The sequence below is a fragment of the Neopelma chrysocephalum genome, unplaced genomic scaffold (assembly GCF_003984885.1).
Source record: "Neopelma chrysocephalum unplaced genomic scaffold, ASM398488v2 Primary Assembly neopelma1_80b, whole genome shotgun sequence".
NCBI lineage: Eukaryota > Metazoa > Chordata > Aves > Passeriformes > Pipridae > Neopelma > Neopelma chrysocephalum.
Window position 1 is genome coordinate 5,995,261 of NW_020897742.1, and position 60,948 is coordinate 6,056,208.

General features: G+C 44.3%; 1 protein-coding gene across 2 annotated transcripts; it reads left to right on the plus strand.

The window, feature by feature from the left end:
• The first annotated feature begins 49,708 nt into the window (after positions 1–49,708).
• ODC1 (ornithine decarboxylase 1) lies at positions 49,709–60,252 on the plus strand. 2 transcript variants are annotated; one of them, XM_027690155.1, is made up of 11 exons: positions 49,709–49,877; positions 52,859–53,004; positions 53,171–53,344; positions 53,513–53,685; positions 53,975–54,109; positions 54,291–54,372; positions 54,705–54,788; positions 56,020–56,182; positions 56,270–56,382; positions 56,673–56,887; positions 59,774–60,252. In XM_027690155.1, the coding sequence occupies exons 2-11, from the start codon at positions 52,903–52,905 to the stop codon at positions 59,913–59,915; spliced, it is 1,383 nt and encodes a 460-aa protein (XP_027545956.1). In that variant the 5' UTR covers positions 49,709–49,877; positions 52,859–52,902; the 3' UTR covers positions 59,916–60,252. The 2 variants fall into 2 exon arrangements, with proteins under 2 accessions (XP_027545956.1, XP_027545957.1); XM_027690156.1 differs by having other exon boundaries at positions 49,726–49,877; positions 52,856–53,004.
• The last annotated feature ends 696 nt before the right edge of the window (positions 60,253–60,948 follow it).

The window sequence follows — 60,948 nt, forward strand, 5'->3', positions numbered from 1 at the left end:
GATAATCCCCTGGGAAGGAGCACAAATTAGAGAGGAATTGCTCATTTTCAGTAAATGGCTTTCAAATAAAACAACCATGACGAGACAGCTTAGAAAGCCTTTTAATTAGTCCATTTTACTTCTGCTGCTTAGAACCTTATGACTGCTAAGCTTTTTATTGCTTTGCGTTTTTTGCCAGCTTGTATGGTAACCCAGAAGCCTACATCAGGCTCCAGTAGCAGTAAATTCTGTTGTACCAGAAGCAGCTGGCAGCTTCTTGAAAGTCACCTTAGGTTTTACAAAACAAAAGTGCAGTAACATCTGACAAAGGGATGGTCAGGTACAGTGTCATTTCTTTTCTTGTACTTCAGTTTTACCTGACATAGCAAGAGGTAGGATTCATTTGAAGAGGATAACACTGGAAGAATGTCATACCAAAGCCCAGTCCTACACAGCTGCTGGCAATACCTCAGACACCTGTCAGAAATGCAATGAATTAGGAAGATTTGTGCCTTAGGTTGGGTATTGGGATAACAGGCAACGCAAATCACTTCAGGGTGGGATACGGTGCCATGGAGATTGCAATATCCGTCTGCAAACAACGGAGTTTCCTGAGATCAGGTAAATCAATGAAGAAAGGGTTGATGGTAACTTTACTGACAAATTATTCTACTGAGCTGATCCTATGTTGCTAGTGGGAACAGCCAATTTGTTCTGCACTATGCAAGCTGAGGAGAGATCACTTCCCATGCTGTGGTATGCTTTGTGACTTCTCAGGGTTGCTGTACAGTGGTTGATGCTGCTGTGGCTGAGAGCCCGCCTTGGCTCCGCACATTTCAGAGAGGTGAGGTAAGCTGCTCGCAGCTACTCCTGATGAGCATTTTTTGCTTGGATTATTTCCTCCTGACACTGGAAAACTGGAGCAAATCCAAAAGAGGGGTGGTATGGATCAGGCAGGTGTCTGGATCATGTCCCTCTGCTGACACAGCCTTGCCACAGCCCTGCAAAGGCAGCCTGGTGCACATATCCAGCCCCACACATGGTCCGCAATGGGAGTAAGTACAGCTGGGCAGAGATGCAGAAAACCCCTAGGCTGTGCTGGAGGCTTTCCAAAGCCAGCCAAAATAAAATGCTTGGTATGGAGCTGTCTGAGCTGCTGCCTCTCTCCTGAGAATGGGCACATACCCAAGTTCTGCTACCTGGGACTATGTGCTAACACTTCATCTCCTGGTGTTGCTGGAATAAAGGCCTGGAAAAGCTCTTCTAGGTTGATGAGTCTGGGGACCTTGTGTTTGGATTCACTGTGCTGGATTTTTCTTCTCTGCTGTTTCCCCTATTCTAAGGAGGCTGCGAGAAAATGTTTTTCTTCATTCACTTTAGCACTGGGACTAAACACTGGATTTCCTACTCACTACAATCCTTTCTAGAAAAGGGCCCAGCTGCCTCAGGCTAGTGAAAGCTCCAGCCCTGGGTTTGCATTTCACATATTCAGAGATGTGTGAAAAACATGTAACAAGCATCATGAAGACTGTAGACAGACATTCAGTATGTACTGAGATATCATGAAAAATGCATGCTTACACAGGATATACACACACATATATGTAAATATGGGTGTACGTATATGTATGTCCATGTGTGGTTCCATGTTCAGTTTCCCCTTGGGTATTCACTGAGCTAAGGGCAGTGTTCCCGGCTCATGGAATCCTTCATCTGCAAGAAACTGCAGTGATGTGGCTGAATCTCTGCTATTACGTTGTGCTCTTTCCCTTCTTTTCGGTCTGGAGTCTCCCAGAGTTGCTTGGGAACTACAGTTTTCTAGAAGCAGAACTAATCCTGCTGCTTTATTCTTTGGTGTTGGAATTGCTTGCCAACCCCCATTCTTCTGTAGCACCATCAGGAAAATAAAACACTTGATTTACTATGTGGGTATGTATCAGTCCAAAGTAAAACATATGCTTTAACTTGCAAAGGTCATCTTTGGTTTAGGAGACATAGGTGACAGAGCCTTGGCAGTGCCATGGATGCTAAGCCACAGCAATTTCATAGAGTCATAGAATCAGCTGGGTTGGAAGGGACCTCTGAGATCATCAAGTCCAACCCTTGATCCACTACCGCTGCGGTTACTAGACCGTGGCACTAAGTGCCACATCCAATCTCATTTTAAAAATCTCCAGGGACGGAGAATCCACCGCTTCCCTGGGCAGACCATTCCAATGTCTGATCACCCTCTCTGTAAAGAAATTCTTTCTAATATCTAACCTAAACCTCCCCTGGCACAACTTGAGACCTATGCCCTCTTGTCTTGCTGAGAGTTGCCCGGGAAAAGAGACCAACCCCCACCTGGCTACAACCTCCTTTCAGGGAGTTGTAGAGAGTGATGAGGTCTCCCCTGAGCCTCCTCTTCTCCAAGCTGAACAGCCCCAGCTCCCTCAGCCTCTCCTCATAGGACTTGTGCTCGAGTCCCTTCACCAGCCTAGTTGCCCTCCTCTGGACTTGCTCCAGCACCTCAATATCCTTCCTGAACTGAGGGGCCCAGAACTGGACACAGTACTCAAGGTGTGGCCTCACCAGCGGTGAGTTCAGGGGAAGAATCACTTCCTTGGACCTGCTGGCCACACTGTTCCTGATCCAGGCCAGGATGCCATTGGCCTTCTTGGCCACCTGGGCACACTCTGGCTCATGTTCAGCTTCTTGTCAATCCAAACTCCCAGGTCCCTTTCTGCCTGGCTGCTCTCCAGCCACTCTGTGCCCAGCCTGTAGTGCTGCAGGGGGTGGTTGTGGCCAAAGTGCAGGACCTGGCACTTGGCCTTGTTGATCAGATCAGCCTGAGTTCATGAGCTGTGCAAGGAAAGATCCCTTGGGTAATCACAGGGAGCCCATCAGGTCACAACTTAGAATGTTGGACTCATTTATAGCTACCCCTCACAGATATATATATATATATATGCTGCTACTTTGTCCAAAGCCCATTTCCAGTTCAGTAGCCTCTCATAAAAATGTTACAGTAGACAAAATATTCTGGACAGAAATCTGCTGAGCAGAAGAAATCCTTAGTTGGAAAGTACCCTTTCTGCAGTCTCACCCAACCCAAAACACTGGCTTACAAGTTTGAAATTGTATCACTTTTTAATTAAGTCCTGACTGATGTTACCTTTAGAATCATGGGCTGGAGACACAGGGTGCTAACGACTAAATAGCTTGATCCCTATCCCATAATCCTAATGTTTTGCCAGTTGTCTATTAAAGTATGTCCAGAGCAGAGCAAGCACTTGGCAACTTCACAGCCTTCAGTGATTTAAGGAAAACCCCAAATGACTTCTAACTTATGTTCCTATTTTAATCTATAAGCAGTGCCTACAGCTGCTGAAGAAATCTGTTCAGCACTTCCTGGGTTTCAGAAGATTTGAGGAACAGTCACGATGAACTCTTTTTCCTAACTACAAAGAACTTGGTAGTTTAATAACAAGCTTTGGACAGGAAGGCCAAATATTTCTACAGGGAGTGACAGTAGGCTTCACTCCAATAAAAAGACCTGGTCGTGTATGGTCGTGTATGCACAGATGCAAAGGCACACTCATGGCTGCATCCCTCCTGTGGAGTGAGTTGGTCTGGTGAACACAACTGGAAATCCTTTGCCATGATCCATCTCCTTCAATGAAAGGCTTATGATTTTGTCCTGAACTGTGTCAAATTTCTTGAGCTTGTGTGCTTGTGTGGTATTTGAACCCCTTCAGGTCTGGCTGGAGGGCTCTCCAGCAGCCAGCAAGTGACCAAAGGAGTTCCTCCTTGGACAGACAAGTTGTAATGGTATCACATTCAGCAAAATGGAACCAGAAAGGGGTAGGTAGTCCTTCCCAGCAGGAGCTCACCCATCTGTGGCCAGACATGCCAGGAGCTGGGGTAAACTGGAGACAGAAATCTGTCTGCAGGAGTGGCTTTGGCTTTTGTGCTGAACATTTTTGTAACTTTTACAGAGATGGATAACCCCTCCATTTGCTTCAGTGGTTGCTGTTCCTACCCCTTTCTTTCCCTTGGCTTGGTTTAAGGAGGCTCAAAACTGGTGATGCAGCTATTCTCATTATTTGGTTTTGGTTTAGCCACAGATTACTGACTCTAACTGTTGCTCTTATCGACATCCTGCTTGGCAGGAAAGACAGTAAGCCAGCCAAAATCTCAAAAAAAAATTTGTCAATTGCCTGAATTTAGCTCACTTTTCCAGCACATGTGGACCCAGGTGTTCCTGGAAAGAGCTGTTGCTCCAACAGCTCATCTCTGTTGGAAGATGTGTCCTGATCCCCTGTTACAGGCACACTGTAGTGTGTATTTGTTTCATTCATACCCACCTCATGTATTTCCCTGCAGGTATTTTCTCCTGTAAGTTTCTGAGCTGAGGGCAAAGTCAAAGTGTGAGATTTTTCTACTGTGGCAGTTTCCGTTTGGTGATTTTTAAAGGGACTTTCTCACATGATGCCTCTCATCCTCTTCCTTGCTCTGGTTTTCAAGGCTCTTTGGGCTCTCCCCACATCTCTTGGGAGGGTAAGTAAAGTCAAATAACAGTGAGAAGTGTAACTCAGTGATTTTCAGCATGTTGAAAAATGTAAACTGCTTCATGCTAAAAAAAACCCTGTGAAAAAAAAGTTTCCTGCACAACTTCATTGCACTCATTTTCCAAAAATAAAAAATTAGTGAGAAAATACCCATTTGACCTTAGAGCTCCAAGTGTCTTATTGCTGTTAGCACACTGAGGCTGGCGCTGCGAATCACCCCCCAGCTGTTAATAAGGTATTTAAGGGTACTTAACATGCATTTCATTACTAAACCAATATTTCTGCTGTAGTTGCTCTGGTGTTTCCCAGACACCATTATCTGATCTTCTAATTATCGCAATTTTATTCTTGTGTGGGTAATTAACAGGATGCAGCAGGGTTCTCTCTGGGAACTGCTGTGTTCAGTTTTTAACTTCAGAGCTGGTTTAAGACCACTTCAACAGGGGCCTGTAGCAGTGATCTCAAGTCCCAGTTTTGGTGATGGCTGAGGAAGTGACAGGCATCATCTCTGGGGTACTCAGTGGGGTATTGGCCAGAGGTCACCATCCCAAACCACTTTTTCTGGAACAGGGAATGATGCAAGCCTAAATTTAAAGTACCTGGCTGCAAACTCTGTCAGCTGAAGAGTCAATGGGCTTCAGCCAGAGTGGGAAGTCATGGTAACATCTGCTAGGAAATATTAAATAGCAGAAATTTCTTATATCAGCCCATCAGGAATTTATCTATATGATATAGATATATATTCTACGTTTTCTTTAACCCAGCTCAGTGTCAGAATCCAGTAAGCCAAAATTACCCCCCTGGGAAAGGGTGACCTTCTCCATTCACCTTGGAGAGGGCAATATGAAGCAAAGGAGGCACCCATACACTGTCCAGGCAGAGGGGAGGGAGGACAGCTGGAATAGCAATCTGGAAATTTTTTTCAAATTCAGTAGACCTTTTGGCTAGATTTTTAGGGACAAACCTTCAAGTGGTGTAAAGTTATCACACCACTGCACAGCTTTGTACTGGGAGACAGTATAACTCTGAAGAAGCAGAAAATGCAGCCGAGATATGATATCAGGGAAAGGGCATATGTCTACAACACAAGACAGACTTTGAAGAGGGCATCATGCCAAAGTGAGGCAAATGCAGGGGGGCCAAATGAAATGATATTAATGGACTAAGTTGTAAACCAAAGCAGAAAAACAAATTCCTGCACAGCTTCTGTTGTGCCTGATATGTGGTAACGGCATTTAATTGTGGTACTGGGTACAAAGTACCTCTTGTACAACAGTTGTGGGGAACATCAAGAGCAAGAATCTTCACTCTTCATCACTGTCCTGTAAAGGCACAAGTGTTTTTCTGCCCTCCTTCATTCACTTGCTGCCACCTCGAAGGAGTAACCAGTGTGGGATGATGGTTCCAGTGCTGCTTTGCCTACTCGCTGGAAAACAGCTATGAGGACCTAAGAAACCATTGTAGAGTGGAAGGCAGGCTGAACCTTTTTCTGCCTGCAGTTTTGGACTCTCAACACCCACAAGTCATTTAACATCCAGCTCTGCTAACTGTCACCACTGATTCATTTTCACATTCCTTGCATCTCATTGATTTATGATTCAGATTCATTCACCTGAGGAAGATGATGACAAGAATAAAAAAGTAATTGCTCAGGAGAGGTAGGATTAATTCTCCTTTGAGAAGATGCAGTCTCATGGGAAAAGCAGGTGAGACCTTTCTGTTCCCAAAAATCAGCCTCTGAAAAGCCTTCACTTGATGGTCCTGTCCCCATCGTCTCCATCCTCCACATCATAGATATTGTCTCAGTGCACTTCTTGTAAGTCCCTGCATGCATTCATTCCACACTCTGTTACATTAATTTCTATAGGAAAAATTACATCAATGTCCATTGCATCACTATCTTGCTGTTTTCCAGCAACCTGAGTGGTGAGTGGGTCATGACACTTATTTTTCCCCTCCGTGTTTTGACATACTCTTTGCCATTTGCAGCCCTGGCTTTGCTGTTGCTGATCCCAGAGTCACTGCATCCCATCTTCTCCCTTCCAGTCTCCACACAGCTCCCCTCCCGTGCTTTGTCTTTGTGCCTCAGGTGTTCCATGGCAGAGAGGTGCAAATCCTTTTCCAAACACAGATCTGGGCCACAGCAATACCTTGTGAGCAGGAGGAAGCTACTGAACATGTCTGTATCAGAGGTCATCCAGAGGAGTATTGCAAGTGTAAATCCCCAACTGCATGGGATGGAAAGTGAGATAAGGAAGGGGAGAGCTTGCCTGCCCTGCTTGCACAGCATGAGCTCAACATGGAGCTGTGGTCCATCCAGCCTATCTCAGGCTATGTCACTCCTCCGCTGAATGCTTCCCTATGCAGGCTGTGGCCGGTGGTGACATTGGAAAGCAGATGTTTCTTTCCTGAAAAAGCAGTAGCTGAATCCTGGATTGTGTTTACATTCCCAGCACATATGCAATGTGGAAATGTCTTGAAATAGGAAATAGTGTCCTGGCTGAACAAGCAAAAGGCACGAGATTAAAAAAAAATCACTATCATCATTTCCTGAGAGACTTGCCAAATTCCTCATTTCTGTGCTTGATTTGCACATCCTGCAGATGTGTCTGCTTGTTTCCCTTCTGGTATTTTCCTCTTACACAGATGCACATTTACCTGAATGAAGAGCTGGTATCATTAATGATAAGTGAAATACCACCTGTCAGCAAGGGAGTGTGAGGAAGGGGATGTGACACATGCATCCACAGACTGCATGGCAGTGGATGAGCATCATCACATGTTGTTCTTACTTTTCTAGGTGACTACAAATGGATCACTGCTGGGGAGAGCAGAGGTTCTGAAATTGAGAGATAGAAGATATCAGCTGCACTTTTAATTGCAAATACTGTTGGGAAAAATTGCAAGGGAACTGAGGCAGGATAGGAAAGCAAGGGGGTTTGCATAAATGCAGACTGGTTTTAAGACTACGGTTCTGATTATTACTTTTTCCTAATAACCTAGGCTCAGAAGACCTGGTCCATGATAGTGGATAGAGCCTCCATGATAGTACATTCTATAAAACATAACTTCTACCTCCCACCAAACCAGTCTCTGACTCCAGCCAGATGCTGACTCCCACTTGCTGTCTCCTCTGGTTTATCCATGTTGAAGTCAGAGAAGGAGAGAGCTAAGTGGTCACCTGGAGTGATACCTCTAACAGGACCCTGACCTCACTGTGATACAGTCAGAGTCATCTGCTCAAGCAAATGTGACAAGTCAACAAGCTTGGGAGCAAAGGACCTTGAGCTAAGGCAACCAAATACAATCTCCTTGCAGGAATTTCCCCCAGTCAGGCAGGGGAAACCAGAAGGTCAGTGCTCACAAAACACTGTTTCAGAACTCCTGTTTCTTGCAGGGTCTATCCTTTTCTTCTTCTTCTTTTTTTTTTTTTTTTTTTTTTTTTTACCCTGCACTGTGTTTTATTTGGAGGGGCAGCAGTGCTGCGAGGAGCTGCAGAAGTGAAGGTTGGGTTGGAGTGGGAGCTCACTGGCTTGCAGGGGACAGTGAGGATCTGGATGGAGTGAGCACCTGGAAGGAAAAGGGAGAAACTAAAACAGTCCTTGCTTGGTGTGGCGCAATATCACATGCATAAGCAGTTGTGGCCGGTTTATCATGGAGGACAGAGCTGCCTGGTGCAGCAGATCCATGTGGGAGCCATGCAGATGTTCTCAGCAGCGAGCAGGCAATGCTGGGCAGGCGGTGCAGCAGCAATGACACTCTAATGACCTGGTGATGGTGTGGGATTCCCCATATTTCTCTAAAAATGGGATTGCAAGGGCTGTCAAAGGCAGGAGATGCAATCTGACAGACTAGCGGTGTAGCGGTATTGAGGCCATGTTACTGAGAACTCAGCTGTGCTGGGCAGGGTACGTCTCAAGGATGAAGGACCACCGCCTCCCGAAGATCCTGCTTTATGGTGAACTTACCACCGGCTGCCGCAAGAGAGGAGCCCCAAAGAGAAGGTCCAAGGACTCCCCGAAATAACATCTCAGCCTTGACCATATTGACCAACGTAACTGGTCTACTCTGGCCTCCAGTTGGGAGGTCTGGAGACACACTATCTATAACGCTGCTGATGCTTTTGAGAAAGCACTCAGGATCACTCCCGAGGAGAAAAGACAACGGGGAAAGAATCGTGCCTTGCAGAATATACCATCTAAGGAGTCTTTCTGCTGTGCCTTTTGCAACCGGACATGCCTGTCTCGTATTGGCCTTTTTAGCCACCAGCGTGCTCGTGACAAACGTGGGTAGAGACCTTTTCCAAATCTTCGTTCGCGAAGCCCAGCCATAATGATGATCATGCCTGCTACAGCTGGAGAAGGGAGGATGATGTAGCAATGGATATATGGAAAAAGTCCTGCCAAAGATGGACTGGTGAATCAGAAGTTTTTAATGTTGTTTAAACTCATGTTAAGATGGCTCTTTGCAGAGTCACTGCTTTTCCCGATACCTTCTGTGTAACCCCTTATCTCTCAGGCAGGAGTGTCCTGGGAAGATGTCCCAAGGTGCTCCCATTGGTCCTTTGTCAACCCTTTCCTTATTTGGCTGTAAACTCCTTACCTGATTGTAAGACCCCCTCACCTGTGATTGGTCCCCTTTGACCCTCCCAAGGGCTATATAAGCCCCCATCCCTCAATAAACTTCCTCTTTCGTCCATCTCTCCCCTGGTGGTCTGGTGAGTGCTCCATTGTGGGGTCTCAGGGCCACGTGGTGGGGGGAAGGGTGGAAGGGCATACTCCTTCCAGGTATGGACTGAGCCAGGAGGACTTTGTCAAAAGTGGTTGTCATGACAAAGAAATCACCAAGGAACACCAGGGAGATAGTATCAAGTGAGGGAGATAAATTAAGGAGATGCATTTCAAATGTTTAATGGGCTGGAAATGTCGGAACAAATATTGCCTGAGGGAGCTGGAGTGCAAGTCCAATGCCAGCCACAAGTGGAAATGAATTTGCAAGGTAGCTCCCTGCTCATCCCCAGGAAGCTGAGTACCTCTCTGTGGTGAATGATATGGGCTTCCAAGAGGCCCAGGCCAGGAAGAACAATAGCAAGAACAGATTAAATGGAGAGATTAAGGTCTTGTCTACACAAGTAAAGTTGTATCAGTTCATTTAGGTGAATTTGAAGTGATGTAGTTAAACTGGAGAAACCCCCAAGTGTAGGGGCACTTCAGCCCCAACTGCAGAGCAGCACAGCCTCAGTACCTTTGAAGATCAGGGGCCAGATGCCTGTCTGAATGTCTGAATGCTCCTGAAAATGCCTTCCCCTCAGTGTTGTGAAGTGGGGCAGAGGTGGGGTGAGGAAGATGCATGGGAGGCTATGAGACACCGAGGTGCTGTGGATGCAGGTGCTGAGGGCCTGGGTGCAGGTGCTGGGATGCTCCAGGACATCTCCCTGTCCTCCCATCCAGACACAAGGACTATAGGGCAGGTGATGAAACTTGGCATGGGCAGCTGTGATGGTGCATGGGGAATTTCCATGGCAAGTGCTTTCATGCCATCTATCCCAGGTGCTAGAGGGTTTTTTCTCCCATGTCTGCAGAAGAAAATGTCATCACAGCAGTAGAGGATTAGGACTTCCCTGGGATGCAGTCTGGGGTGACATTGCCCCGTTCATTGAAGTTTCCTCACATTTGTACAGGCTTTGTTTCTCACCCTGTGTGCTAATCCACTGAAGGGGATTGGGATTTTATCTTGCTTTTTAGGCTGCCTAGTTAATGAGTTATCCTCTCAAAGTCTGCCAAAAAAGGCAGTAATTTTTCCTTTAAAAATCGTGCACCAGCCGTTCATCTCCAGCAGCTGAGCTCTGACATGCTGTTACAACTATGTTATCTGCAGTGTGAAACGTGCAGCAGAAAAATGGGACAGCACAAGTCACCAAGGCCTCACCTCAACCTATTACAAAAAAAAAAAAAAAGACGAATTTTGTTAGGTTTGACCCTGTCAGATGCTGCACACACATTTGCACACACGGTGCTGAGTGCCCACAACTCTACTGACATTAGTATGAAACTAATATCGATGAGAACATAGGTTTGTTGGTAAATCACTGAGTGGCACTTGGCTCTGTGCTGTGGCCAGCCCTCTCTCTGCTTGCATGCACATACAGAGCTTGCATAACTCCACTGTGAAAGCAAATGCTATTATTAGTTTATAAAGCAAGTTTTGTTGAATTTGGCAAACAACGTGCATGTGTAAATTCCCCCAAATTAATTAAAACATTTAGAGCGATGGTGGAGATAGAAGCACTGCTCATCTAATAGATAATTTTAACAGGTTCACAAATGCTTTTATGTAATTAATTAATGCTTGGCTACCTCAGGTGAAATAATCTGGGCATGCATGCTTCCTTAAATCAGAGCAAAGGTAGAGGGGCGAATTCGTGTTCTGTTTAAGCAGCTTCCATCAAATTTGGTCTGAAGCCCATTGTGGGCTTTAATTTATCTCTGGAAGACAAAAGTGATCTGAACTGACTGTATGAGCAGAAGATAGAAAACGCATGAAATAATAAATAAAGCCATAGTACTTGCCAGCACTGTGTGCCAGAATTTTTCTTGCCTGGTTTAGCTCCTCTTCTTTTGTAGTCACAGAGTGAAATCAGGCTCAGGCCCAGCCAAGGGGGTCTTGTGCCATCCCCATCACTGGCACAGTAGCATTTTGGTGGCATTGTGAGACATGAGTTGCTTATCATTGTTCACTTCCTGCAAGAGAAACCCTGGGGTGTTTTGATGCATGAGCCACCACCATCAGTTTGGTGAATGAGCTGCCTGAATTTAATGGGATATGTCAAAAGTGCTCCAGCTAAACAAGGACAGCTAATGACATTAATGTGAAAGTGCTAGGAACATTGTAAAAAGAAGATGGCTTGTTATAGATGCTGTGGCTCAAACACAGCTTCTTTGCCTCCTACCCAAATTCCCAGGCTCGGGACTTTAGATCAGCCCTCCATCTCTCTTGTGCATGGGGACACAGGAACTTGCAAAGCGTGAAACATTACAAGGAGATGAACAAAGACCTCTTACAAAGGAAAACCTACAGCTTAATCTCGAGAAGATTTTCTGAAATTACTGTATAATTCTAGTGTGCCTGGGAATATGGCTGAGGAAAATAACCTTTTTTTCACCAGATCCTATATATGTTGAGAGTGCTGACTGCTCATCATTGTACCATACCAGTACACACTTACTTTTTGTTAATACTCACCATGGTGTATTGTCCCTGCTCTAATACGTAGAAAGATGAATTTTAGTTCTTTACTGCATCATCCGAATATGGTTGTCTCTTTTCCCTGGGCAAAATCAGGTAGAATTAATGACCATAGAAGAAAACAACCAATCTGACCTCAGATAAAGGCGAGTGGAGAATCTTCCCCTCATTTACTTCCGCAAGGAGGACATATTTGACTTGAGTCACTAAGGGAATCAACTCAGAGACCTACCATCCCATTTTCCCCTCTTTGCTCTTCAGAACCACATCACACTTTAAAAATCTTCTTTATATAAAGTGCATCCGGTTACCTGAAATGCAAAGCTCTGCTGCTTCCAGACAAGAGGGAGGTGTTCAGCTGACTCAGACTCACCTCTGTCCTGCAAGCCTGCATGGAGACCAGCTAGGCACAGCTCAGAAACAGATCCAGCTTTCTATCAAATGTTTCTCAATTCAGTGTGTCTGGGTATAGCCCAGCCTAGTTCAACCCTCTGATGATGAGGCTGCTTCTCACTTGTTCATCTTCTGACCTTACGAGACTTGCAGTCCAGGCTGCATGTGGCCCAGCTTTAACATATAAATATAAGTAAATACATATATCTCTTTCCTGCCCTCTGAATGCCAGGGATATGGTATAGCCTCATGGCCAGGATACTGTCCTCTGTGTGAAGAAGAGAGTTCATACCCATGGAGGCTGGTGATACTGGAATTCAAGTCTCCCTGGAAGTAGGGGGTCTGTTCTAGGCACAGAGATGTTTCCCAGAAGCAGATAAAGCAGGTTAAGATGTGCTCTGGGCTGATTTTAATGCTCTTGATACGGGCAGGTTTCCCTTGAGCACACTGCCGAATCAGACCCATTAGAAGTCTCACGTGCTTCTAGTGCTAAACCTGAATCCATATCCAAAGTTTTTTGCATTTCTGTCCATATCAGGACCTTTTTGAGCATCATCTTAGGAAATCGAAAGTTACCAGGCACAGTCTTAATGAATGATCTGCAAGACTGAGTGCTGCTGCAAAGCAACTTCAGGTGGTCTGCGTTTTATCCTGAGTAATTCACTACAAAGTTAACTACAGAGTTAAGGGGACCACTGCAGGGAGGTTGATGGCACTTTCCCTGGCTCGAAATAGATAGAACTCATCTCCTTTTCATGCAGGTAGTCACCTAGGGAGATCTCATCCAATTGACTGTGGTATTGAATGGATGCTAAATGAGAAAGCCAGCAATGTTGCTTCCTGCATCACGTTCAGTATTTTCTTTTCCATGACTGTGATGCCTAACGGACGAGCTCCCACCCTGGAAAAATGGCTTGTGAACTAGATATCCTGCACAGCTGTATATGAGAGTATTTCCTATTTATTGTTTAAAGAAAATCTCTGGAGTAAATCGTGGAAGAAAAACAGGGTTGTAAATGTAGATTAGGTTACTCCCTTGTAAAAGACACAACGCTTCAAAGAGCATGAAGCAAAATGCTCACGTTCTTCTTTTGTTTTTGCTTTGATTCCTTTGACCAAATCCTTTACTGGGATTACTTAAATCCTCATGCATTGCACAGAAGATTTTATCTCTGCTTGCACAGGTACAATGCTGAAGTAACTCCATTGACTCCAACAAAGGTGCTCCAGATCTAGGGTTGTGCAAATCAGAGCAGTCAAGTACCCATTCTCAGATCTATATCTGAATCAGGGTCCTGTAGTGTTCAACATTGCTCCCTCTATTCTGTTTTCTGATGGAAGAAGAATTCCCTTTCTGATGGAAGGCCAAGTGGGATGTATGATGTAACTCAGATTTACAACTTCAATTACTTTACGGATTTCTTGCCTGTATCTTACCATTCTTTGTTTTGCCTCTTTCTTGATTTTCCACATGTTGTTTTCCATCTTTTATTCTCTCTCTATTTATCCAGACAAGCATATTTGTACATTCATGTCTATATGCACATGTGCAGGTGCGCTCTTTCTGACCTCTCAAGTCTTATGAATTAATCTCATTCTAGCAATATATATATGCACATATTTGTATGTATATTCATAATAAACATATAAATAAATACTTTCATGACACCCTTCTTGCAACGGAAACTGGATTTCTGGAGTGTTCTGGCCTTGCTTGACTTACATGTTAAAACTTCAGTCAAGAAAAAAGTAAACACCATCTCATTGTGTATAAACTGAATCCAACCTTTTATTTGTCTGATCATGCTTATAAGTGTCCATCTGTGCTCGTTCTACAGGGTTGTTCATGAACACGCACAAACCCTGCCAGTGGCCTTCTCTTCAGTGAAATCCAGCACCCTATTCAGCAGGGTTTCATTTCCTTCCCTGGGAGAATGGATCTCCATAGCACAGCTGAGAAGTTCAGTATGATGGAGCAGTTTGGAGGAACAGAGGTCTGACTAGTAGGTTCAAGGACCATATACAGTTAATAAGCCATGACGACCCTTGTACAGCTACAGAGTAGGGTTACTGATTTTTGATGTTTGGGAATCACTTGCACCATAGTTACAGTTTATATGGTAATGGCCAGGCCTGATGTGTTTGCTACTCAAACCCCACCAGTCTGGCTGTGTGGGGAGGGACACAAATCACACCATCTTTTTATAGGTGGACATGAGCATTAAGCACACTTTTTAAAAAATGTATGCTCCTCAACCAAGTTTTGAACTTAAAGTTTGACAATGAATAAGTCCCTCTCAGAACAGCCTGTGCTTCCTGAATGGATTAAGAAGAGAGTCTGTGCTGCTTTTGGATTCTCTTCTCTGTGGCAGCAATTGAATTTGGCCAGAAATTATGATAGTCTGCAATTAGTGGAGGAAGCAGATCTTCAGATTTCTTATTCTTGGCTTTATAAATGGGCCTGAACAATGTCATTCAGATAGCAAAACCATGGGCTATCCTAATGACATGGAGGAGTCTGTGCAAAAGGGTAAGGGGAAATCTGTACAAAAGGTTGTGTTTTAAAATTATGGGGAAAACCAAGGCAGTCCTAAATGCAGGGTAGCAGCCATTTCACTCTCTTTCACTTCTGAAATCCTTCCAGAAGAGAGACAAACTGTGTCCGTGTCCTGGAGGAAGACCTTACTTTTGTTCTTTCTTGTTGTGTTTCTTCATATAAACATATCCAAGACTGAAAGTATTTGGCTGTTCTTCCTGTCTGGAAACATAACGGGAGTCATGATGATTAGGTAAGTTAGCTGTGGGGGTGATGCATCCTACTCTATCTTAACCACCTGGAAATTAGGCACCTTGGCTTCATGAGTTCTCTTGGCTCCAAGAGCCAGGGAGGAAAAAATTGCACCTTTGCTGGGCAATTCAGCCCCTGCCTTAAGCACCTGTCTTAGGACAGGATGACTTTCCCTCTGTAGGTAAGGCAGAGAGGCAAACACCTCCAGAGGGTATGTATACAACTGGTTCACACTGAATGTATGATTTTTAGAAGGGTGAAGTTATCTGTCCCTGTATGCCTAACTTCCCAATCTGTGCTGTCCTGTTGCTGTGATTGCTGCAGCTTCACAACCAAATTCAAGCTGTCACAGCCATAATTTCTGTGTCCAAGAGACTGTTGAAATGCAATGTCCCATCTAACAGAGATACACTTTGCAGGCAAGTTTTCCATACCCCTTATTTTGCACAGACTAGTACATCTCTCTCTTTTTTAGCATGGGTACTTTATGCAAGGAGTCTAAAAACCTATCAAACAGGGGTGAGGATTCACCCTGAGCTGTGTCCCAGCAGCTCTGTGTCAAAACATCCCCATATGTAGTTTTATCAGCTGTTTCAAGGTTGTTGGTTTATATCTAACATTGTTATGCTTTGGGACAAAGATACAGTGGAGCCTTCTGGACAAGTATTTTTATGCTATTAAAAACAGAATTCCTTTTTTCCTTTCCTAAAACCCAGCTCCACTAGAAGTATTTTAAAAAAATAGATAGTTTGCTGTCTACTTCTGGTTAATGCTTGATTGACATTGTTGTTACTGGGCCTTGTAAAAAAGGGCTACTCCTATCACAACATTTCTAGATACAAAAACAGTCAAGACTAGTCATTTGAAAGTCCTCTGCTCTGTAACCCCATATTATTTAGCTTTGGCTTTGATCTTGCACCTGGAAAAAGTCTTTTCCTTGAAACACTGAAAGTTTTCACAATTCTAATAATGCATCAAAGCTGATACAGTGTGTAGTTCAGCCAATCTCCAGCATTAGTTCACTTCATGAACCCAACTAAACATCTTTTCCCCTTCTTTCAGCTTTAATTTCATGTTTTCTTTGCAGTGATTCTGGGGAGCAGTGTGTTGCTGGTGCTTGGGGAAGCAAGAGGGTGAGAGCGCTGGGTAATGCCAGCCATGGTACAGCCAGATGCTTCCTCCCAGAGGACTGCCAATGCCCTGAGCACCTCTAGACGTCTCGTGAGCACAGACTGCTGCTCCTGCCAAATTGCATGGTGGTTTTGGGGATGGAGGCAAATATCCATTGAGTATTTACTTGATGCTATCAAACTCATTTGTCTCATAACCAGAGTCCCTAGAGGTGAAATTCAGTGCATCAATCCAATGCTCCATCTTTGAAAGGAACATCATTAACATGCCTTACACATGAACAAATGTGGCTTTGTTCCATGTAACTTCATTAATGCATTATTTAGGGTGATAGATTTGAAAGCCAGAAGGCACCTTTATGATGACCTAGTCTGATCTCATGAGTACCACAAACTAGTAATCTAGGCAGTAACCTGTGGTTGATCTGTATCATGTATTTTAGAAAAATAGCCAGTTTCCCATGGCAGTTTGGACTGATCTCCCTAGATGTGTTGATTTCCAGCGAGTGGTTTGCCAAAGGGAGAGCAGAGAACACAATAGCAAAGCTGGTGTTTGCTGTGCAAATCTGGAAGAGGAGTTTCACCCTAGGAAGCCAGACAGGCCAAATACAAACAAAGGTGGAAACAGCACCATTCTGTAGATCTGAATTCAAATCTAACCTTTGGCTGAGAGCCTATTTCGCCTTTTAAGTCAAAGTGGAAAGCAGTCTACTAAAGGAAGAGAGTTCACTAGTTGGATACCATGGGTGAGGTCTGAAAAAATACAGTCTTTTGGACTTCATATGGAGAGAAAGATTTTTTGTTCTGGAGGAGAAGAAATACCCTGAAAAGTGTTTGTAATTTTATGTTCTCCTTTTAAATTGAGAAGTCTGTTCTTGGTTTTGAGTCTACAGTCAAAAAAGAATGACCTATGAAAATGCATTTTTTTCAGAGAGAGACTGATGAAACGTGCTGAAGTCCATGAACCTGCCTGTCCATGAACCCATGCTTTGTGAGCTGCTGGGTTTACAGGATTTTTGAAGAAGACTAGGGAAGGCTGAAGGAGCCAGTGTCCATCCCTGGAAACAGCCTGTAGGAGGTGGCTACTCCTGCAAGGCTCTGTAGGCTTTCCCCACATGATGTAACAAAAGATCTGACAAGCAGCATGTCACCACTGGAGCTGGACATAAGCACACACCTGGGCCCAGCCCTGGCTCTGCCAGCCTGCCAGGGGGAAGAAAGAGATGAGGCAACTGCAACACAAGTGGGCTTTGCCATGTTAAACGGCTGGGGTAGGGACTGAGCAGAACCATCCCAAGAGGGATGCTCTGTTTAATCTGTATCTGAGAGCAATGCAGTAATCATGTATTTCACTGAAATTCCAGGCGAGCTGTTGCTGAAGTGCTGCAGAAAACTAAGTGCTGGAACAAAAGGCAGAGGCAGTAAGAGAGGGCTGTGGTGTTGAAGTTCTGGGAAAATTATTGATTTATTGAATGAAGGTCAAAACTACTCAGCAAAAAGACAGGAAATCTTAGCACAAATAGGCTCAATGTGGAAACGAGGAACTTTAACACTGAGCAGGAAAAAACAGTGCATACAACTGTAAATGAAGCATTTAGAAAAGCTAAATAAGGAAGGTCCATGACACACATCAGTTGGTACAGTGCATCAACAAGCAAACACATCTCAACAGGTGTGACTGGCATTGTTGGTCCTTGCGTGATGGAGGACAGGCAAAAACGGAATGACACATGATGAATTAGCTCAATTGCCAAAGGAGGCTAGAGTTCCTGGGCTAAATCTACTCAAGGAATAATTTCTTTGGGCAAGGTCTGACCTCTACCCTCTACCTCTACCCTAGTGGTATGGCACTACCATACCACAACCTCCCTGCTAAGCTCTCAGCTTCCAAACCACAGTGGCCACATCCTAACTACCTGTGGGGAATAATCTCTCCTGCTTGCAAACTCCCAGACTGCGCCTAGGTAGCACTTGGGAAAGCACTACCTGGCCTGGGCCAAAATCCTGCCAGGGATTATGTTAATGGTTCTGATGAGTTATTAGTGTGGACATAAGGGACAAAGAAATCCAGTACAAGCCCTCTGCCCTCAGCATGCTTATTTGAGGTATCACCAAAGCCTCTTCTCTTCTGTGCAATTCATGAAGTTTTTTTCATTACCCAGTGTGACTATGTCATTTGTAAACCGGGAGGAACCCATGCAACCATTCAAAATCCAGCCAGGAGAACACCAGTGGATTCCCTCAGTGCTTCAAAATGGCAGAAACTGCAGGTGCCAAAACCCTCTAATAGTGTCTTTTCTGCCACTCTTTGGGTCTCAGTTTTCCAAGCTGTGGCTTTCCTGAAGTGAAGGTGTGGGACAGCTGGCTCAAGAGTGTGGTGTGGAAGGGCAGCCCCATTGGGCTGGGGTTATGCAGGAGCAAACAGATTCTTGCAGTGTTTTGGCACATGGCTCCTCGCTCATTTCTTCCCTGTTCTCAGAAGGAGAGAGAGAGAGTGTTAAAACCTCTTTGGCTGTTCCCCCCAGCAGTTCTTAAGACAGGAGCTCAAGGCTCCTACTGTCTGCCTGGGGTGTGCAGGCTTCTGCCTTGGCATACCCTGCCTTCCTCTTGGCTGTCTGGTTATGAGTATGGCTTACCTGGCCACAAACCTGTCTGTGTATATGCAATCATTCATTTGTTTTTGGTTTTGTGCATTCATGAAAAGGCAACACAGAAACCAGTGCTGGCACATGTGGTTCATGCTGGCTTTGGAGAAAAGCTGTGTGCATTTGTTTGCTTGTGTTTTTCATTGAGCAACCAAAGCTGTACTGGTGAGGCTGAGTTAAGTGTGGAGCGGTTTGCTTGAAGATTCCCAGTGCAAGACAGAAGGAGCAAAGCTCCAGAGAAAAATTTCTTTGCAGTGCTTTTTACTAGAGCTAGTAAAGCATTTATTAAAATGCTGTTTTATTGAGAACTAAGTGCCTCATAGGAGTGTAAGAACTGCCTTTGGCTATCAAAGCTAAGAGCCACCCAATCACAAGTGAAAGCTCAGGGGAAGAGTTTAGAGTACACAGCACATGTATGGGACATCTCAGTTAGAAGCACTCAGTGCTTTCAAAGTCTCACTCTTGTGAAGCTTGAGACAATTGACCCATTAGGATGGGTGGATCCGTCCCCCATGAATTTGTTTCTCAGTCACTTAGGAACTGCAAATTTTAAAACTTTCCATTGAACCTGGCTTTGAACTCTAGAGAAGCCTGTGGTAATGAATTCCACAATGCAATTAGTCAATGGGTAATATGCTTTTGTTTGGTCAGAACCAGGTACGCAATGATTTCTTCAGTTGGCACTTAGTTCTCACCTTATGAAAATACTTGCTCAAGATTTCATCTTAATCCATCTCCTTCACAGGACCATTCTTTTAGAAATTTCACTCTGTTTTCCAGTACCATTTAGCCTTTCCTCATGGTGAAGCTCTTCCGTACTTGTGTTCGTGTTTGTTATATGTTCGGGAAAGCTTCGTGGACCTACACAACCTTTTCACCACTGGTGACCATAACTGCATGTATATCACACACCAAGTTAACATTTCAGAGAGCCATGACTTCAAGTTCTGTTTTCTTCTTGGTACAGCAGAGCCTCTTGCTGCTTGTATACAGTTAGAGCTGATCAGTTCCTATATGTGCCACTTTCCAACAGCTGACAGTGAATTTTGCTGGACAAGATGTTCTCTGGCCTCTTGACACTGTGGAGTACTTCAGCTTTTCTTCATCAGGAGTTTTAGGTTGAGCGGCCTCAGTTGTTCCCTCTTACAATGTTATCACTACACTGTACAAAATACTGCATTCAAATTATCATGGTTTTGATGATTTTAACTGAATCTCAAGCCAGTGCCTGAGGAGAAACTGCCTGGGACCTCTTGGGTAGGTGGGAGCACCAGGGTCCCTGGTACCAGTGGGAGCCTGTTCATAGCCAGAGATGCTGTAGCTTCACCAGAGAAGTTGTCCTTGTTGGTGCTAGTCCAGAGAGAATGAGCTTCACATCATGGAGGTGCTCTCCATTGTGAAGCTGTTTGGAGAATGAAGTAGGGCACCCCCAGCATCTGTGGTTCTGAGCGTCAACCTCTGATCTCCCCACAGTGGCAGCACAACTGACTTCACTGCTTAGCAGGACACGAACCAAGCTGGTGATGTACATCTCATGGGTGAGGACACAAAGAGAAAATGGCTGTGGAAGTGCTCTGCTGAAGAGTAAAATATGAGCCTGGTTAAGAGGGGGGAGGGTCAGGAGCCAAGTGTGTGATTGTCCCTCAGCATGAGCAGTGTGACTAGTCTGTTTACTCCTCTAGCTCTGGGTGGTTGTCCATATCTGGGCTTGCCTTCTAATTTTTAAGGTTTTTCTAATGTTCCTGTGTGGATAGCAGTGCTGGAAAAGTACAGAAAGAACCACAGGGCTGATCAAAGGTGAGGAATGGCTCTTGTCCAGGGGGTGGAACACACTGGGAGGAGAGAGGGCTGAAGAAGGATATGATATAAATCCACAAAATCATGAGTGGTAGAAAGAAAGCACCTAGAGGATCACTGCATCTTCCAGTAATAGAATTGGGGAATGCCAAATGAAACTCCCAGATTGCAAGGTCATTGCAAAAGAAAAGAGGCAGTTGTGCTCCCAGGGAGGAGGTGAAGGTGTGGGACCCAGTGCTGCCAGGGATGGTAGGTGCTCAATGTTTACATGATCTCAAATTCATGGAAGAATTATCCATTGATAGTTATTAAATACAAAACCGCAACCTCTGCTCCAGGATATCAATGGAGGGTGGAAGAACATCCTGGAGCAGCAGTATTATAAGCTTGTCCTTTTATACTCTTCCCGGGCATCTCTTTTTTGCCAGGAAGGGAAAAGATCCTGAGATAGATGGATCCTTGATCTGGCACACGAGGGCATTCTTAGGAATGCAGATGTGTTTTTCACATGAAGGTATAGGAGGATTTTTTCAGCATTTGGACAATTTGATCCCACTAGTCTTACAAACTCATTGAAACAAGGTTATGGTTAAGACAACTCCATAGGACACCAGTGCCCAAATCCTTTTGCTGATCTTGGCCCAAAATGGCTGTTGACTTGCCCATGTATAACTCATATCCAGCAAAGAAGAGCAACATTTCTGTCTGAAGGAAAGACAGTGCAGACAGAAAAACAAGTAAAGTTTGTCTAAAATAGCCAGGGTGTTGGTGTCCCCTGTAGAGTTCAGGCTGATCTAGCTGTATGAGGTCATTCAACTTGGCAAATCACAGAGTGTCGAGTTGTGTGAGTAGTCAAATCATAGCCTTATACTGCAAAATCTGTTTCCAAATATGTGTATATGAGAGGTGCAGCAACAGAGCAGAGCTATGTGCTCAGTGATACTGGGTGTAGCAGCACCTTTTTCATAATGGAGTTTTGTTTGGAAAGAAATGCTGTATGAGATGACATAGTTTTTAAGACTGCTGAGATATTTCATGTGTTTGAAACCAAGTGGATGCAGTCTGTGCAAGAATCAAGGTCACCCAGAGATTTAGGCCACCCAGCCTGAAAGCTTGGCTCAGCCACACAAAAGTCATTTCCCCAGCCTGCCAAAGCATGAACCAGGGGTTAGCCTATGCTCGTGTATGTCATGGTGTTAATCTGATAACACTGCCTGATGATTAATCTCTACAATTAATTGCACATTAGTATAGTTCACTGCAGTATATTTAAATGGCAACGGAGATTCCCTCCTCAGCAAGACAAAGGAGTTTTATGGCTCATAATAGAAGAGGTAGAAAAAAGAACCTTATTTTAAACTTGTGTGATGCAACATTTTAAGTCCATATGTCACTTCTGTTGTGATATCCAGCCATCCCTCTCTCCCCTGTCTTTTGACACCTCACATGCAGGACTTGCTTGTTACTGCTCTGACAACCTTGGATGTGGAGAGACTGTGGTTATCTTGGGTGGTCTTCTGTGGAAAGGAGGCTGAATATCTGCACCAAGCCTCCTCTGCCACCCTGGGCAGGAGTGCTGCATTTCTGTTGGGAGAGCCATATTGTGGAGCTGCCGTGGGGTGGGACGCTGTCCTGGTTATGTGCAGATAAGGGAGTGTGCTGAAACTTTTGTCTTTCAGTTAAAGAAGTTATATACACTTAGCCGGGTAATTCTGCATATCAAATCTATTTTTGCTAGGTGGTATATGCTGTTACAGCACATTGCTGTGAAGTATGGGCTTTGACATGAAACCATCCAGCACAATTATCCCCAGTACAACAAGCTAGTGGAAAACCTATCAAAGTCACAGGAAACAGCTGTAAGAAGACATGGAGAAGTGATCGGAAGGCAGACAAATATAGAATAAACATGGGAATGCTCAAGAGTTAGGAAGTGGAAGTTGTCGTTTTGGAAGAAAACACAAGTATGTCATATATTAGCTAAACTGTTCGAAACAGACTTCATCACATAGTGAAAGAGCTGGAGAACTGATGGAAATATAGAAATTCAGTTGTGTGGAAATAGGGGATATGTTTTAGAGAGATGTATATTAAGAAGTCCAATGTAGGCCTGGCAATTCAAGTCAGGGATAGTTTCATCTCAGAGGGAAAAATGTAGGAAGCTGCTCTCTAAACATTTATTTCTCATTTGTGAGCAGTTGATATGAGTAGTAATGAGTGGTTTGCCTTCATGGTAAAAAAGGACCTTCTCAGTCCTCTTCTAATGATGTTTTGCACAATTAAAACTGGGAACAACGGTGCCCGGACTGCCAGAAGCCGAGAGTAGGGTCACTGCTCAGAGAACCAAGACAAAAGAAGCTCCAGGAGAGCTGGCGTCCATAGGATTGCCATTTCTCTGTGGGGAAGAGGCTGCCTTTTCGGGTGGTACAAAACAATTGCCACAAGCAGTTGTGGGGAGCCTTGGCTGGGTGAGGTTATCCCAAAGGATACATGGGAAATAGGAAGCATCTCCCCCAAAGCCAAAACAGGGAGCCCTGAGGTGACTACTCTGCCCAAGAAAGACTCAGATGAGCCCTAGGGCATGGCACAGCCAGAACGAGGGGCGTTCTGGTCCTTCTTAACTGTGCTGATGTCTGGCTGTAGACACCATACAGTAGAGCTCAGCATATGTACAAACTATGCCTGCACACACTCTCTGCTCTCTCCTGTCAGGAGGACATATATGTGGTACATCAGCCTCTAACAGAGGTCACCTCTTATATAAACTGCTGTGAAATAAGCTCAAGAAAAAATACTTCAAAATATTATATTTTTCAAAGAAGAGTCTGAAGTGGGTGGGGGTTGCTTTCAGAATTTGGTCGTCAGAAGAAAGGAAGAGACTGAGCTCTTCTGGTTTAGATGCTGAGTCTCTCTAGGATATGGCATAATTAATTTAACTGTTCTGCCCCTTCTTCCCTGCTGTGAAAAGCAGACAGTGAATTCTCAGTGCAAGGCAACTTTATTAAAAGTGTACAGATCATAAATGCAATGTCAGAACTAACCATGAGCTGTGGAATGGCCTTCCTCCCAGCGTGAGCACCAGCTCTAAATAATTAATGGTTTTGAGACCTCTCTAAGCTCCCAAGTCCACATGGGACCAGGGAGACAGGAATGCTAATTGTAGAATCATCGGCAGCTTCACTGGACAAAGCACTGAACTCCTTCAGTTTCTCCATCTCTAAAACTGGGATATCTGTCTGTTTTACAGTCGTGTAGTGAGGATTGATTTATTGTTTAATTTGTGTAAAGAATTAAATATGTGCTAGGTATTACTATTATCAAGCCAAAAGGGTGAGTCAATGACACATTTCCTATCTCAGCTTGCCTTCAAGGTGTTGATGTTTCTGGCAGATTACAGGAATTGAATATCTGCCATAAATTATATTCATATAGTGATGTAAATAAAGCACTTTTTGTGGGCATTGTGTTGCTTCATTCTTTGTGATTACAGAATAAAGGTGCATAGATTAAAACTGCTTTTGGATGCAGAGCATCTTCACAGGCTTTGCTGTTCAGTCTGTCTGGGAATTACAGAAGTAGGTTTCTACAGAAGAGATGAGTCCATGGGGCAGACATATAGAGAGGACAACACCTGAAACTGATGGGATGTTGTCTTGAAGTATATCAATACACATGCCCTCCTGAATTGATCCCAAAGAGCAAGGCCAAAGTTTGCATTAGCTACTCAGCTATTCCTGACCTTTCTGTGTTTTCCCCTGTCCCTTGCGGGCGTGTTCATTCTGGTGAAAGTGCTGCTGAAGGCCCAATCTTGTCTCCACTAAAAACAATGGGATCTTTGCCACTGACTTAGAAGTTCGTGTCCTAAAAGTCATACTGAAGAGGGAGTTTACCTGAATTAAGGTAGATTGTGATATTCAAAGAAAAATAGCTTCCTTCCAGAATGAAAATACCCTCTCTGAACACTTTTATTCACAGACAGCTGGGAAAGAACGTTTAATTTAGTTCTACCATTTGGGAGTAGGACCTCACAGAAGGTTCTCCTCAGATACTGCTGGAATATTATTTCACAACCCAAAAACCTCCCTGTTTGTCAGTGAAATAAATCTTAAGGATTTTTGTCAATATTTCTTTTTTTTCAGTTTGTAAGTGTCTAAAATGAAGTCCTTAAGCCATTTCCTAGTTATTTAGATGGCTAAAAAATAGATTGCTAAATACTGTCCTTTGTAACAGTCTGTTGAGGTTAGGTTGCTGCTTTTGAAACTATCGTTAATTGTCCACTTGCACCTTTTTGCGCTAAAGTACCTGTGCAAAACTGGTCCACAATTCCCAAGGACAAGAGGTAAGTGGAAATGGAAAGACCACCTGCAGCTTCTGTAAGATCTGTTCACGTACCTATGTTGCTGCGAGCTCTTTGTTTCGTCAACATAACCATGTTCTGTTTAGAAAAATATGGAATCAGGTGTTTCAGAACTGACTTTTTGCTCTGTTACTTTTCAAAGCTGAATATAAGGAGTCAGTCAAATATTAAATTCTGAGGCAACTATCAATCCTTCTCAATGGGATCAGCACTGGCACACAATCTTGCCTGATCCTGTTTCCTCACACTCACCTGTTCCTCGTGTTTGCTTTAACCGCTCCCTTGGCTTTGTGTCTCACTGCTGACTTGGCACCATGCTTCATCTTGCCTTTTTTCCTAGAACAGCCTCCCACTCATGTCTGTCAAGTCCCCATCACCCCCCATGAAGAATACCTTTATCCCAAAGGAAGCTCCTTTGCAATCTTCCCTCAGTATCTTGAGGTGTGATCCTTGCCTTTGTGAGATGGTATCTCTCTCAATAAACTGATGTATTGTCTGTGCATTGAAGTCAGCAGAAGGTCAGCAACCTGCTGCTTACCAACTTTTGTTGTAAGTGGATCTGTAATGGTTTTGCAGTCCCATAAGCCTGGTGCTGACAGTATATAATTATAGGCAACTATTTGCCATAGTGTTCTGAAATTTCCACTGATGTCTTTGCTCTGTTATTGATCTTGAGCAAAACTGTTGAATTCTGGTGTTATCTCTTTTCTTCTAGGAATTACTATACACCAGAATGTTTCCACCATTACATAGAAGACACGTTTATGCCCCACAAATGCTTTTTGCATAGTATAATGGAGCTTTAAATACCCTTTTATTGAATATGTTATCATAACCATTAGGATAAGTAATACAAAAAAATTAAAAGGAACAACCATCTCATTTGGTAAAAATGGATGGCAACTACTAAGGTAGTCTTAAAATAGACCCTAGCAAGACAGAAAACAATGAAACTGGCTGGATGCAGAACCTGCCATCTGCATATTATGCTTAAAGAAGCAAAACTGTTTAGATACTAATGCTTGATAAAGTCAGTGGAAGAGAAGACCTTTTGGATCCATGGACACTTGCAGACAAGGACAGAATTGGGACAAGAATTTGAAGATGCGATTTTCATTTTTATCACCTTGCTTCCTTGGTTCTTTTCTGAATCTACCTCATCAGTTGTCATTCATCCTAACCAGATCTTGCACACAAGATAGATTTTTCCATGTGGTAGTATTGCATCTCTCCTCATTGTCCAGGTCCATCAGTTTGGCACATACATGTGAATAATAAAGGCAAGAAAGAGAAGGACACCAGGCAGTAAAAGAGGAAAAGAGTTGGAAAAAAGTAGCTAACACCAGCACAACAGAGAAAGAAATGATGGAGGCAGTGTGTGACCTGCAGATAGAAGGAAGAACAAAAAGATATCAAAAACCTAGGACTTATGTGGGCAGACAAGAGGACGGTCTATACAAGTTGGCACTGCTGACCAAGAAGAATTGCTATTCTGATTGTCCTCATGTTTGCAAAGAACAGTAAAATATCCTGACTTGGCACATAAATTGTTCTGGAACTCAATTTGACAGCCAGTTTTAACAGGTGTCCAGAGTAAATCACAGACCTGTCAAGCATGATGCCAGACTAGAGGAGATACATGGTGTTAGGAGTTAGCATTAAGCCTACAAAACATGGAAGAAAGCATGGATCAGCAAGGAAATTGGTGTATGGACAAGTGCCAAAACCCAACAAATTTCAGCATTGTAAAATTGATTGTAGCAATCGGAAGACTTCTTTGCTCTATAAATAAAAAGAGAATGAGGAAGAGGAAGTGGTTCTGCAGTGAAAAGCAATAGAGATGAAAGATAGTATAGGTTTGGCTCCAAAACCAAATGAGTACTTCATTTGAGTTTCTCATTAGGACACCAGGATAAAACCTGTGGGCAAAGACATTTTGTCTAACAAGAAAGTCTCTATGTAAGTGAAAACAACAGGACTTGTGGTGGAAGCAAAACCAAAGGTTTCACTCTGTACACACCAAAGGGAGCTGACTGTATTTTTCTGGAAATATTAAAGAACTTCTAGGTGAAATTGCAGTTAGAGTGAGGAGTCACGCTATCAAATCCAGCTTGGTACGTTCTGGCTGGACAGTAGCAGTCATAGTGCTTATTTTGAAGGATGGATGAAAAGCCATCTGGGAACCTTGAGTCATTAGTCTGACACAGAAGTAAATACATTTTTGAAAAAAGTGTGACTGAAAAACTAATTAAAATCATGTAGGTAAATGGAAATGAAAAAATGCTATAGAGATTTATCTGAAGATGAAGACTGTGGAATTAACACATTCCTACACAAACTATACCTTAAGGAACTACAACAAATCTAGTCTACTTGGGCTTCAATAAAGTCTTTGTTAATGTACAAATGGGATAACAGTAACTACAATAGTCTGGAAAAGAGCTGGTTAAAAACAAGATAGCAGCAAGGTATGTCAAATGGGGAACTGATGGGCTGGAGGGAGAAGTCCCTCCACAGAGGCTGAGAATTCAAATGGGAAAGACTTAAATATCCTTATCAATGACTCCAGCAGGAATGGCAAAAGTCCATAAAGTATTAGTAAAATATGATGACGCCTGTCATATGTGCAGACAAGGACATGCCTAAGACCAAATTTAATTTGCAAATCTGCAACTGCAATAAAAAAGCATTTTGCCCTTTAGCCATTTCTGCAAACTGATTAAATACCCCTCCCATTTCTAAAGGGTCTCTCTTTGACACTTGTGACAAAGAAACAACTGATTCTGCAGGAGGTATAAATCAGAAGGTAGATCCACTTACTCTGGCTTCGCTATGTTGGCTTTACCACATTACCCAGAGGAAAAGCAATGTAAACATTTATTTTGGCATAAGTATGGCACTTGTAGAGCAGATCTGATGAACAGGATGATGTCACTTTTCATTTTCTGATCTCAGCCTGGATGCAAAGATAAGAGTTAGATAAACAGCTCTTGGGCAGGTCTGTCAGTCTCTGCAGTGAGATGATGAAAACCAAGTAAAGTGGGAAGAAATAGAGAAGAAAATTGCAGTCTGAACACTCCTGAAATGACTCGACACCAGGAGCAGTCACTATAGGGTGGATGGAAGGTGAGTTTAAGATCAGGTTTCCCCAGGGCTAGCTTGGAAAGTAGCAGCAGAGGGGAAGTAGACTTCAGGGATGTTGCATACAAACAGCTGTGGTCCCCCTTGGCTTGTATCAAGGTACTCAGAAACTGAGTCAGCAGCAAAGGATAAGGGAATCCGTGGCTCTCTTTGGCCTGGACCATCAGTGTGCCCTCCCATGCTATGGCCAGAGCAGCCAAACCCTGAGACTTCATCCATGGGGACAGAGAGTTCAGATTTACCTTGACTAATGGAAAGTCTCAGATTAGCTCCAGTCCGGAGATGTCTGTACTGAATGTGACATTATGATGTTAAAATCAGGGACATTTGCAATCTCAGATCTGTTCAACATTGCTGACCATGCAAAGCAGACTTCTTTAAGGATGGGTCAAAATAGCACTGCACAGAACGCACTAAATCAATAAAAGGCATTGCCTGAAGCATCAGCCTGCACAGCAGCACGTGGACAGAGCTCAGACAGAAAGCAGGGAGGGTGGCAAGACTCACAATTGGTGCAAGATGTCCAGAAGCCATAGATGGACAGCAAGGGCCTGCAGAGAGGGAGGCAGAGCCTCTTGGGCCACAGGGCTTGGGGGATTCAGCACTTATTTTCTTCCTCTCTGCTGTGCTTAAGGAGAGGGCGCTTTATGAATATTTTAGAAATCCATTAGAATTGCACCAAGTACTTTCCAAGTCCATGTCCCTTGCACCAGCTGTGCTCCCTGCTACATTAATCACAGGAGCAATTTACACTATTTCTTGAAGTCATCCTGCAGCATTCAGGTGTAGCATTAGCATTTTTTAACCTCTGCTGGCACTGTGCAACAGATAAACTGAGCAGGACCAGGAAGGCTGGCAAGCAACACGCAAAGCAGCTCTATAAAGGCATGTCAAAGAATGAGTCATTGTCAAGCCTTCAAGAGACAAAAAGATTGATTACGGAAGAGCTGAGAAATAGGTTTGATAATGACTCACAATATCCCACCCTTTTTGCATTCACAGACCTGCTAGCTGATTCATTACTTGCATTCTGCCTTGCTTCTCCTCCCTGTCAAAGTGATCCACCAAACAAGGGACCATCAATTAAAATTTCCACTCAAAAGAGGGAGGATGTGTGTGGGAGCACCCATCCCTTTCTACATCCGCACCTGGTAAGCCCATTTTTCTGCCCTTTAGCCTGCTGCAGAGCCCATAATTTTGGGGAAAGGAGGTGGTATAAAGCCATGAAAATGGAGAAATGGAGAGAGGAATGATGTTTCCCTGATGAATGTCTAGCTTTTATCAAGTGAGATTTACTGTGTTCCCTAACTTCACCATTATTCTGAGGTCTGGAGATTTTTGGAGGAGTTTATCTGTGGTTTAACTGTTGTCACTGAAGCTGTTGTCATTGCCCTAAACCACATCTGGCCACCTTAGTATTCCCATCCAGTCTGTTCAAAGGACTTTCCTCTTCCAGGAACATCCTACTGTCCCTAGTGGAATCATTCTCTGTAAGCCCTTTCTTGCTGCTCATGGATTATCACTGAGAAGCCAGGAGACAATGGGGTGGGAAGAGTCACACACTGCAGGATGGGAGAAGCCAGGGGAGCCTCTGCCCCTGGCTTCCGTCTTGCCCAGAGTGCTGAGCATGATGATGTGCATGGGAAGGGATCTGTTTTCAGGGAGCTGCATGTTGACCACCTGAGGCCCAGACTGGAGCACAGCATGGTACTGTAAGCAGTGTGTGGGCTGAGGGCTGTTGATGACTCTCAGATCCTCAGTGACCATGCCAAGCCCGTTAGCAAAGGCCTCATTTTTAGAAACCAGTAATATCAGATGGCCATAGGCTTGTTTCACTAGTGTCCACTGAAAGGCACTAAATTCCTCCTATAGAAACACTGAAGAAATGAAAGATATTCAGGAATTATTTTGAGGAGGAGGGGTCACTGCCTGTTTACTTCTGAAATCAGATGAGACCAAAGGAACCACAAGCAGAAAGCAAAAACAACCATGAGTAGATGCCATCAGTTGCATTTGACAGGCAATTCAGAACACTTCTGAAAATCCCACCCTGTGTTCTTAATATTTTTCAGGGCACCTAGAACTCAGGACAGACACCTTTTAAGATCAAAAGAAAAAAAATGAGTCAAATTTATTTTATTTTGCAAGGCGTAGCCTTTTTGGTCTTTTGCCTACTTGCCTGAAGAGTGTCAGAAAAAAAAAGGTGAAATAGAATTGTCTTAGGGAAGGGTAAATGCATGTCTGTAGCAAGAACCAGCCAAACACATGCAGCTCTTATCTAGGATACAACTCTAAAAATACCCTTCTTTGCTGGAGGGTTTCAGGAGTGTTCAATCTCAAGAGGTCTCAGTGACTTCATCAATTTGCTTGGGTTTGCATTTACAAGTGGTGTCATCTGCTAGCACCTTTCCAGCACATCTGGCTTAGCTTTCCACAGCTCAGCTGGGTTCTCACTGCCAAATACATCATCACCAGTTACACAAAATCCAGATTTTGCCATCCAGTACCCTGATTCAGAGCTGGCATGTTGGGGGACTCATGCAGATAGCAATGAGAAAAGGAGTTATTCCTGTAGCTGGGATGAAATTAGCGGTTAAATTTTCAGTGACTGAGATTTAGTGATGGAGCCCTGAATGTCCACAATTTCTTTTCAATGTTTAATCGAGCAAGACAAGGAAGGGGCAGCCAAGGGTGAATTTGAGTTGAGCCACAAAGAAGAAAAAATGGTCAGGTTTGCTTTTCTCCAATGCCAAACTTCCTGGTAGTCTGGGAAATGCAGCAAAGACATTAAATGAATGCAGCTGATAATACTACTTGTGTGAAAGAGTGGTGCTTACACATGATTGGGGTGTCTGTCTAGGACAGGGCTGCTTTTCTTGGACACTACAACTATATAACCACCTTTTTTGCACCATGATCCCCTGAAGAGGCTTTGGTTGTATGACTACAACACAGGCCAGAGCCTCGTCATTGCTCAGAGCCATGAGCTACATCCATTTATAAATGCAAAAATCTGTACATGTTATTGGCTTATGTATTTACAGGTATAATGTCCTCATTAATATATATTTACATGAGAACAGCTAGAGATTTTTGCATTCATAAATTCTGCACTGGACTGTTTCTGTGTGTTCCTTCCTTCCTTCCTTTCCTCCCAAGTTTCAGATTCTTCCAATTATTTTTGTGGTATGAGCAGCAACCCTTGGGGTCTCCTCTCTTTCTCTGGCCAAAAGGAGAAAAATAAAAGTCTTTTACCTTCTTGGTCTTTATCCTGTCAAGCAATTGTAACGGTGCAGTTGAAGGGCCATGGCAGGCGCATACTCCAAAATCTGCTTTTCTGGTGTTGGGAGTAACTTCTTTGGTCTTCACAGGACACTGAACATCCTTGCCCATGGATAAGGGCTCTGACACACAGCATTGCTCAGGGGTAGTGTCAGCTATTTGAGGCAGCTTGAGTGATGCTGGTGGTGAGCGTGGTGAGCAAAGGCTGGGCAGCAAATTATTCAGGAGCTTCTCAGTTACAGGGTGAAGAGGCACCGTGGACTGGACTCTGTCAGAAAGTGCTGCTCTGGCCATTTATCCACCACAGATCTACTCATGTTGCTGCAAACAGAATTTTTAGAAGAGCTGGTGCTATGTCAAAGCTCAGCGACAAGAGAATGGCCATCACTGTCACAAGGGACACTTGAAAGGTGACGTCCTTAGACCAAGTCAAAACTTCCTCCCGGTCCACTTGCCAGTCCCGGCGTAGGGCGAAGTGGCACTCACTGACCCTGCACACAGGAACAAATTTCATTCTGTACTTCAATCCTTATTACTTAATACCTCAATTGTACTTAATGATGTGTTTTATTTTTTATGCCATTTTAGTTTATGACTGTTCTCTTGGGTGGATTAATCTCTTATTAACGCATCATGTTTGAAAGGCTTTTGTTTTTCCCCCGTTAAACAGTTTAATAGGCTCGACGAGACACTCTGGGTGTGTGCTGTGCAGACTGCCTGCGCACGGCTGGGGTGCAGCCAAGTGCCCTGCACGCACCCAGCGGGTGCCTCAGGGGCCAGCTGGGGCTTATTTCCTGGTAGCAAATGGCCCCTATACCACTGCATAGTGTGTAGGACCCAGCAGTAATGCTACAGATGTGCAGGAGAGGCTGAGGGAACTGGCGTTGTTTAGTTTGGAGGGAAGAAGACTCAGGAGGGACCTTATTGCTCTCTTCAACTACCTGAAAGGAGCCCGTAGCCAGGTGGGGGGTCGGTCTTCTCTCACAGATAACAAGTGATAGGCCCTGAGGAAATCGCCTCAAGTTTCCAAGGGGAGATTTAGATTGGATATTAGGAAAAACTTCATCATGGAAAGGGTGGTCAAGCTTTAGAACTGGCTACACAGAATCACCATCCCTGCAGGTATTACCTAAAAGACACATAGAGGTGGTGCTTAGGGACATAGTTTAGTGGTGGACCTGGCAATGTTAGATTAATGGTTGGACTTGATGATCTCAGAGGTCTTTTCCAACCTTCGTTATTCTTATGACTCTATGCACTTGTCCTGCTACTTCATGCCATTGCCAGGCTGTCCTGCTCCTGTGAATCCTGTCCGTTCACAGGAAGGGATGCCAACCTAGTGTGGAGTAGTGGGTCCTGCATGCAGGGGAAAACCCTGGTTGCCCCACAGCCCTGAGCAGAGTTGGGCACAGGGGGGGAGCAAGGATCCTGTGCACTCTCAGGTAGCATAAAGTTAGGCTACAGCCAAAGTGGGAGGCAAATCCAGGCTCCAGAAGTGATCCCATCTTATACACACTAATAAATACATAAATAAATATTAAAAATATGTTTATAGCCTGTGGTAAGTAAACAAGTGAATTATCCTTTCTCAAGGCATACACAGCAGCAGGATTAAGTGTTAGGATTTCAATTTACTGATTGTGTTTGCTTTATACCTACAGTATAAGGATAGTTCATATTTGCACTTCTTTTATATACAATGTGAAAAATAAGTATGAATAGATGTCTGATTTACACAATAAAAGGTCAACATAATAGAAAGACTGTGATTATTTAACCTACCATTACATCAGCTTTGCCCTTGGTCTTTTCAGAAAATTATAAGGCTGGAGGAACCTCAGAAGACCATCTAGTCCATTTCATTGCTTCTACCCAGCAGAATGATTAGTTGGGGCTGACAACGTGCATACATAGAAATTTATTTTCTTATCCACCTAAATGAATAAAACTACGAACAATAAGCTTATAACAATGAATACGCTTTTACATTCACCTCATAGAGGTGCATAGAGGAGGGTGAAACCAGCCATCTGCCAAGGGATAATTCATACTGTCTGCAAACACGAGAGTCCACAAAAGTGCTGACAGGCACAGAACACAGCACAGAAGTATGAGCTCATTTCAAGACAAGCGTTTCCCTTTGGTGAGTGCATAGCTCCCAACGGTAGGTGCAATTGGAGTTGGGTGCAGCCCTCCAAGCGATACCACACAGAACCAGATCCTAATCTCCTCTGCCCTTGAAAGGCCCTGATCCTGCAGCTGTTTGAGTAGGAAACAGAATTCTACAATGACAAGGTCCCTGCACCATGGGGAGTGCTGTGTATAGCCCGAATTTTGCACCTGACTCTGTACGTGTGTACAGTCACACTCTGGGGAGATCCCCTGGACTTGTGAAGGGTTTGCACAGGTGCAGGACCTCCTCTGCACTTCTGGCTGCAAGACCAAGGGGAATTTAGATCTTCTATAAAGCAAAGATGTCAGACAGCAGTTGGGAAGAGGTAGAAAGGAGGTATTGCTGATGTTCATCCAGAGATCCACCTTGGACAGCCCCACCAGTGTGTGCTTACTCTGGCTCCTCTGAAGGATCAGCTCTGATTAATTTGATTCTTTCAGCAGACTGGGCAGGAAGGAAGGTTTCAAAGATAGATGAAGCTGTCATGAAGGTGACCATCTCCAGTGTCCCTTAGGCTTAGATCCAGAGGCCTCAGTTCAAACCAGCATTCAGAAGTGTGCTAAAGCACTGTCACTTGCAGGAGTTTGAACTCTAGGTTAAAATTGAACAGCTGTTTAAGTGCTTTTCTGCACCAAGACCATGGCTTTAGAGCTGGTGTCCAAATATCTGGGCAGGATGGATCTCAATGAAAGCCTTCTTGTCCAAAGAAGGGCAATGAAGCTGGTGATGGGTCTAGAAACATCTTATGGGGAGCAGTTGAGGGAACTGGAGTTGTTTAGTCTGGAGAAATGGACTTTCAGGGGAGACCTTATCTACCTGAAAGGAGGTTGTAGTGAGTTTGGGATTGGTCTCTTCTGCCATGTCTCAAGTGAAAGGATGAGAGAAAATGGCCTTATGTTGTGTCAGAGGAGGTTCAGATTAGATATTAGAAAATTTTTTCACTGAAGGAGTGGTCAGGCATCGGAATAAGTTGCCCAGGGAAGTGATGGAGTCACCATCTCTGGAAGTGTTCAAGTGGTGACTGGATGTGGCGCTTGGGGATATGGTTTAGGGGTGATTATGGTGGTAGCAGGTCTACAGTACTAGATGATCTTGAAGATCTCTTCCAACCTTGATGATTCTCTTATTCTCAGATGAAAATCATTGGCAAGTGTCAGGTGGCTACTGCTTTTATAGCCACTGACTTTGGTAGTGCTTACATGAACTGCACTGAAGTGAGCTACCAGCCACTGATATCATACCAAAAGCAATCTGTTGGAACACAGTAAAACTGAAAGATGAAATTATTTATTAGATCATTTCTAGGAATGGAGGATTAATTTGTTTATAGTAAATATTGCACTGTGATATTCAAACAATGAAAGGTTGCTTCAACTAGCTACCTTTTTCCCTCCAGAGAAAGGTTGGTTTCTTTCTTTCAGTCCCTATGGATCACCATGTAGATATTTATGGTGACTCATCTGAAAAGGCAGAAAGCAGCAGTGCTGGAGCACAATGGAGCCATGTCCTTGAGCCGGACAGCACTACCCAGAGCAGCTTTGCAGCCAGAAATGCTGTAACGGGGAGCAGCCGCCTTAGACTCAAACCTCCCTCCAGCAGCCACTGCCTCCTGGTGGCTCGCACTCATGCCCAGGATTCCTGAAGCTCTGGGGATGAGCGACGGCAAGTGCATTTTTATCAGCTGAGTTTCTAGCCCAGCAGGAGGAAGACTTCAGGAGGAAGACTTCAGGAAGAAGCAAAACTTTTGTTTCTCCTTTTTCCACAGCTCCTCTCACAAGCAGCTGAACACTGAAAGGTGAGATATGAGGGGATCAAATGTTTTACCTGAGTCACACCTGTGAACTGCAGTTTTTCTCTTGTTCTGCCCCATTTTAGGTCATCCACAGGCCATCCCTTTTGGCAGAAATGTTTCCAAAAAGTGGGAAAGATGCCACAATTATCTTAGGAAAGGGAGCAGGAGCAGCGAGTGGGCCTGGGCTTTGGCATACAATTGCCTGTGTATTTGGCACAGTCCCTGGAGTGGTTTTGGTAGAGACTCAAGTATTCTCTGAGACAGTGGCCAGGGCCAGCCCAAGGGATGGTATGTGTCAAGGACAACCAACAACAGATCTCTCAGTGCTGACCCACTCTTTCAGAGACTTGAGTTGTTTTGCCCACTCTTGGCCGCAGGATCAAACAACCCACAGCACAGTTTGTTCTCCAGTGCAGACGTTGCTGATGCTTCTGCAGAGGAAAGGTTCATTTTTCTGCGCTCCCCCTACCCCCATTCTCAATTATCCCGTTCCATGAGTGGAGGAGGAGAAAGAAGATATTTTAGTATGGTTTTCAGAAGGTCTGGTGGCAAAGAGCTTGTTTGCCAAACCTTTGGAATGTTTCATTTCATGGAGCAGCAGGCAGCCTCTTTCCAAGTCTTGCTATGGCTGGAGGGAGATTATGTACATAAATCCAAACCTAGATTAGGTTTAGGCTAGGACTCAGTGATTAGGTCAGGGGATAAATCAAAGGTTTGGTCTTAAATTTGAAGGCACTCATTTTAATGAGAGCTTTTCTTGCAAAATTTAACCTCAAAACTCTTTCTGATACCTTCTGGAAGTGACATACAAAAGATCATTGAGATTACTGAGCCTGTTACATGAATATTAAATCTCATATTTAGTTCATCCTTTGGTCTCCCTCTGTCTTCTGTTTCCTAAGAAGTTTCCGCCAAATAGTCTTGGAGAAAGAATATTCCTATTCCATTTTATTATTAAATGGGGATATGTTATATTCCAATTTTGCAGTGCCATCTCTCCAACCACAGAATTGGTAGCCATGTACAACATGCAGCCTCATTAGTGGAGTCAGTTGCAATGTATCTCAATATCTGTTTACATCACAGTTCCTTTTGCCACCTAAATCAGCCTGGCTAAGCTTGATCTGAAAAATGAGGGAGTGAAGACAGTCAATAAAAACTCTTTAAAAAGGAATGAAAATTGGAATCATGTTATTAGTAGCCATGGACCAACAGTAGAATCATAGAATGGTTTGGGTTGGAAGGGACTTTAAAAGTCACCTAGTCCAACCCCCTTGCAATGATTAACTAGATATGGTTGCTCAGAGCCCTGCCCAACCTGACCTTGAATATTTCCAGGGTTGGGGCACCTACCACTTCTCTGGGAAACCTGTTCCAGGGTTTTACCACATATTTAATACTGGATTCACTTCTTGTACTGTTACAGGGAGTTGCAGAGGTAGTGGCATAGGGTCAAAAAGGGGTTTGACGAACTCATGGTGAGAGGTCCATATATGGATACTAAAATGGCTGGACAAATGTGGCAATTGACCAGGAAGGTGACCATGCTCATATGCTCTCCTTAAATACCTCTCTTGCTGCTGTCCTCAGACCCTGGCTACTGCCTGGACGGACCCCTGGTCTGACTTCAGGTCTTTCCTTATGTCCTTTTACCCCTTCTGTCAGTGTCTGCTTGTGTAAGATCTGTGTGCACATGGGAAGGAGATACAAGGCAAAGCAGGGCCCAGTCTGTTTCTGGGAGGTCTTTGCAGTCTCTACTCCACTCAAAGGCACATGGCAAATTCTCACACCTCTAGTCAAATATGAGCATCCCATACAGCTGAACACAGTTCTTATGCCCAGCTCCTGCAGGAGGGTCAGCTTCAGGAGGGTCAGCTTTCTCACGAGTGTAATAATGGTGCCACCCACATAACCCAACAATTCCATTTTCAAATATCTGTTTCTAAAAAAAGCTTAACTTGTGTATTTTCTCTAAAACCTGAAAAAGTTCTGTATATGTTGAACTCTGTAGAGTTTTAATTTCAGCAAGATTTACAAGAGATGTCTGCTAATTTTTTTTATTTTGTTCCCTGTATAAAATGCAGAGGAAAAGAAATAGGCCAAATTATCACTGCCAAACACCACAACCAAGCATATTTCGACCATCATACGTGTCATTATCTTTATTATGGCAGCATTTCATGTGGAATATAAAATGTCGTACAAACGTCATTGCTCCCTCTGTCCAAAGATATATAACAATAATAATAATAATCTGTTACAAGTTTAATTTTTTCATCTGTGGATGTCAGAAGCTCTTTAAAAAGGTCATCATCATTATCTTCCCTTTAAGGCAAGGAAAAAATACAAAGGCCAAGCTGTTCCTTCTAGCTTTAGGCATCTAGGATCCTTCTGCCGTCAGCAAAGGCAGAGAGAAAAATAGGTACATGCAAGGAGATCTGAGTCACTTTTTGGAAGGGACAAGTCCTGTCTGTGACTCCCTTCTATCCAGGAGTTGCCTGGTGCCTTGCTGGGGCCTCTGTCAGGCAACTAAAGTCTGCAGGGTCAATTAAAGCCTGACCATTTGTGCCAGATTTCTATCCGTTCAACAATAGAGAGCAAAACAGAGCCCAGCTTCTGATTCCCACCTTCGTGCTGTGTCCTCTCTCTTTCTGAAATGATGACAGTGTGCTTCCAGCATTACCTTTGTTGCCAGGCTGGCATGGTATCCTGGTTTTGGCTGGGGTAGAGTTAATTTTCTTCACAGTGGCTAGTATGGGGCTAGGTTTTGGATTTGTGTTGAACACAGTGATAATAAAGAGATGTTTTTGTTATTACTGAGCAGGGCTTACAGAGAGTCAAGGTCTTTTCTGATTTTCATACTGTCATGCTGGCAAGGATACTGTGGGGGGCATGGAAAGTTGGTAGGAGACACGACCAGGACAGGTGACCCAAAATGACCAAAGGGATATCCCACACCATGTGACATCTTGCTCAGTACATAAAGGGGGGAGGAAGAAGGATGAAGGGGAGGGACATTTGGAGTGAGGGCATTTGTCTTCCCAAGTTACTGTTACATGTGAGGGGGCCCTGCTCTCCTGGACATGGATGAACACCTACCTGTCCATGGGAAGCAGTGAATTAATCCCTTGATTTGCTTTGTTTTGCTTGTGGGTGTGGCTTTTGCTTTCTCTATTAAACTGTCAACCCATGAGTTTTCCAGCTTTTACCCTTCCAATTCTCTCCCCAATCCTGCTGGTGGGAGGCTGCATGGGGCTTGGTTGCTGGCAGGGGTTAAACCACAACAAATGGCTCCATATGTAGACAAGATTTAATGCTTGGTTTGGGGCACAGCATTTTTTTCCTACTCATGCCTGATGGTGTAGTAGATAAATCACTGAAAGAAACGTTCACTCAACATGCTCTGCAGCCCTGCTTTCCTAAACACCCAAACTGTGTGAAGTACTTTATCTGAGAAAACTGATCTTCCCATTCCTGTGTTATGTCTGGCCATGGCTCTGCTCTGGGATGTGAGGATGTGGGGGGGTGGGATGTAAGGTGGGAGCAAAGCTAACATGCTCCTGTCACGGGTCCATACTAGTCAGAACAATGACAAGAAATTCATCCAGCCAATAGCCTGCTCTGCTTCCACCAAGGACACTGCAAACCAGCTGCTGCCCATGAATCATTATGAAGCATGACTATCTTTGGCCATGAAAGCGTCCTTGAATTCATTTCCTCCCTTGTGAAAATAATTCTAACATCGCCAGTGTTTCCCTAATTGCCTTTTTTTTCTTTCACAGTGGAAGGTGTCAGCACTATTGCCATCAATTTCACCTACAGCACAGGCTGACCTGGTGAGGTGGTTTTCCCTGTGTGTTTCTCGTACGATTTTCCTTCCTGCACCTTCATTTACGCTTTAGTTCTCATGGGAACATCTATCATAAATATCTTTTAAATACTCCAGCTTCCACAAAAGAAACGTTTAAGAAACGTGATACTTACGATAGAGAAAACAGTGGAGCTATTAATCTAATTCCACACACACGTACTGACATTAGTGTTAATATTTTAATACAAATGTTAAGGTAGGTATGTGTAAAATACCCAAAGGATTCTCATAATGCACCTGCAGAGAGGAGTTTGAAGCTGTTGTGCATTTATGCACACTGAATGGCATCCAACCTCAGAGAGGCCCTCAAACTTGGGACTTGGGTTGTGAAACCCACTTGCCTTGTGGTCAGCAATCCTGTCTGTCTGGCTTCTGGACTGGGTAACTCTACAGACAGGTAAATGCACTGGGCACATTCACGCTTGGTCTGACAGCTATACCGATGCCCATATCCAGTTTGGAGAGCTCTCACTTTTCAGTTGCGCTAAGAGTCCTGATCTGTGCAGAGGGCCTGAACCCAAGCTATGTTAATTTTGGAAACTCCTTAAAAGTCAGATGGGTAGTGGCAGTGTAGTGTGTCCTCCTCCTGCACACCAGCCAAGTGGAGCAGAAGTTGTGAAAGAGAGCTTTTATGCTGTGCTCAGACTATGAGAGATCAATGTTATTGATTGATGCTGGGAACACTGAGGTACTGAGTGAGGCTGAGTCATTGTGCAAACCAGACATGAGAGCAGGGAAAGTAGGAAGGAGAAAGCCTGACTTGGGCCTTGTGATCAGGGCATTCACCTGATGGTTTGGGGACAAGGAAAACTAAAGCTCTAGCAAACTGCTTTAGTTCCATAACTCATCCTACTTTGAGCAGGATTAGGAAGAAAACTCTCAGAATGCTCTCAGGTTAAAGAAAAAACTGAAGGTAAATCCAAGCCTTTATCATACCACAGTAATCAATTTGAGGGGATTCATTGTCACCCATGGAAAGACTCAAGAAAATAACAACAATAACTGCAGTATGGTTTAACTGTACAAAGCAAGCTGCTTATACTGATCAATCCTCCTATACTTCTTGCTTCAATAGGTTAGTACTCATGGATCGAAACTCAAGGCATTTCTCTTACTGTACCACTCTGTTTGAGGTTGTATTCAAAGCACTTGTTAACAGCATGCAGTGAAGACCATTGCCTGGGGGCATATTTGTGGGTTCCTTCCAGACTCTGTGCAGCTTTGCAGAGGACTGCAATACTGACCAGAAGGACTAGTAGAGAATAACCCACACCTTTCACTTTTATTATGGTTTTTGTCCACTCTATGCCCTTTTGTATGAAAGAGCACATGCATTTGAAAAACTAAGTAGCTGTTGAAGGATGTTTAAGATTCACTCAGATCCAATATTCAGATTATCTTCTTATCCTGTTGAAACACAGGATTGTCTGAAGAGCAAGGTCCAATTTGACATGGGTAAGAGCAGAGGAATGAAGGTCTTCATTCCTCAGAAGCCTGCAAAATACTTTGTTCCTGCAGTGCGGTGAAGTTCTGCTCTCTCTTGATAACAGCATTGTAACAAGGCTGATAACAGCAGGCCACATGTTGTACCTTTTGCCCAGCTATGAGTGCAATGAAAACAAAGGCCAAATGTTACCCACCCAGGTAAGGACAAGGCCATTCGATCACAATTAGTAGCAGAAAGCACACCAAGGCTTTGGCTAACTGTGTGGCCTGATAACAGCCAAGTCCTGGCATTGGACTACGAACTGCTGCAAAGCAAACACCATCAGTCTATTGTATTTAGTCATAAATAATTCTTATCTTAGCACCTCCAAGAGCTCTTTCCAATATCAATCGGTTGATCTATACAATCTTCCAGTGGTGAAAGGGAGGCAGTGCTGATTCGGGGTGGCCCAGCCTGACCCTGGCTTAGTGCCCAGGCTCTGCTCTGGCAGCAGACACTGCTGCTGGCTCTGCTGCAGGCTGCCTGCATGGCCACAGCAGTGTTCCAGGTCTGTCTGGGCCACTAGGACCCACCTGCCTCTTAAAGGCAGACTGCACTTTCTTTTCCACCTCTCTTCTCCCTTCTTGGATGGCTTTTGCAAAGGGAATTCTTCCAAAGGACTCTATATTAGGAGCAGAGTCTTTCTGGTCCCCTATTTTGGGTAAAATCCCCTTTTTGAATAGCAAATTACCACTGGATCTCCCTGATCACTCTATATCAAATGTTTTCAACACTACAGACACTACCTGCTGAATATACCAACCACATATCCTTGAAAAATGCTCCAGTAACCAGCTCATAACAGATTTTACAAAACCTTTCTGAGTTATTTTCGGAGTTGGCTTTATTATTTTTCAGTGCAGCTTAAGAAGTCACCAAAACACAGCACCCACTGAGCCAGGCAGTGGTGAGCCATGGGACAAACATGCTGCATCCCAGCAGAGGGCTGAAGCATCTAGTGGCTTTGAGGTGAGTGACATGGAGCACCTGAGTTATTCCTAAACACCTGAAGGCGAGGTCAAAGCGTGTAGCCGAGAAGCGATGCAAGGCATGGTGCTGCACTGATTGCCCCTGTGGGGACCAGGTGCTGAGTGGAGCCCCAGAGCAAGTGTGGGATACCCCGGCTGAGGAAGCATCCCTGGAGGCTGTACCTCTCTACAAACACCTGAGTCATAATCCCCTGTCCTCCTCCTTCCTCCTGGGAGTGGCAGCAATTTGCTATTCCTGTAAGCATGCCAGAGCAAACCGCAACCAGGAGGCCAAGGGACAAGCCTCCACCCCGTTGTCCACCTACACTTCGCCCTCCTGTTTTGGGAGGAAGGGAACAGGAAAGACTTTGGCTCTCTCCTCCACGCCTGGGTGCCAGGTCTGAGCTGCTCTGAGTTGTCAGAGGTGGTTTTTCCCAGGATGGTTTTCTTCCTTCTGTTTTGGGTTTGGGGTTTTTTTGCGTGCAGAGGAAGAATTTGTTCTTGCTCTCCATCCGTGTGTGGGCATGCTGCCAGATGCTGGCTTTGGCAGCTTTTCCTTCAAGGTAATATCCCAACACCAGACCATCACTGGGTCTGCTCATGCAGCCTTTTTCAAAAGGTTTTACAGAGTAACTCTCCAAAGGAGGTAATACATGGCTCTTGGTGATTTCATGTTCAGAGCTGGGGCTGAGTGCAGCTCCTGGAGAAGGATCCTTCCATTTAAAAAAGCAGGTCATCTGAACTCATCTAGCTCACCAATTTAATAAATAATAGAGTGGATAATGAATAACCATTTACCACCTTCGACTCTCCATTCTGGCAAGTTATGGAGAAGCAAGTCTATCCCAAATTCTGCATTTCCCTCCCCTCTGGACTAATGGAGCATGAGTTCATTCAGATATATATTTCTGGTCTCCCTGTTTAACCTACTTATCTTAAACGATCTTATTCTATTTGCCCCACAATTTCTAAAAAGATCCTACCCCAGGACAAGATCATGCTTGTGAAATTTTTGTGTGTATTGGTTTAGTTTTGGCAAAGTTAGGAGGTAGTTAAAATGAGACTTATAATGGAAAGCTAGCTGCTAGCATCTCTCCATAATACATGTCTACCTTGCAGGAGAGTTGTGAGGATTAATTAATTTGTGTTTGTTAAGCACTTTGAGATCCTAAGATTAAAGGTTCTATAGAAATGCAAATTGTTATTATAATGATAAATTCTTTATATGAGCTCATATGTTTTGCCTTAGAGGCACAGTCTCACCCTGAGTTGCGTAGTTATACACGTAAATCTTCAAATATTATGATGAAAATGTACCTCTGAGGGCCTGATCCTTCCTTCTGCTCTATCACTTCATGTATAGAGATCCCCCTGACTTCAGGCAGGTCCCATACATGGGACAATTGCAGGATTCAATGTGTTTAGGAAAAGACCATTGTGAGCCTCTGGGCTTTGCACTGAGACACATAACTTTCTGTCTCACTCCATAAAACTGCTGCTGCTGCCAGTAGTTATGTCCATCTTATTAATGAAAGGATTGAGCAGACAACAAAACTTGGATGTGAATTTTGACCCTCCCAAAACTTAGGTTTTTAAAGGTTTATTCAACCCTTTAGAGAACAAGGGGAGTAAGTAAAAGCCCAGCTCAACTGCAACTGCTGCTGTCACTATCAGGTGTAGGATCCCATCAGCATGGCTGAATGCCATTCCTGATGCACAAGTTGCACCTGTGTGCTTTTGCAAGTGAATGAGGAATACAGGTTTTCAGGCACTCGCTGCACAAGTTGCCAAAGGGCAGCAGGGAGCAAGGGCACAGCTGCACAAGCTTGGCAGACCCATGTCCCCCTCCCAAAGAGAGCTCTCTGGTTTTCCTTCCCCCTTGCACAAGCTTGGAGCACCACACTGCCTATCCCCTGCCTGTGAGGGCATTTGACCATTCTGGTCAATATCCTTGTCTGAAGCACTGGTCCAACACAGGGATTATGAAAAAGCTGGGAAAAGGTTCTTGGAAGACATGGTCACCCATCTTCCACCACAACATCCCTCTGTGCTTTCCTTGCCATGTCTCTGGCATGTAGACACCTCTACTCACACCCTTAAAGGACTGGGTCAGAAAAATGTTGTGAGGTTTGTTTGCATCACCCATGGGCTTATCTGAATGCAGAACATGGTGCCAGAAACACCAGCTGCAAAGGAGGTCTCGACCCAACCTCACACCCAAAGTAGGACTATCATCAGGCACCAGATTAGGCCAGACATGGCTTTCTTTAGTTTAAACTTGAAAACGTCCAAGGATGGCCACCTCACCTCTGTCTCAGTGCTGCACGACTCTCCTGGAGAAGAAGTTTCTCCTCTTGTCCAACCTGAACTGCCAATGGCACAACATTGCTTCTCATTATAGTGTCTGAAAATACTGAGAATACTTTTGCACCACCTTTGTAGCTACCCTTCAGCTAATCACCTCTTAAACTGCTCTTCACCAGATTAAACTAATCCCAAATTAAACTCCCGTCATAATCCAAAATGTGACATTTTCAGCATGAGGTTGTGCTTCATGGCTGTTTGCAGTGGGTATTGCATAGGTGAGATTGCAACTGTTACATCCCCCTCAATATGAACCAAAATAAAAGATGCTACCTATTAAAAGTCTTGTACCATTTGTTGCGTAGTCTCAAAAGATTTCTATTGAAAGCCTTTCCAGGAGTGAAATGTATGATATAGATACTGTACTATTCCCCTCCCCTGACATTGAAACCTTCAGAAGTTCTGAGTCTGGGAATCTGTTTGCAACACAATGTATACCTAGAATTTTCACAACAGAGAATGAATACCTGTTACGTTTAACATATCCAGAATTTATAATCTTCTAAATTTTACACTTGCCTCTTTTCTTCCTCCAAATATTCTGGGCCCTGACACAGGTTGGATGCACCATTCAATACGTTCACTTCTACCATTCACATCATCAATTCCTCCTACCAAAGATGATAACTAAAAACTAATATTGCCATAAACCCCAGGAAGCCATGCTGACTTCTGATGGGCTTCTTATATTTTCCACTACCACAAGAGAAAAAAATGTCTTACACTTGTCAGATAAACAAGCAAAGAAGACAGCAAAAGTCAGAGGAAGGCTGTGGGGGAAACTGAGATACTAAGCTTTCCAGCTGTCCTTACTTTTACTGTAAAGCATTAGTTTGTACCCAGAGCTCTGCACTGGAATATACATTACTCAGAAGACAAACTTTGTGGGCAAACATCAGTATGGGCAACATGCGCACATAAAATCCTACAGGGCTGGGCTCTGCTCACCAACATGTGTCACAGACTGCTGTCGTCCTCTATCTCCTCACACCATGCAGTGAACTTCCCACCAGCAACTGCAACTTTGCTGGAGCAGTCTGTAATCTCACTGTGTTTGCACAACACCTGAAGATCTGATCCGTGGGAGAGATTTTACAATTTAAATCTGCAAAGTGTTAATTCCTGCAAATTGTGGCATATTTCAGGTCTGGGTGTTGCTCTCCTTGTCACACCTCATTCTCCTTTCTGAGTGGCCATTGCAGTTTGTGCCAGACAAGACACATACAGGGGTCAGATCCAGCACTGACACCATCAGTGGTTGTCATTTGATGTGACACTCAATACATCTACAAGCATGAACTGCTTCCTCTCCCAAAACGGCTCAAACTTTCAGGCTGCCTCTGGAGTAAACCAAGGTCTTGCCCAGGGTAGGCTCAGAAGCTGGCTGTCAATTGTGTGTAACAGTAATGCCCCTTGGTCCTAGCAACGTCTTCACTGTGGCAGAAGACAGTCCTTCACATGAGAGAGAGATGCAGTCTCCGGACTGAGCACGGCAGTTCTTGCTAGCAGGACCAGCCATTGCTTCCCCACTTGCTGGCTGCACACACAGAATCAGTCTGTCACTTCCATGGCTCCCTTTTCCACATTGATCCCACAGAACAGGCTGACCTCTGCTTTTAAAGCTAATGCTCAAGAGCTTGCAAGAGCTCTTCTCACTCTTCTTGACTCGAAGAATTTTGAAATTGTCTTTGTTGAGAGCAAGATGAGAAGTCTACTAAAATACAAACCTTTTAAAAACTCTGCTATACCATCATATAGTGCCTACAGAATCCATGTATTACCCATAACAATGCTAGAGCCAAATCTTATTATCTGGTTCACCTCTGGTGGGTGCTGAGCTCATATAGAGGATGATGGTGCTCAAACACTTTGATGTGTCAAGTATATTTAACAGCATGCATATGAGAGCACTTTTTCAAGTTATTTTTTTTTTTATATCTCAAATCTGTAACTAAGAAGGATTGTAAAAGCCTCAGACACAAAAATCGTGCTGTAATGTCAGAGTTATGTGCTTCACCTCATGGCATGTGAGGTTTTGAACTTGTTTTGAAGATACTGGGACTACTAAGCCTAAAAAAGGCAATTCAGAAAACAGATCCATAAGCATTTCTGCAGTTGAGCTGCAAAGCAAAGCTTTCCAATCGCTTCACAAGAATTTTGGTCGCTTCATCTCCATTAGTTTAGCCACTGCAAGGAGTTATTTTAGTTCATTGCTCTGACTCAAAAGCATGCAATATCACATTTGCAGCACTGAGTGGCAAGAAACTGCATTCAAATGCCTAGGAAATGTGTAATAAAAGATGATTAAAATGTATCCTGGAAACATATCATTTTTTCTAATGGTCTTTATTGGATGATGGGGACAATTGGTAGCTTTTTTTTTCCTGTGCAGTGGTCAACAAACTGAAAGGGAACAAGTAGCTGCTGCCCCAGGAGAGCTGGAGGTACCCCCACAAGATTTTCCCATGCACATATCCTGCACCCCCCTGCCCACAGAAGATCTCCACCTTGCACAGGCCCACAGCTCAGCACACCCCAATTTGGATTTTACTCTCTGCAATCCTGAGTAAATCACTGAATCTTCCTCTGAGTCACTTTTTCATCCATAAAGTGGAGGTACTATTTGCTAACCACCGTGAGCTGTCATGAGGCTTAATTTCTCAAGAAGTGCCAAATCTCTGAATAGACTCAGGGGAAAGGAAAGCAGATGAGAAATGCAGGGCATTACCTTGAGGTTTCCTCCATCTGCCGTGATGGTGATGGCCAGGGAGCTCATTCTTCTCCCATTGGGCAGTTCTCGCCACCTGGCCAAAGCTGAAGGAGCCTGGGGCTTGGCTCCAGCTCCTCCCAAATTCAAGGGTCCACAAGAGACAGAAGACCCATCATTTAGCAGGACCAGGGACCAACCATCAGGTTGCTGCTGCTGCAAGATGTAGGAGACACTGACAGCTGTGGGGCAGCCTCCCCATCCCCTGTTCCTCCACAGCAGTGAGGGCCCTGCTTGGAGAGAAAGCAAGGAGGGGAAACATCAGGAAGATGTGGCCACAGTCTCCTGCCAACAAATGCTTTTCCAGTGCCCTCTTCTGGAAAACATTTTTGGCCCAAGCAACTGCTTCAGGAAAGATAGTTTGAGACTGGTGGTGACTTGTGAGGAGTTGCAGGAGCATCCTCTGGCTCTTCACACACAGGATCTGCTCTGCTCCTGTCACTGGGGGACCTGTGCAGCTCCTCATGCCCTTCAGAGCAGCTTGGCCAGACACTCAGGGCACTAGCCAGAAAACAGGCAGCAAAGGACGTGCCTTCTTTCTCTCACCTGATATGCCTGTAAGCTGTCCCTGACTGTCCTCTGGCATGGGGACCCAGGGGTCCTGGGCTGGAAGATCTTCTGCAAACCTCACGCTTCTCAAACCCAGCCCACATGACTAGCAGCTTTCAAGGATCCTCCAGAGACAAAAACTGATAGGGGAATAAAATATTTTGCTAATCCCATCCTTTTGATGATCTGATATAATGTTGCTGTTAAGTACCTGCAATCAGTTCCTTGGGTAATTGCATCCCGCGGTTGTTCTTGTCACCTCTTTCCCTTGGAGCAGTCCAGCCTTTGCCCTCCAGCCTCAGGTAAGCTCCATGTTGTCTCACATCCGAGCAGTGCCTACCCACTGGCCACTGCCCTCCAACTCCAGCCAGAGGGTAGAAAGTGAAGAGGGAACAACATTTGGTACCAGGGAAGTGGTGGAGTGCTGGGACCAGGTGATGGCCATCATCCCTATATGGACCACAGCCCTTGCTTTTGTGCCAGCTTGGTGAGCACCTGGCTTCTGCAGTGGTGGCACAGCCCTTCACTTCCTTCTCGGGCTGATTTTCCAACACCTAAATTACATCTGCTGCCCATGGAGCCAAATCTAGAGGTTTGTGAGCCCCATTATTTGCCCTGTTAACTGACAGGGGAGGTGGTGTGAAATTGCTCTGGGTTTTTGATGAGTTACCTCAGCACAGACAATGCTTGTGCAGTGACAGCAATAGCTGTTGAGGGCAGGTAGTGACCTGAGGACCAGCTGATGTGGGTGCTGCACACTGGGACAGTTTTCCCTAGTGCCTGCTTGCTGTTTAAAATACTTTCTGTAATTCATGTGTGGATATGTGGCCACATACACACCAAATATATGCTTTTAAAAAATATTTTAGGAGGTTTTGCTCTGTCTTTCATTAAATTTAACCACAACCAGCAGCTCTGTCCCCTGGCATTTCTTTTGGCTGTGTCCCAACTTGCCTTTTGTTTATTATCTGCTTGATCTTGGTGTTTTCCTTCACTTTAATTCTTCAAGGGATTCTTGTACAGCCCCTGCCACACCCCTCTTCCCCCAATCCAGCTGCAGCATCTGAAGTCTGTGGGGTGGACAAGGACATCCCATTGATCTGCTTCTGCCTGAAATACAGGGGGTTTTCCCAGGGGAGCTCCAGGGGAGAGGTGGGAGGAGAGGACCTCTGAGGCTGGTGAGCACAGCCTTTTTGGTACCTCCATGAGAGCATCTCGCACTCCGTAGCAGCCAGCATTTCCCATTGCTTTTCCCTATGCAGGACTGAGGGTTTTCCCCATGTCGAAGTGCTCACCCACCAGCTCTGCAGAAGGACAGGGGCTGGCTAGATGTCTCTGCCATTAAAACAGCCAGTGGTGACTTGGAGATAGGGAGCAGGAGCACCCTGAGCTCTGTTCTGCAGTGTAGGCTGCAGAAAGGTTCCCTGCCTCACTTATAAATGCCCTAGGGACGGCAGGGTGTAAAAATCCCCTTTTCAGCATGGCAAGGGTAGCCCCATCCTTCAGAGCTCTCACGACAGGGCAGGGACTCAGTCCGCAGGGGGTTGCTTCCACCGTGGGATAAAGCTTGAACTTTTTAAAGAGAGGGGAAGAGCGACCGAAAGTGCCTGTCCCAGCAAGGGCTGACAGCGCGATCATTCCAGGGCTAAACCAGAATCGGGTTAAAATGATAGTGGAACTTAACACCTGTTTACAACTTACGCCAAAGCGCATTTTAAAAACAAACCAGTAATACAAAATAACTTGACAATGGAAACAGCTCTCAGAGTGTCAGAGCAAAAGCAGAGGTGAAAAAAAAGAATTGGTCAGTGTTAAGGGAAGTGTTTTGGATAACAAGCTCGTTGTGCAGGGATGGAGGCAGGGGCAGCACCGCTGCGGGCAGCAGCCAGCGCCGACAGGGGTGCGATAGCCGCACAAACAGGATGGCTCTGAGGGGGGGAAACGCTTCCAGAGGGCCACCCCCCGACACTCCGGGTGTGACACTCGGGGTCCCCTGATTCAGTGGTGCCTTCCTCCAGCATTTGCTAAAAGCATCGTTTGCGGCCGCTTTTTCACGCTAAGGCAGCGGTACCGAGCCAGGGGTAACGAGCCGGGGGCGGCGCCGGCCGTGCACCTGCTGGCGGCGGGCAGGGCTTGGGGGGGGTCGCGCACATCACTCCGCAGGTGGATCCCACACTGGGCGGGCCCACGGGGACATGGGACGCGGGGGCCGGGCCCGGGGGGGCACCGCAGAGCCCTGACACCCTCATGGCACAGCAGGGCCCGGGCGGGGCGGGCGACGCCCTGCGCATGTTCGGCCACACGTCACAATAGCGGCGGTGGGAGCGCGCCCGGTCCCAGCCGATCGCGGCTGGTTTGAGCTGGTGCGTTGCCACAGCGACGCCGCTGCGCTATAAATACGAGCGCGGCGGCCGTGGCGAAGCTTTGTCAGCCGCGGCGCCCCGCTCTCCCCTGCCGGCCCCGCTCCTCCTCAGCCGGCCCGGCGCTCCCGCCCGGCTCCGCGCACTGCGCCCGGCTCGCAGGAGGAGCAGGAGGCGGCTCGGAGCGAGGGGATCGGCCGCCGCCGAGGCTTGACAGCAGCTCTGCCAGCGCTGCCCGAGGTGAGGCGGGCGGCAGGATGTGCGGGGCTGTGCCGGGAGCGAAGTGGGCGCCGGGATGCGCGGGGCTGTGCCGGGAGCGGGCAACGGGATGTGCGGGGCTGTGCCGGGAGCGGAACGAGCGGAGGAAGCGGCCGGCGCAGAGCCACGTGTCTGCGGGGCCGCTGCCAAAGCGGCGCGGCCCGGGCCGGGCGCCGGCGCTGCCGCCGGGCACGGGGAATCCCCAGAGCCGCCGGGAGGCTCCGGGCGGCTGCGAACGGGCCAGGCGGGCTCGCCCGCTCGCCTGGAGAGTGTTGGCGGCTCGTCCCCGGAGCGGGGGAAGGGACGGCCCCGCCGTGGCCGCCGGGCTGTTTCCGGGGTGGGGAGAGGCAGGTGCGTGGCAGGAACAGGGCTTGGGGCGCCCGGGCTCGCCCTTGGGCCGGGCGGCGCCGGGGCGCTGCCCCCCCTGCACACCCGGCGGGACCCAGCCCGGAGCGGGAGGGAATCATGGAATGGTTTGGGTTGGAAGAGGACCTGGAGGATCATCCAGTTCCAACCCCATTGCCGTGGGCAGGGACACCTTCCAGTAGACCAGGCTGCTCAGAGCCTCATCCAACCTGACCTTTAACCCCTTTAGGGATGGGAAGGGAGGGAGCCCTTCTCCCGCGGGGCGCTGATCCCCCCGGGGTCTCGGGTAGGGGCCCATCCGCGACGTGAGGTGGGTGGGCTGTGATGAAGGTGCTCCCTGGGGCAGAGAAGCCGCAGTGTCAGGCTGGGGCAGCCCCAGCCTGGACGGGTGCCGGCTCCGCGCAGGGACCATATGGCTGCGCAGGGAGAAGGACCGTCAGTGAGCCCCTTCCGTGCCCGCAGCGGTCTGCAGGGTCGGGAGCACTTCGGGCACCTTTTCTAGACGCAGCTTGGCTATTTGAGTACAGAGCCTGCAGGCATGACTCAGCTCTGTCTAAATACAGCTGCTGAATAAGGGAACGTTCTGGAGAACAAATTCTAAATGAGCACAAATTGCCTTTCTTCTGGGGAGCTGCAGACACTTTGCACGCAGTCCAAATAGAAATGTATTTTGGGAGGCTACAATTTGCACCTACATGATCATGTTCTGCCTATATTCTGTGTAATTACACTGTAGTTAAAACTGTGCAGTGAGGTGGAGATGGAAGACTTGCAAGAACTTCTTAACGAAGTCTGCTGTGGCCAGTAAAAGTAATTTCCCTTTTAGATGTTAATAAGAAAAGTGCTTTTCATACAGTGCTTTGCAGAGGGGAGATTAAACTGAATTCATCCTGATGGTGTTCACTTCTCTTAACCACAACTAGAACTCCCTGAACTCCTTTCTGCGAAGCTGCAAGTCCTATAAGATGTATCTTCTCCTTAATAACAAGCACCTTCCTGAGAAGTGTTTAATTTGCTGTTTCTTAGGGTCCCAGAGAGGCTTTTAAGAGAAGACTTTAATCCAGCTTGTGGGAGAATTATCACTGCACGTGAATGAGAGCGGGGGAGAATGAGGCTCAATGGATTGTTGGATTTATTAGAGTCAAAGCTTAATCTAGCTTGAATCTTAAATTTGATTTATCTCTAAGTGAGAAATGATCAAAAGATGCAAAGGAGTTCTTGACACTGGCAGTTCAGGTGCCATATGTTTCTGAAGGTTGAAACGAAGTATGATTGCTCATCTTTCAAAGTTATCACTAAATAAAATTCACTGAATTTTCTTATGCACAGTGTATGGAGTGAATGATTTTGTAGGTCTTAGAACCTTGTTAGTCTGTAATAGCTATAAAATATTATTTTTCAATTGATTTATAGCCAGACTTTTTGAAAATAGACTGAATAGTGATGTAACTAAAGATTAGTGAATAGTTTAGAGTTTGCATAATTTTCAGTCAAAATCTGTATAACTAGTTTGAGTGTAAAAAATGCTGAGGCAAGGAAGAGGATTGGATCCCGTTACATGAAACCATATCTTCCCTATGAGTCACTTGCAATGCCGAGATCTTTAAAAGGTAGCACACACTCAGTTTAACGGCTTAATGGAGTAGGCTGTCATTCTCTATTTGGGCTACCCAGTAAAAGGATGGCACATACGCTTTGCCACGGACTTACTTCATAGGTCGTGGATGGCAGAGGAATGTGCTTTTGCTCTTTAATTCTGGTTCTCAAGGGACTTTCTGCTTGGGAGGTAGATTTCTGTTAGCAGTGAGGGTTTGTAATGGACTGCTGTAAAATCCTGTTCTAAAGTGCTAATTGGGATCACTGTTAAGACTTTGTCTGCAGGTCAGAGTTAGGAACCAGTCTCCTAGTGTGTATCTGCCACTCCTGACAGCTGAGATTTTCATGGAGCTTGGAGGTCGTGAGTAGAACAGGGAAGCTCTAACCACCAACAGAGTAACTTCAGGGAAAACCCATATCTCATGTCTGCTTTATGCATAGTCTGAACTGTAGTGAGAATCCAGATATTTACCTTACCTAATGAGAGTTGTTACTACTCAGAAGTCAGTCACATTCTGGGATTCTCTATGTAGAAACAAGTAAACTCTTTCTCCCAAAACTGACAAGCTAAAATAGTGCTAAGAGTTGTTAAAAAAAAAGTGGTACATAGACACTAGCCGTAGTATTGATGTGGGGGTGAAGAAAAAGACAGAAGCTTCCAGGGAGCTAGACTAATAATATTTGACGGTATTTATTTGATTGCTTTTTTCTTTGAGTGTGTTGAGTACATCATACAGTTGCTGAACAGAGGAGAACTTGCCTTCCAGCTAGAAAGAGTATTTTGGCATGCCTCCTTGGTTCTGATTACATCTGTTCTGTCATTATGCGAGTTTCCAATCTATGCAGCTATTAGTGATAACTGTAGGAATTGTATAATTGTAAATGATACAAGCACAATGTAGTGGTCATATAATGACTATATGAATCCAAGTGAAGTAGTGAATGTAAACCACATGAATTTAAATGAAGTAACTAATGTTGGGTGTTTTTTTTCTCAGCAGGTCATACTTAAATTCTTTCACGTAAATCTGAAATCTTGGACATCATGAGTAACTTCAGCAAAGAAGAATTTGAGTTGACCTTCCTTGATGAAGGCTTTACTGCCAAGGACATCCTTGACCAAAAGATAAATGAAGTGTCATCTTCTGTAAGTATGATGGGAAAACCACTACATTTCATGATGCTACAAACTTATAAACTAATGGAACAAGTTGTCTTTGCAAATGATCTGCAAGGCAGCCTTCTCAAATGCTGACCTCTAGGCTTGTCCTGTTATCTGTTGTTTGTAACGTTGAGATGTGTGTTTGCTCTAGGATGATAAAGATGCCTTTTATGTTGCTGACCTCGGGGATATTGTGAAGAAGCACATGCGATGGCATAAGGCCCTTCCTCGGGTAACCCCCTTCTATGCTGTAAAATGTAACGACAGCAAAGCTGTTGTGAAGACACTTGCTGTGCTTGGTGCAGGATTTGATTGCGCCAGTAAGGTAAGATCTTGACTATGTTCTGATCTGTGATGTTAGTATATGTTCAGCTTTACAAGATGTGCTTATATAAAATTAGGCATAACCAGGTGATGTCGCTTTTATTGTTCTGATTACTTTAATCATCCATCTAGAAATATGTTTGACAAGTATAATCTCTTCTTTCTTCAGACGGAAATACAGCTGGTACAGAGCATTGGTGTACCATCTGAGAGAATAATATATGCAAATCCCTGCAAACAAGTATCTCAAATCAAACATGCTGCCAGCAGTGGTGTACAGATGATGACATTTGATAGTGAAGTAGAACTAATGAAAGTTGCAAGGGCCCATCCAAAAGCCAAGTAAGTCATGCTAACTGTTCTATAATTCTTCCTTGGGTTCCCAAGTTACAGAAACATCTGCTGTTACCTGAAACTTCTTCTTTGTTAGATAAGATAGGCTGCAAAATTATGAGAAAATAAACATACTTCTAACCAGTGAGATCTAATCCTGCATAGCTTACTGGCACATTAGGAAGAGATAGGCAGGGAAGCTTGTATCTTTAAGCTCAGTCTCACTCTGAGGTCATAGCTGCCTGATAATGATGTCTGTTCTACTGAAACTTAACTCCTCATTTATTCCTATTTCTAGGTTAGTCTTGCGCATTACAACTGATGACTCCAAAGCAGTTTGTCGTCTGAGTGTTAAATTTGGAGCTACACTGAAGACTAGCAGGCTTCTTCTGGAACGTGCAAAAGAACTTGAGCTTGCCATTGTTGGAGTTAGGTGAGTTGGTAATGTCAAAATAGTCATATTAAATAAGTTTTCTTTAAATAGTCTACCTAAGGACAGAGATGCCTTTGCATGTGGTGACATGAGTTTATACAAGACTTCTTGACTAATTTGACAAGTAGCAACTGATATTTTGTATCTATCTTAGCAACTGATATTTTGTATCTTTTCCCAGTTTCCATGTTGGAAGTGGATGTACAGACCCAGAGACCTTTGTTCAAGCCATTTCTGATGCCCGCTGTGTGTTTGATATGGGAGTAAGTCTAATTCTACTTTCTCTGGAACTACTGATCAACTGTTGTGGCAAAAGTTAATCAAATGTGAATGTGTTACGGGGTTAAAAAAGCTGGCTAAGTCACTGATTTCATGTTGGAAGTTTTGAGGACATGATGGCTTACTTTGACCAGTTTGGCAAAACTCATCTACAGATGCACTAAAATTAGCAGCTCATACTGAAGTGACTATTACTTGAATATGATGAGTTATCTCTGTTCCAGATATTAATGAAATGACTTCACATTACCTTTTAAGCTAAAATGATAAATTAACAACTGATTTCTTGACCATGTTGCCAATAATCTCATTTTAGGCTGAACTTGGTTTCAATATGTATCTGCTTGATATTGGTGGTGGCTTCCCTGGCTCTGAAGATGTCAAGCTTAAATTTGAAGAGGTATAGCATTTCTAAACTTCTCAGGTTGTGGAGTCTTTTTAAACAAAATCTTGCTTTTTCTGTTTGTATGCAGACACATTTGCAAGAATGTGTCTGCTTGGTCAGAAATGTAATTTAGAGGAAAAGAGGAATTAATCTGAAAACTAAAAATTAGATGAACTCATTAGATACTTAGCTAAATGACTGCATAAACATGCAGAGATCTCAAACTTGGAAAGCAGGGTTTAATTGCAGGCTTAATTCTTACTGGCATAAACTTCTTCAGGTTGATACTGTACTTCAAACTGTCTGGATTGGCACTGCTCCCAAATAGGGTGAAAAGGTAGTCCTGAACCCACACTGCCCTTATGGGTGGCAGCAAATTAGATCAGTGTCTGATTTGATTTAGAACTAGCTTTTGGATAATTTTTAAATTTATCTCCAGTGTTCTCCAGTCCGCTTTCATACAAAAATAGTTCTGCTTTCAGAAGAACAAGGGGCCTGGATATTTATAGGACTTCCACTTAAAGCAGTGTTGTCACAGCACCTGCCCCTCTAACCCAAGGCAGTGTTAAATGTTGTTACATATTAACACAAGGAGACAGTAACTTATACAAAATGAGTTTTCTGCTAATAGCGTGGGCTAACATTGTCGCACTTGTGATACTTCCTAATGAAGTCTGGCTTCTCATAGTGCAGTGTTGCCATTAGGTGCAAATGATGTTGTCTTTGGGCTCCATGGCAATATACAGCCATGCTGCGGTTGGAGGCAGCTTAATGGTAACTTCAGAACTTGGAAATAACTGTTGATGAAGGCAACTGAATTTCAAATCCTGTGAGATGACTTCTTTAGGATGCAGTAAGATGGGGAATATTGCATAATTAGGAGAACTACAAGGGGACTAGAAATCAAATTTTGAAGAGCGGGAACTTGCAAGGCATTAATGTTGGTTTAATGAGTCTAGGAATGGTGATTTTCTTTAGACTCAAACATGAGTTGTTTTGTCACTTAAATATTAAGTTGCAATTGATATTTGCTTTTGTTGCTTTGTGTAAATTTAATCACAAACAAGACTTCAAATGGGAAAATAAAGCAAAACTAATCACTGGAGATTATAACAGGTGTTAATAGATGCTACATGTTTGACCAGTACATCATTGTGTACCTAAGAGTCTGACTTCATTTCGGGCTTCTAAAATAGCAGCTGAGTAACTGCTGAAATTCTAATATTGGGATCTAATTCTTCCCTAGATAACAAGTGTAATCAACCCAGCACTGGATAAATACTTCCCTTCAGATTCTGGAATAAATATTATTGCAGAGCCAGGAAGATACTATGTTGCATCAGCATTCACGCTGGCAGTCAACATCATTGCAAAGAAAATTGTATTGAAGGAGCAAACAGGTTCTGATGGTATGTAAATCTAGACCTAGTCTTAGTTCTAGCCAACTATGTGTTTCTGCCCAAGCACTCTCTTAATGATGTCTCAACTTCTTTCAGATGAAGATGATGCAAATGACAAAACTCTTATGTACTATGTGAATGATGGAGTTTATGGTTCGTTCAACTGCATCTTGTATGATCATGCACATGTTAAACCAGTTCTGCAAAAGGTATGCCCATTCAGAAGTACCACATACTAACTGTGTATCATGGATGTAGGAGAAACCTTGTCACAGCAGTCACTTCTCAGTTCACTGCTCCCTTCATGTTGCCAGAGTTTGGTATTTAACTTATGAAGCATGCAGTAGCATTAACTCAAAGCCGAGGGTGAAGAAGGATTTGCAAACAGCTCTTCCTCCTCCTCTCTACGAGGTGGAATATTATACTAATCATGACACTACTTCTGGAAGCTCTGTTTTGATTTGATAGTCAAATAATTATACTCCACTTTTTCCTTCAGCGGCCTAAGCCAGATGACAGCTGCTACTCCTGCAGCATATGGGGACCAACCTGTGATGGCTTAGATCGTATTGTTGAGCGTTTCAGTATGCCAGAGTTGCAAGTTGGTGACTGGATCCTGTTTGAAAACATGGGTGCCTATACTGTTGCAGCAGCTTCTACTTTCAATGGATTCCAGAGGCCAACAATACACTATGTGATGTCAAGACCTGCATGGTTAGTAACTTAAGTATCTTGATCCATCAATGCTTTTGATACAGATGACTGTAGTGAGTAGTCCATATCAACTGGCTACCGTCAACAAGCAGAGCCATAGTTTTAGTGCCATAGCTCTCTGGTACCAAAAACTGCTGGTGTGGAAGAAGGCAGTGCCTTTGAAGGTTTCTGCTGTGTGCTTAGAACGATGCTGACGCTGTTAATTTACTCTTTTCTCTGATGTACACGCTTCCAGAAGAGGTGCTTTTAAAGGGGTAATGTTAGAAGTTTGCATTAATTTGGGCTTCTATCTAGTGTTTTCACTTTGGCACAACATACAGAATCATTATGAATTCTTTACAGTTAGCTTCTGTGACCAGTCGATCACAGTTCTAATAATATGTTGTCTTGATAAGTTGGTAGCTTGCTAAATCTTGACTGCAGGACACTTAACAGTGCTGCTTCACAGTATGATCTGTCTGTTTATTTGAGAGCTATTCCTTGGTTTGGATTGAGCTCTGGCTTATTGCTCAGTGCAGAGTGCTAGATCTCCACAGGAAGTTACTAAACAGGTAACCAAAAAAAGCAGGAACACCTCTTAAGTGCAGGGATACTGTGCAACTGCACCTTAAACAGTAGTTTAAAGTAACCTGGGTGCTCTTCTGTGCAAGACAAGTTAGTGGATTGCACCTTCTATAAAAGTGGGGTTTCCTGTAAGAGGAAGCCCTTACCTCTGTATTAACATCTGCCTACTACACTGGCAGAGGGCATTTGGGCAGCAGTGTTACCCTAAAGCATTATTAGCTCTGCAGTTGGGTTACTTTCAAATTTATTGAAAGTCCTTAAGTCCAGGGAAATTCCTACCATGAAAATAAGAGGAAGCTTTCTCCATTCTTTTACTAGCCTTGCCTCTATAAGCAAGGCTTGTATTGTTGCTTTCCCTTAGTGAAATCTCCTGTCAATTGAAGCGTTTTTTAAACCAAATGAAGCTTTTAGATTTCCTATAAGACTCCAGAATTGAACTAAAAATTGCTCTGCAGGAGAATAATTAGCTTTTTCTCTGTAGCATTAGGTTTCTGTTAAAATTTAATACTTGGTCTGAGGCATGCTGAGCTTAACTGTGCAGACATAACTGTCATCCACAGTTATGAGGGCCACAGCCCTCTTTCAGCTCTATGTGACTGCCTGTGTTTTCTCTTTTGGCAAGAGAATTCTGTGATATAAGCTGGCCCTTAACTGAGGGGGATGCATCAATGAGATTATGGTGCAGATTTTTCTAGGCCAGGCGAAAGTCTTTTGGCGTGTAATCTAAATGTTATAGAGGTGTACAACTAAATTTGTGGCTAGAAACTGAAGGATAAAGGACAAGATGATTACGTATGTTTAAGTAAAAGCTCGTAGTACATGAAGAGCCAGGTAGTAGCAAAACTCTTTGCCGTGCATATCTGAAATAACTAGAACTGTAAGATGACACCAAGCTGAGAGGAGCTTTTGACACACCTGAAGGTTGGGATACCATCCAGAGGGACCTAGACAGGCTCGAGAACTGGGTGCATGAGAACCTCACGCAGTCTAATGAGACCAAGTGCAAGATGCTGCTCCTGGGTTGGGACAACCCCCAGTGTCAATCCAGGCTGGGGAATTAACAGATTGAGAGCAGCCCTGTCAAGAAGGACCTGGGGATGCTGGTGGATGAGAGGCTGGACATGACCCTGCAATGTGCACTTGCAGCCCAGAAAGCCAAATGTGTCTTGGGCTGGATCAAAAGCAGTGTGGGCAGCAGATCGAGGGAGGGGATTCTGTCCTTCTGCTCTGGTGAGACCCCACCTGGAGTGCTGCATCCAGCCCTGGGGTCTCCAGCACAGGAAGGACATGGACCTGTTGGAGCGAGTCCAGAGGAGGGTCACCAAGTTGATTAGAGGGATGGAGCACCTCTCCTGAGAGGAAAGACTGAGAGAATTGGGATTGTTCAGCCTGGAAAAGAGAAGGCTTAAGGGTGACCTAATTGTGGCCTTCCGGTACCTGTAGGGAACTTACAGGAAAAATGGGGCAAAGCTATTTACAGGAGCATGTAGTGACAGGACAAGGGGGAATGGCTTCAAACTGAAAGAGAGTAGGTTTAGATTAGATATTAGGAAAAAATTCTTTACTATGAAGGTGGTGAGGCACTGGAGCAGGTTGCCTAGGGAAGTTGTGGATGCCCCATCCCTGGAGGTATTCAAGGCCAGGTTGGATGGTGCTCTGAGCAACCTGGTCTAATTGAAGGTGTCCCTGCCCGTGGCAGCGAGTTGGAACTAGATCTTCAAGGTCCCCTTCCAACCCAAACCATTCTATGAATCTATGAGCTAAGTCCAAAAACTCAGTCAGTTGAGGTTCTTCTGATGTTGTCTTTTAGTACAACACCCATCTGAGTATGGAAGGAGTTGAAAAGTTCTCACTAGTCAGCTCGTTTACATTCCTAGTCTGTCATCCATACTTCTACTTGATTCAAGTTACCTAGGAATGTGAGGGTGTGGGATAAGGGATAGTCAAGTTGTCGGGATTTTCAGGTCAGAAATTTTGAACTATTGAGAACCAAGTCAGTACAATTGCATAGAATGAGGTATACAGATGTAGCTACAGGTATATAGATGCATCTTTTCAGATCTAAATCCTACACAGAAGTGGTGAAACCAGCTTGGTATTGACATTTACCCTAAAGCCTAGGCAGCCACAAGTGACCTGCATGGATTCTGCTTTTATTATTTTTATTTTTCCCCCTATAGTAATAATGTCTGAATTATAGGTGATGAATAAAAAGTTCATTTCATACTCCATGGCAGTAAAAAAAAAAAAGTATCTTGCTTACCTTTTTAGGCAGATTAAAGTGAAACACTTTTTGACTTTCTCTTCTTTTTTTCTTTCTAGGCAACTAATGCAGCAGATCAAGGAGCAAGGGTTCCTAGCTGAAGTGGAGGAGCAGGATGTTGCTAGTCTGCCACTCTCTTGTGCCTGGGAAAGCGGAATTGAATATCCAGCAACTTGTGCTTCAGCTAGTATTAATGTATAGGTAATATTTAGTAATTAGCTGCAAGGTTAGTCATTGAATTTAGGGCATTTGGGGGACCATTAACTTAATTCTTGCTAGGATTTTTAAGTGGTTTTTTTAAAGTTTAGGTTTGGCATAAATGCAACAAAAAATAACTAGGAGATGGGTCACAATTATCTGTGTTCCTATGGAAACTATTTGAATATTGTTTTATATGGATTTTTATTCACTTTTCATGTATGCTACTAAAGACTGACCCTCAACTGTCAAACAAGTATTTGTAGCTTGTGTATGGCAGAATGGGCTAAGCTTAGTGCTTTGTGACCTACCTGTTTTAAAATAAAGTATATTGAAATAACTGGTCCTGTGTTTGGTTAATCTGTAAAAAATTAATGTGTCATGGCTGGCTCTTATACCATGTATGAAGGCAGACCAGACGCTGTGAGCCCAGAACTTCTTAATAAATGAGTAACACATTTGCTATTTCCCCTACCATTGCCCTCCCAACTTTCTCAGAAGTGAAGGAAACCCTCAATGGGTAGGGAAACCTAATTGTGTCTTTTTTCATATATGATTAGAAAAAGGTTGACTGTCAACGAATTGAATACTGTGTGAATTCTTGTGGATTTGCATTTGGTTTTCAGTACTGAACATGGACTTAACACAGTTGCTTATTGCAAGTTCAGTGCAGTGCTGGTTTTAGGTAAGTTAGTCTGTAAGTGCTGTGGCCAGGACTGATGCCTGTTTAAACACATGTAGTCATTAGTGAGAGAATACAGTACAAGGCTCCATGACTGCCACTGACAAGCTGCTTGTTATGTGTGCAAAAACTAAAATATGTTATGGGAAAACTTTAGAAGCTGAAACTCTGTGGCTGACTAGCTCTCTGACCCATGTTGCCTAGGGCTTTAGTATAAAACATAAGAAATGGGACTTGACATTTTTGGTACATGCGATACAATTAGAAGCTCTTATTTAATGTTATGAAAATACATGCTGCCCTTCTGACTTTGGATGAAATGTGGTAGATGGCACTAAGTAGTAAGTGCAGGGA

What these genes read in the sequence shown, in the direction of transcription:
- ODC1 (XM_027690155.1), top strand. Translation starts at nt 52,903, where the DNA reads ATGAGTAACTTCAGCAAAGAAGAATTTGAGTTGACCTTCCTTGATGAA. An exon ending in GCTGTGTGTTTGATATGGGA is followed by an intron (nt 54,373 to 54,704) that starts GTAAGTCTAATT and finishes ATCTCATTTTAG; the next exon opens with GCTGAACTTGGTTTCAATAT. An exon ending in TCAAGCTTAAATTTGAAGAG is followed by an intron (nt 54,789 to 56,019) that starts GTATAGCATTTC and finishes ATTCTTCCCTAG; the next exon opens with ATAACAAGTGTAATCAACCC.